Source organism: Coffea arabica, chromosome 2c (assembly GCF_036785885.1).
Source record: "Coffea arabica cultivar ET-39 chromosome 2c, Coffea Arabica ET-39 HiFi, whole genome shotgun sequence".
Classification (NCBI taxonomy): domain Eukaryota; kingdom Viridiplantae; phylum Streptophyta; class Magnoliopsida; order Gentianales; family Rubiaceae; genus Coffea; species Coffea arabica.
In genome coordinates, this window is record NC_092312.1 from 58,934,356 (window position 1) to 59,006,444 (window position 72,089).

The 72,089-nt window shown below is 36.7% G+C and overlaps 2 protein-coding genes across 8 annotated transcripts; both read right to left on the reverse strand.

Moving 5' to 3' along the window:
- Window positions 1-34,759: 34,759 nt before the first annotated feature.
- LOC140035714 (uncharacterized) lies at window positions 34,760-35,404 on the reverse strand. The gene has a single exon (XM_072077053.1). The coding sequence runs from the start codon at window positions 35,402-35,404 to the stop codon at window positions 34,760-34,762; it is 645 nt and encodes a 214-aa protein (XP_071933154.1).
- A 6,592-nt stretch (window positions 35,405-41,996) lies between these two features.
- Window positions 41,997-50,340, reverse strand: LOC113727377 (pentatricopeptide repeat-containing protein At2g34400). Of its 7 annotated transcripts, XM_072076033.1 has the most exons (7): window positions 49,091-50,340; window positions 46,603-47,584; window positions 45,837-45,955; window positions 45,634-45,724; window positions 45,508-45,553; window positions 43,503-43,575; window positions 41,997-42,172 (listed from the first exon to the last, which is right to left on the reverse strand). In XM_072076033.1, the coding sequence occupies exons 1-2, from the start codon at window positions 50,083-50,085 to the stop codon at window positions 46,621-46,623; spliced, it is 1,959 nt and encodes a 652-aa protein (XP_071932134.1). In that variant the 5' UTR covers window positions 50,086-50,340; the 3' UTR covers window positions 41,997-42,172; window positions 43,503-43,575; window positions 45,508-45,553; window positions 45,634-45,724; window positions 45,837-45,955; window positions 46,603-46,620. The 7 variants fall into 7 exon arrangements, with proteins under 7 accessions (XP_071932134.1, XP_027107313.2, XP_071932133.1 ...); XM_027251512.2 differs by lacking the exon at window positions 43,503-43,575; XM_072076032.1 differs by lacking the exon at window positions 41,997-42,172 and having other exon boundaries at window positions 43,437-43,575.
- Window positions 50,341-72,089: the final 21,749 nt, after the last annotated feature.

Below are 72,089 nucleotides of genomic sequence, written 5' to 3' on the forward strand. Positions count from 1 at the left end.
AATTCTGTGATAACAATGGTATTACAGATGAATTTTCTATTGCAAAAGTCCCCCAATAAAATGGAGTTGTTGAAAGAAAAAATAGAACTCTTCAAGAGGCTGCTAAAACTATGATTAATGAATGTAATTTACCAAAGTATTTTTGAGTTGAACCCATAAACACAACCTGCTATATCATGAACAAAGTATTTTTAAGACCAATTTTGAACAAAACTTCCTATGAGCTGATGTTTGATAAAAAGCCTGTAGTTGGATATTTTAAAGTCTTTGGTTGCAGATACTTCATTCTAAACATCAAGGAACATCTTGAAAAGTTTGATAAAAAATCTGATAAGGAAATTTTCTTGGGATATTGTGAGAATAAGTGAGACTTTAGAGTCTATAATCGTAGGACTCTGGTTATAGAGGAAGCTATACACATTACTTTTGATAAATCTAATGGTGACGTTTCCATGAGTTGTGGTGAAGATGATGATGCAGGTGTTCAAAAAGATCTAAAGAAGCTAACAATCAGTGACCAAGGCACTTTTTTACCAGAAAATGATTCAAAGCAAGATGAAACTCAAGACAGTCCAACTTGGAAAAACAATGACAGAGACACTACCACTCCTAATGATCTTCCAAGAGCCTGAAAATTTGTCCAAAACCATCCTATGGAACTCATCATTGGTGATCCATCCGAAAAGGTCAGAACACGTTTCTCCTCTAGACAATTAATAGATAATTTTGCATTGGTCTCACACTTTGAACCCAAAAATATTGTTGATGCATTGAAAGATGAGAACTGGATTCTAGCTATGGAAGAGGAGTTAAATCAATTTGAAACAAACAAGATTTGGACATTAGTTGCTAGACCACAAGATCATTCTATCATTGACACCAAGTGGGTCTTTAGAAACAAAATGAATGACAAAGGTGAGATAGTAAGAAATAAGGCCAGACTGGTAGTTAAAAGATACACTCAAGAAGAAGGAATAGATTTTGATGAATCATTTGCACCCGTAGCTAGGCTAGAATCAATTAGAATGTTTTTGGCCTTCGCATGTTTCAAGAACTTTAAATTATTTCAAATAGATGTTAAAAGTGCTTTCTTAAATGGATTTATAGATCAAGAAATTTATGTCGATCAACCTCCTGATTTTGAAAATAAAATTTATCCAAATTATATTTTTAAACTCTCAAAGCCTTGTATGGATTAAAACAGCCTCCAAGAGCTTGGTATGAACGTTTGAGTGATTTTTTGATTGAAAATGGTTTTAAAAGAGGTATTGTGGATAATACTCTTTTCACTAAACAAAGTTCACGTGATCTTTTAATTGTGCAAATATATGTGGATAATATTATATTTGATGCTACTAATGAGAGCTTGTGCAAGGATTTTTCCAATGTCATGCAAAAAAAGTTTGAAATGAGCATGATGGGAGAATTAAATTTCTTCCTTGGACTCCAAGTGGTTCAAACCCAAAATGGAACATTCATCAATCAAACCAAATATACCAAGGAGCTGCTAAAAAGATTTGGAATGGAGGGTTCAAAACAAGTTGGAACACTTATGTGCACATCTACCAAGTTTGACAAGAATGAAGAAGGTACAAAAGTTGATGAAAAGAAACATAGACCTATGATTGGTAGTTTGCTTTACTTAACTGCTAGTAGACCTGATATTATATTTGTTGTATGCCTATGTGCTCATTTTCAGTCTTGTCCAAAGGAACCACATTTGAATGTAGTAAAAAGAATCCTTAGATATCTAAAAGGAACCTTGAGTTTTGCCTTTGGTATCCTAAGTGTCATGAACTTCCTCTGTGTGGATTCTCTGATGCTGATTTTGGTGGCTGTAGGGTAAATAGAAAAAGTACAATAGGTATATGTAACTTTCTTAGGAATTGCTTAGTGTCTTGGTTTAGCAAAAAATAAAATGCTATTTCATTGTCTACAACTGAAGCTGAATATGTTGCTGCTGATGCTTGTTGTGTTCAATTGTTATGGATGAAAAACACATTGAATGATTTTGGTTTAGTGTATGATTGTGTGCTTATGTATTGTGATAACACTAGTGCCATCAACTTGACAAAATATCCCATTTAACATTCTAAAACTAAGCACATAGACATAAAGCATCATTTCATTCGCGATCTTGTCCACAAGGATAAAATTTGTGTTCATTATGTTTTTTCTAAAGATCAAATTGCTGATATACTCACAAAAGCCCTTCCACTGGATCAATTTGTGTATCTGAGAACAAACTGAGCGTTTCAAAAAAATATTCTAAGATTTTTTTTCTGGTCATTCCTTATCGAATGTCCAATGGGTTAGAACGGACGTCCGACGATGTTTTTCGTCCCTTTTCTAGAAAAGTTTTGGTTCGGACGGTGGTGTCGGACACTTCACTTTGTTCGGCCGTCCGACACTCAAAAATTGCGTCCCATAAAGAAATTCTCTGCGTCATTCAGTTCATTCTTACCCTTTTATCTCGAACACAACTCTTCACATTCTCTCAAAGTTTAAAATTCAAATTCGTCTCTCCTTGGAACAAGTACCAAGAAATCACTCTGACCGACACCTTCTCACACATATTGCGAGTTTATTGTATTTCGTAACTTCTCCCCAACCGCTAACTACACTATAAATCTCAATTACTACCCGAAACCCTAATCACAAAACTCACTCTCTGTGGATTGTTTGTGCATCCATTGTAGTTCATACTGAACTTTTCACCATTTGATACTCATTTGCATTGCATCACACAACATAAACCATACTGCACTTCAATCATGGTGAGGATTAGAGGGGGATCCGTGAGCGCCGGACGCACTTTCAAGCTGCGTGACGAAGAGGATGAAGTTGTTCAAGTTATTGAACCCTTCATCAAATCACACAAGAAGAAAACTGGAAATCGAAGTGGAAAAAAGAAACAATCTGCAAGAAAAAAGCAGAATGTGCAAACTAGGGAGCCATCTACTGAACCATCTGATGAGCAGATAGAGGAACAGCAATCTGAAGGGCATCCAGTGAGTGACAATGAAGAGGAATCAGTGCAACCCACCAATGCAGATGTAACAGTAACCAAATCACCCAGGAAAGGAAAAAGAACTGCCAAAAGGAAGAGCATTGCTCAACCCAAGGAAAAGCAAACTGTTGATCCTTCCAGGGATCAGCAGAATGCAGAGAAAACTGCTGAGGAACAGCAAACCAAGAAACCATCTACTAGGAGATCACCAAGGACAAGGTCTGATGTCCAGAGTGCTGCGTAAACTGCTCAGCGCAGTGGAAAAAGAAAGCGTCCTGAGCAGCCTGAGACCCACACTACTACTGAACCCACTCCTCTACCCAAGTTCATCGACAATGAAGCCAGAGAAAGGTTTGAATGGATCTCCCAGAAGGGATTCATTACCCAGATGACCATTATCCCCGACGTGTCGCGCCCCACTTTTTGAAGGTGTGAGAGTAGTGTGTAGGAGATGTATGTGAACGTGTGTGACAGTGAAAATAAAAGGCCGTGGGATTGTGAAATGCGACGGTTTGGCCAAACAAAGGGTTTTAGATAGAAAAGGAGTCGCCACTTGGTATAGAGTTAGGGTGTACCAAGTCACCCAAAAAATGATTTTTGTTTTTGGAAAGAAAAGTAAACAAACCCTTTTTAAAGAATTTTAGATCTACGTAACCAAAAAAAGGGATTGGTGGTCACATTTGATAAGGGAGAAGGCAAAGGCAAAGCCTAAGGCACTCCCTTACCCTAGTCAAAGCTAGTTGCGTGACTTAACCCTTCTTTTCCTAATTCTTCTACCCAAAGTATGTGTTGCATGTTGGATATGACTAATGGATATGAAAAAAATGCAATCCTAAATCTAAAAATGTTTCTCATGAGGCTTTTGATCCCAACCACATGAATTGTGATGGCCAATAAGGAAAGCCTTCATAAAGGTCATGAATAATGCAAATGAAGACTCAAGTACGAGTGTAAGTGTGCAAATGCAAGTAAAATAAAAACAAATGTAAGTGCAAGTGTGCAAATGTAAGAAAAGTGCATGTGTGTAAGGAAAGTGCATGTGTGCCAATGGAGAAAATAAAGGTATTTGTGTGCAAGTGGATGAAAATAAGGTATAATGGTAGTAAATATATAAGTGCAATTGGGTGCAATTTGTGAGATAGAAAAATAAGTAAGTGATAGGAAAAGAAGAAAAATGTGCGAACATGGCATGTGGATTGAGAAAAAAAATAAGTAGTGAGAAAATGTGGATAAGAAAGTGAGGAAGTGATATGATAAAAATGAGAGTGTATGAATCTAGAGGAATGCATCAAGTCGGGTACGGGAATGACTCATAACTTCACGATTTTAATTTTCCCTTTGATTAGAAGGAAGAACTAGCGTGATAAGGCTATTTTGTAGCCACACTCGCTCGTTTCCCTTACCAAAAGGGGACTCTCAAGCAAATGCACCCTATAACTAGCATGAGGATGCAAAAACCTAAAATGAAAGATAAATGGTTGGAGGGGCATGCCAAATGCTAAAAAAAAAAAACTAAGAAAAATGCATGAAATGTAGTGAGACATGCAAGTATATACTAACGAGAGAGATCCCTAAGGGTCTAGCGTTGGACTAACCCATATCTATGAATTCCTACTAGCGTTGGACTAGTGGAAAACGGGACAATGAGCCACAACTAGCGTTGGACTAGTGTGGTGACGTGCATTCATCCATCATATTCATCTATGATTATAGAAAACAAGTAGACATGCCAATCGCCTATAAACACGTAGCACATAACACTTAGCATGCTCGACTAAATGCAAGAAGCTAATAAAGCAAATTAACACGTAGCAACAAAACAAGCAACCAAGCTAATGAACCTATTACATTGGCTAACTAAAACAAATGAGGAAAGGAAAAAATGAATAAAAATGCTCATCCAAGCCCTATCTATTACAAGCCAAGAGGTGTACACATACCCCATAAAAGAATAACTTAATAAAAGCCAAAGTAAATGAAATAAATGAAAGAAATTAAGGAAAGGCAAGGAAAGCAAAGTAGACATGCAATTCTCACTTAGTACGTTGGATCACATACAGGAGAGACAAAAAAGGATAAAAGAAGTTATACCTCCCCATTTGTGATGTTAGTAAAGTGAACAAGACTTAACTTGGGCTAGAGTCACCAAAGAAAAAGATAACTTGGGCTAAAACCATCAAAGCAATGGATTAATGCACCACTTTAATCAAGAAATGATCACCAAAAGATAAAAGTAGACATGAAATTGAATCAATTAAATCATGTAGACAACCCACATGTGAGAAGCCAAAAGAAGAAAGGACTTGATTGCAAAAATTAACAAAGCTTTGGAGTCAAATTATAATCATCACAAAGATTCGGGGTCACAATTAAAGAAAACAAAGTTAGGGATCTATTTGCAATCAAATTAAGGACCCAATTGAAAGAAATTGAAAGTTTATAGGGCCATAGTGCAACAATGGGAGACTTGGGGCCCAAGTGCAATTTTCAGAAATTCCATGCATGCAAACTACGAAACACTTTCCTCTGCAACATTCATTCAAAGTCTTCTGCAACTTTAAGCTTCTGAAATGCAGATTTTCATGCAAACTTCATGCAAAGCTTCAAACAAAACTAGTAAACCTATCACCTCAAACACCCCTTAACACTGAACACTTCAAATGAAACCAGAGTTATTGACTATAAACATCAAACTCAGCAGATCACAACTCGCGGCCAAACAAAGAAAACCAAACAGCAACTGAAGCAGATAAAGTTTCCAAAGCCGCAAGTCTGAACCAGCAAACTAGGAGTTCATGCAAAGAAACATAGAAAATGGGTAGGTTTAGCTTAAACACTCCCATGAGATGCAGCAAAGCAACACAAACTAAATGCCCTGAATACTGGTCAAAACCTGAACTCTAGCCCTTCAAGATATCAGACCGAAAACAGGAAAAAAAACAAACCAAAAAACACAAACTTCAGCAGCTCGAGAGAAAAAGGAAGCTGGTCGCACAGCTGCAACATGATCAAGGGTAACTCTCGGCTACTCTAAGCTTCAATGTAATGAACTAAAAGGGACTTAATACAACTCCTAACTCATTCCAGCACAAAGACTTGGGACGAAGGGGAGAGGGAAGATTAAATACAGCAGTGCAACATGAAATGCAGCAGGGAAAATGGAACGGAATCATCCAATCCCAACTGAAGTTCGGCAGTATAAAGGCGTATGAACATCTGCCAACTTTAAACCTAAAACTTCAAGAAAACAAACTAAGACCCAAATCATATGAACAAACAAGATACTAAGAACGACACTTGCAACTCACGAACCACACTCATTCAGATTCACAAGGGAAAGAAAGCACGAAAGCTAACAGCCTTTTAGTTCCTAAGTTTGCAACAAGAAGATTCTAAGACAGCTTTGATAGCAAACAAGTTCATGGCATCCTCAGTCAAGCGACAAACAAAAACAAGAACGACAAACAGGTCACAACTTCGACGACTAAAGAAAGAGAAGGATGATTTACAGTCATCGTCCTCAAGCATCGACAACACTTAGGAAAGGAAGAAAATTATGTCAAACTAAGATTGAGAAGGATCCATGACTACCTGAAAGCACCTAGGCTGCTAAACGAAACAGTAGAGGCTCCTGGAAATCGCACGGCTCTGGCAATTGAAATCCACGAACTGGGTTGCAAGAGACTCCAGCGCTGATGCAGGCGATGCCAACCGAAGATCCTTCCTTTTCCTTCTCTGATTTCCAGCCGAAGCCCTCCTCCCAGCTCTCTCTCTCGTTCTCTCTTTTGCTCTCTCAAAAACCCTTCCCAGCCGTCCTTTTCCCTCGGCCTTTGCTACTTCACCCAGCCGCCAAACCCCTTGCTTTCCCTAGCCGTTAAAAACTCCCTCTTAGCTCACTCCAAAAACCCTTACCCCATCCGTCTTGTTTTCTCTCCTTTTCTTAATCAGCCGCCTCTTGTCTCAGTTTTTCCCCTTTCTCTATTTTTTTATTTTTTCATTCTTTTCCGAAGCTTTTTTCCGCCAAGAACCCTAGCCACTTCCCTCTATGCTCTCAACACTCTCCTCAAACTCAGCCGTCATATCTTATTCCCCTCTCACGCACTCCTTCCCTTCCTTTTATATCATCATGAATCTCTTAACCCTCATCTGGAAGGTCACAAACCACCCAGCTCAATGCCTTTACCTCAGCCATCCGATGGCTATTGCATGAAACAGTTTTTTTTTAAAGAATTAAGTAATAAACAAAATATAAAGAAAAATAACCACTGAAATAAAACTAAATAAAAATGAGCAAAACTAGGCATAAAAAGATAAAAATAAAATGCTAATTAATTTCTTTTTTCCGATTGATGATTTTCTTTTTTTTTTCCAATTGATAAACAATAACTTGAATTTGAAAAGGAATAAAATATATTTTTGTGAAGGATTTTTCTTTTTCTTTTTCTTTTCAATAAATTCTCATGCTAAAATGACTCAAAAAAATAAAAATAAAATAATAAAATAAAATGAAAGACTAAGAAAATAAAATAAATACAAAACTAACATGAAAAATAAATAAATAAAATAAATAAAATTACTCTAAAATTTTGGTGTCTACAGTTTGCCCCTTTTTGTCTGAGTTTTGGAAAAACTTGAGACAAAGAAGTAGACACCAAATACTCACCTGCGTTATTCGGCTGTGAGCGTCTCGAACGATGGACGCTTTAGAAATGGGGACGGACCCAAATAGAAAATTAAAACGGGACTGGCCCGAACAAGAAATTTAAAACGGAACTGATCCGAACAGGACTTTTAAAACGGGACTGATCCGAACAAGAAATTTAAAATGGGACTGACCCGAACAGGAATTTAAACGGGACTGACCCGAACAGAAATTTAACACGGGACTGACCCGAACAGGAAATTTAAAACGGGACTAACCCGAACAGAAATTTAAAAACGAAACTGACCTGAACAGGAAATTTAAAATCATAGGACTGGCCCGAACAAGAAATTTAAAACGGGACGCACACTAGTGGGACTGACCCACGGCTATTGACAGTGCTAGTGAAATGCCTTGACAATCGGTCAGTGGGATCAAACCCGAGCCTGCCGTGACAAAATTTTATTGATTTTTGAATTTTTTTTTTGAGAAACTTTCCAAAGATAATTTGCCCCAGTATAATGAATTGGTCAGTGGGATTAAACCCGAGCCTGCCTCAGTTGCACAGAATCCAAGCCCAATCGGGATGTTGGCGGCATAAAGTCCAGGCCCAACGGGATCTTTGAGATGTTGGCGGCACGAAATCCAGGCCCAACGTGATCTTTGTGATGTTGGCGGCACGAAATCCAGACCCAACGTGATTTTTGGAATGTTGGCAGCACAAAGTTCAGGCCCAACGTGATTTTGGAATGTTGGGATGTTGGCGGCACGAAATCCAGGCCCAACAGGATCTTTGGAATGTTGGCGGCACAAAGTCCAGGCCCAACGTGATTTTTGGAATGTTGGCGGCACAACGTCCAGGCCCAACGTGATCTTTGTGATGTTGGCGGCACGAAATCTAGACCCGACGTGATGTTGTGATGTTTGGGATGTTGGCGGCACAAAGTCCAGGCCCAACGGGATCTTTGGGATGTTGGCGGCACGAAATCCAGACCCAACGTGATGTTTGTGGGGTTGACGGCACAAAATTCAGGCCCAACGTGATGTTTGTGATGTTGGCGGCACGAAATCCAGGCCCAACGTGATGTTTTTGGGGTTGGTGGCACAAAATTCAGACCCAAAGTGATGTTTGTGAATGGTCAGTGGTTTAAGACCCAGTCCTGCCATCCAATTGGTCAAGAAATTGAATTTGATTTGTCAAAAAACAAGCAATTAAATTTGATTTTTCAAGAAACAAGAATTTGAACTTGATTTTTGATTTTTGACTTTTGAATTTTTCTGATTTTTCGAGAGAATCTTTTTCAAAAATAATTTGCCCCCAGTGTAGAGCCATTTTCCCTTCTTTCTTCTCTTTCTTCGGCATCGGCCTTCCATATCACCAGATGCTCTTTCGTCGATTTCAACTATGAATACCTGCACAGGGGGGCTTACATGCACTCAAATTTTCATGAAAAGGGCAACGTGATTGATTTGAAAAATGCATTATTTGATTCTTGGACGAAATCCTCAATTGGACGACACAAATATTTGCCCCTGTGTGGGCTTGTTTTCACGAAATCTTATAAACAAAATTTTGCCCCAGTATGGGTCATTTAATTGCAAAAACTTGTTTGGATGACTTTCCATTTATTTGAACATTGTAAGAAACTATGTTTCCAAAAAGAAAATTTCATGATGAATTTCTTGAAATAATGCCAAATTACAAAAGATTTCTTCCTTACTTTTGCATCGATGCTTTGGGTAACGGGTCACCACTTCTTGTTGACTCATCTTTCAGGACCAATTGAGTGAGGCGTTATTTCTGATTGGGAAATGGGAGGTCAAGATTTGTCTTATTCTTGTACCAACTGGTATGTAATCCCTTCAATTCCACATCTTAGTGAAAGCAAATAGTTTGTCACCCTTATTTCTTAAGAAAACTTAGTCAACACATAAGCTTTTTAGGCTTGTAACGTATGGACAGAAGTGATAGCTAAACATGTGGAAACGAGTTATACCCTTATGATCACAAATGATTTGATGAATTTTTTATGAGCATAAACCTCACTTTGGGTTGTCATGAAGGATAAGTCAACGATGGACTTTATGTGCTCGTAATGCGGCTTGAAAACGATAATTTAAAGCATAAGACTTTCAAGGACATTGCACCGTAGATCGTCTTTTTCCCAAAATTGCCCCTATTTTGAACTCAAAGATCTTAGACTTGGTTTGCATTTTTCTCAGCATTCACCAGGGACTTCAGCGTCGAATTTTTTTCTACATTTTTCTTGGATTTACTTTTCTTGCTTTGCTTTTGCTTCATTTCCTTTTCTTTTCAAAGGTGCCCTGACGGATTTTCACTTGATGGGCAGTGCCAACCTCATCTAATCAATTCAGAAATACATCTAAAAAATTTCTTGGCATCAGTACATGAACATCACTTGCCAATTAGAAAATTTCTTGACAGAGATATTGCAAAGAACAGAAGTCAGGGCTTTCGGCTTTTGTAATGGGGTCTGGTGGGGTGCTTAGAAAGGTTAAGGTTTGAAAGCAGATGTCGAAAGCTGTTTGAATGACCTGAGATCACATTATTGTGGCAACCCTATTTTAGGGTTAAATCAGAACTTGCCCCAATTTATTCTCAATTGAGACTCTTTTCTCTTTCATTTTGTTCTCTTTTTTCTGCTTTCTACCATTCTTTTGAACTTTTCCAAAAATTTGCCCCAATTTATACTTAACCGAGGTTCTCTTTTCTTTCTTCCTTTTGCTTTTGTTGTTTTAGCATATTTCACCTCTTGGGACTTTCGTTCCTTTTCAACTCAAACTTGCCCCAATATGGGGTTTGCGATTCTCAGGGGTTGCCAAACGAAATAATTTATTCTGAAGGCTCAAAAGGAATAACTAGGGATAGAATGTTTGATTGGAAAAGAAGAGGGCCTGACTTTTCATTCCGTTCCTTACATTAACTCTGAAAGAAAACTTCCATTAATGCGAAATTCTTTGCATGCATCTGAATTAATTGATTGAGGAAGACTCCTGTTCGTCCATATTTGTGAAGCATAGAGAATCCGCCGGACAACTCTTCTTTCTTTTCTCTTTCTCTTTTTTCTCTCTTTTCTTTTCTCTTTTTTTTCTTTCAAAATTGAAACCCAGGTAGGATCAAATTTCCCCAATTTGCGGTTCCCTCCTTATTCTAGCATTTTTGCTTTTCCCCTTTTTGGAAAATTCTCCAATCTCCCTCCCCAATGCGGGGTACGATCGTAAGTGCTTTGAAAAGAACCACCAATTTTAGCTCAAATGAGGATGCAAGGGATGATCAATGTTTAGGTTGTAGAAACGACGGCCAAAGCATCATTCTTACACCTCATGACAACCAAAGTAACGAAATAGTTATTGAAAATCCATTCCCCTTTTTGATATTTGAAAATTTTCCAATAAAGGGTAGTGATCATCAAGGCGTTTATTTGGAACGAAATTATGTTTTTATAGGCTCAAATGAGAGAGCAAATGATAAAATGTGTATAGGTAGAGAAAAGAATGCTCAAAGTATCATTCCAAATTTTCAAAACAAATAAGAATAATGCACATTTTCGCTTTCACTTAGATGTGAATTGAATCTGGTTAAACCAATGGGCATTTTTCTAAGCAAAGTTCGCTCCAATTTGCAATTTATCAGTCAATGTGACTGATTTTATTTTGGGGTTAAGTATCATGGGGCCTTTTGAGTGACCTTTTGAGTGAGCTCTTTCAATTTTGAGCACTCTTATTGTATGGCTCGGATCACCAATCTAGTGTATACATTTGTGAGTTTTCAGGCTGGAGGTTGAAAAAATCTCAATTTAGTTTTATTTCTTAAAATTCATCATGAAATCTCCAATGAGCAAAAATAGACAATGAAATGTACATGAATATACATACAAAACAATAATTGTCTGAATAAAAGCTTCATTAATGCCAATATTTGAAAATTTTAAAAGCAATACATATGAGAAAACTTTTACAAAATTCCTTTGCACATGTATACACATTTTCTCTCTTAATATCCCCTTTTCTTTGAACAATGAAATCCCTTAGATGTTTTGCACGAGTGCTTTCAGATAAATTTTCGCATTCACGTTGTAGGGCTTGCTTAAGAATCAAGTAATACTTGTAATTTTCAAACTTTATCCGATCAAAATTGTTATCAGATATAGAAAGATATTTTCACTTTATTGAAATATTTTTATGAATGCAGGGGGAAGGGGGAAAAATAAAAGAAAAATACCCAGAATTAGTAAGCAAAATTGTAAAATCGGTATGCATGTCCTATGGGGGAACCCTTTTATGCCAAGGGTAGGCCTAGCATGAAAATACAATCCTCTAGGGTAGGCACTATACCATACCTGATGAATCCGATCAATTGATTGAGTGAAAAATGATTTGAAAAATTTGGCCAATTTGGAGTGAGAAGAAACATTCGTCCTAAAAAATGAGGACAAAGTCCGAATGAATTGCTTATTTTGATCGACGCATGATGTGTCAAAAGGGGTAAAATGGTCAAATTCATTGAATGAAATTTGATTATTTATTGAAAATTGAATGGATAACCCTAAAAATGAATTAAACTAATCAAATGAATTGAATGAAATCAATTGATCAAACCGGTCGAGTGAAAGGATGATTTATTCAAAATCAACCGAATTGCCCTAAAAATAGGTAAATTGGTCAAATGGATCGAATGATTTATTCAAAATTGATTAGATCACCCTAAAAAGGGTAAACTGGTCAAATGAATTTAAAACCGACTAGCTTGCCCTAAAAATGAACAAATTGATAAAATGGACTGGATGTAATTGGTGAATAAAATAGTCCAGTGGATTGAATGGAATTGACGGCTTATTGGTAGTTTCAAAAATTTATTGCGATGCATTAGTCTATGAGCCTTCTAATATCAAATTTTGGCCTCAATTCATTTATCATCTCAATAGTGAGGAATTATTTGTGAAGTTCTTCGAATTAATGTCCTTTACGCAAGGGATTTTTACTAATGTTGACAAAATGGCCAAAAGTGATTATTAGACGCTTGTATTCCAATGTGCAAAAATTGCTTTGCCATTTTCGAAAAGATCGGATCCTACCTTATCTTGTGCACTACCCCTTTGGATGATACAAAATGTAAACGTGCAAGTCTCCTTGGATTAAGTATCCAAAACACGAGGTGGTTTATTCCTAACACGGGATCTCCTAAATGGCATTCCCTTTCTAGGGTTTATGCATGATGCCATTTTATCAAAGCAAGTAAATATGAAATACACAAGTGAAACGTGACCTAAAGGGACCCCTTTTGTACGCGGGGGTGAGCCTAAAATGACATGTATTCAGGGTGTAAATGCGGAGTATTGAATTTAAACGTGTCACATCAAATAGGGTAGGCTCCTAGAGAGTGCCATGCCAGGACTCTTATTTCCTAGGGCTAATGAATGCAATGGAGACACAAACACGAAAGGTTAGTTCAATCAGATAAATACACATAACACCTTGTAGCAAAGCAATACAAAGAGATAAAGTAATAAAAAAATGGAGGGGTTGGATCCCTCCCCTCGTGAATGGTGTCCCTAATAGGGTAAGGCAGACTCTACCCTAGGCAATTCCAATATGGATGCATGAGGTTGGAGTTCACTAATGCATCTAGACTCGATAATCTCAGGTCCCCGAGCCTTCAGATTTGGAAATCAAAGGCCATCACCCCCAAGGTTCCTTGTCGGTGGCTCGAGCGATTTCCCAGACATTGCTACGCACACGTCGTGTCACGGCTACATGTCCAGGTGAATCTAAAGAAATCCTCAACCTTCGACTAAAAACTAAAGGCTATCAACCCAAAGTTTAAAGCGGAAGATTGAGAGACCCCTCGAATCATGCTACGCACACGTCGTGTCACGATCACATGTCCAAGTGGGTCACCTAATTCTAATAGGGTGGAGTGGCGTGACAAGCCACTAAAAGAAAAATAAATGAGGGATAAAAATAAAGCATATGCACGTATGCTAGTGCTCATTTGGAGGGGAGGGATCGAGAACCAACGCGAGACTCTAAGGTGATGTCCCCCACCTAAATGCAATGCAAAGCGCGAGATAAGACAAGTAAAACATACATCCAAACAACCAAATCATACATACGTGAGTGAGGAGGTAGTTTGATATGCGCGCGAGGCAAATAGTCCTAAAAATGGAAAATAAAACCCTAATATCCAAATGCTATGCATAAAAAGGGTAGAAAACGGAAAAGAATGGCTAGATCAAATGCTCGGACCCACTTAGGAAATCCCCAGTGGAGTCGCCAATCTGTCGCGCCCCACTTTTTGAAGGTGTGAGAGTAGTGTGTAGGAGATGTATGTGAACGTGTGTGAAAATGAAAATAAAAGGCCGTGGGATTGTGAAATGCGACGGTTTGACCAAACAAAGGGTTTTAGATAGAAAAGGAGTCGCCACTTGGTATAGAATTAGGGTGTACCAAGTCACCCAAAAAATGATTTTTGTTTTTAGAAAGAAAAGTAAACAAAACCTTTTTAAAGAATTTTAGGTCTACGTAACCAAAGAAATGGATTGGGGGTCACATTTGATAAGGGAGAAGGCAAAGGCAAAGCCTAAGGCACTCCCTTACCCTAACCAAAGCTAGTTGCGTGACTTAGCCCTTCTTTTCCTAATTCTTCTACCCAAAGTATGTGTTGCATGTTGGATATGACTAATGGATATGAAAAAAATGCAATCCTAAATCTAAAAATGTTTCTCATGAGGCTTTTAGTCCCAACCACATGAATTGTGATGGCCAATAAGGAAAGCCTTCATAGAGGTCATGAATAATGCAAATGAAAACTCAAGTACGAGTGTAAGTGTGCAAATGCAAGTAAAATAAAAACAAATGTAAGTGCAAGTGTGCAAATGTAAGAAAAGTGCATGTGTGTAAGGAAAGTGCATGTGTGCCAATGGAGAAAATAAAGGTATTTGTGTGCAAGTGGATGAAAATAAGGTATAATGGTAGTAAATATATAAGTGCAATTGGGTGCAATTTGTGAGGTAGAAAAATAAGTAAGTGATAGGAAAAGAAGAAAAATGTGCGAACATGGCATGTGGATTGAGAAAAAAATAAGTAGTGAGAAAATGTGGATAAGAAAGTGAGGAAGTGATATGATAAAAATGAGAGTGTATGAACCTAGAGGAATGCATCAAGTCGGGTACGGGAATGACTCATAACTTCACGATTTTAATTTTTCCTTTGATTAGAAGGAAGAACTAGCGTGCTAAGACTATTTTGTAGCCACACTCGCTCGTTTCCCTTACCAAAAGGGGACTCTCAAGTAAATGCACCCTATAACTAGCATGAGGATGCAAAAACCTAAAATGAAAGGGAAATGGTTGGAGGGGCATGCCAAATGCTAAAAAAAACTAAGAAAAATGCATGAAATGTAGTGAGACATGCAAGTATGTACTAACGAGAGAGATCCCTAAGGGTCTAGCGTTGGACTAACCCATATCTATGAATTCCTACTAGCGTTGGACTAGTGGAAAACGGGACAATGAGCCACAACTAGCGTTGGACTAGTGTGGTGACGTGCATTCATCCATCATATTCATCTATGATTATAGAAAACAAGTAGACATGCCAATCGCCTATAAACACGTAGCACATAACACTTAGCATGCTCGACTAAATGCAAGAGGCTAATAAAGCAAATTAACACGTAGCAACAAAACAAGCAACCAAGCTAATGAACCTATTACATTGGCTAACTAAAACAAATGAGGAAAGGAAAAAATGAATAAAAATGCTCATCCAAGCCCTATCTATTACAAGCCAAGAGGTGTACACATACCCCATAAAAGAATAACTTAATAAAAGCCAAAGTAAATGAAATAAATGAAAGAAATTAAGGAAAGGCAAGGAAAGCAAAGTAGACATGCAATTCTCACTTAGCACGTTGGATCACATACAGGAGAGACAAAAAAGGATAAAAGAAGTTATACCTCCCCGTTTGTGATGTTAGTAAAGTGAACAAGACTTAACTTGGGCTAGAGTCACCAAAGAAAGAGATAACTTGGGCTAAAACCATCAAAGCAATGGATTAATGCACCACTTTAATCAAGAAATGATCACCAAAAGATAAAAGTAGACATGAAATTGAATCAATTAAATCATGTAGACAACCCACATGTGAGAAGCCAAAAGAAGAAAGGACTTGATTGCAAAAATTAACAAAGCTTTGGAGTCAAATTATAATCATCACAAAGATTCGGGGTCACAATTAAAGAAAACAAAGTTAGGGATCTATTTGCAATCAAATTAAGGACCCAATTGAAAGAAATTGAAAGTTTATAGGGCCATAGTGCAACAATGGGAGACTTGGGGCCCAAGTGCAATTTTCAGAAATTCCATGCATGCAAACTACGAAACACTTTCCTCTGCAACATTCATTCAAAGTCTTCTGCAACTTTAAGCTTTTGAAATGCAGATTTTCATGCAAACTTCATGCAAAGCTTCAAACAAAACTAGTAAACCTATCACCTCAAACACCCCTTAACACTGAACACTTCAAATGAAACCAGAGTTATTGACTATAAACATCAAACTCAACAGATCACAACTCGCGGCCAAACAAAGAAAACCAAACAGCAACTGAAGCAGATAAAGTTTCCAAAGCCGCAAGTCTGAACCAGCAAACTAGGAGTTCATGCAAAGAAACATAGAAAATGGGTAGGTTTAGCTTAAACACTCCCATGAGATGCAGCAAAGCAACACAATCTAAATGCCCTGAATACTTGTCAAAACCTGAACTCTAGCCTTTCAAGATATCAGACCCAAAACAGGAAAAAAAACAAACCAAAAAAAACAAACTTCAGCAGCTCGAGAGAAAAAGGAAGCTGGTCGCACAGCTGCAACATGATCAAGGGTAACTCTCGGCTACTCTAAGCTTCAATGTAATGAACTAAAAGGGACTTAATACAACTCCTAACTCATTCCAGCACAAAGACTTGGGACGAAGGGGAGAGGGAAGATTAAATACAGCAGTGCAACATGAAATGCAGCAGGGAAAATGGAACGGAATCATCCAATCCCAACTGAAGTTCGGCAGTATAAAGGCGTATGAACATCTGCCAACTTTAAACCTAAAACTTCAAGAAAACAGCCTAAGACCCAAATCATATGAACAAACAAGATACTAAGAACGACACTTGCAACTCACGAACCACACTCATTCAGTTTCACAAGGGAAAGAAAGCACGAAAGCTAACAGCTTTTTGGTTCCTAAGTTTGCAACAAGAAGATTCTAAGACAGCTTTGATAGCAAACAAGTTCATGGCATCCTCAGTCAAGCGACAAACAAAAACAAGAACGACAAACAGGTCACAACTTCGACGACTAAAGAAAGAGAAGGATGATTTACAATCATCGTCCTCAAGCATCGACAACACTTAGGAAAGGAAGAAAATTATGTCAAACTAAGATTGAGAAGGATCCATGACTACCTGAAAGCACCTAGGCTGCTAAACGAAACAGTAGAGGCTCCTGGAAATCGCACGGCTCTGGCAATTGAAATCCACGAACTGGGTTGCAAGAGACTCCAGCGCTGATGCAGGCGATGCCAACCGAAGATCCTTCCTTTTCCTTCTCTGATTTCCAGCCGAAGCCCTCCTCCCAGCTCTCTCTCTCGTTCTCTCTTTTGCTCTCTCAAAAACCCTTCCCAGCCGTCCTTTTCCCTCGGCCTTTGCTACTTCACCCAGCCGCAAAACCCCTTGCTTTCCCTAGCCGTTAAAAACTCCCTCTTAGCTCACTCCAAAAACCCTGACCCCCTCCGTCTTGTTTTCTCTCCTTTTCTTAATCAGCCGCCTCTTGTCTCAATTTTTCCCCTTTCTCTATTTTTTTCTTTTTTCACTCTTTTCCGAAGCTTTTTTCTGCCAAGAACCCTAGCCACTTCCCTATATGCTCTCAACACTCTCCCCAAACTCAGCCATCATATCTTATTCCCCTCTCACACACTCCTTCCCTTCCTTTTATATCATCATGAATCTCTTAACCCTCATCTGGATGGTCACAAACCACCCAGCTCAATGCCTTTACCTTAGCCATCCGATGGCTATTGCATGAAACAGTTTTTTTTTTAAAGAATTAAGTAATAAACAAAATATAAAGAAAAATGACCACTGAAATAAAACTAAATAAAAATGAGCAAAACTAGGCATAAAAAGATAAAAATAAAATGCTAATTAATTTCTTTTTTCCGATTGATGATGTTCTTTTTTTGTTCCCAATTGATAAACAATAACTTGAATTTGAAAAGGAATAAAATATATTTTTGTGAAGGATTTTTCTTTTTCTTTTTTTTCAATAAATTCTCATGCTAAAATGACTCAAAAAAATAAAAATAAAATAATAAAATAAAATGAAAGACTAAGAAAATAAAATAAATACAAAACTAACATGAAAAATAAATAAATAAAATTACTCTAAAAATTTGGTGTCTACACCCTACGAATGCCGTAAGCTTGATCTTAAACCTGTTCTCAACCTGTTTGAATTCCACAAATGGACTCATCTTTTAACAATTCCAAACACATTTTATTCTGACATGGTCCATCAGTTTTTTGCTAATTTTAGGAAAGGCAAATCACATACTGATCTCATTTCTCGTGTCAACTCTGTTAACATTGAACTGAATCCTGACATTGTTAACTTTGTTTTGGAAACCAAAATTGAAAGTGGTTTTAAAGGCAAAATTCAAATTTCTTTTCTTACAAAGAATTTTCCTCTGCATACCATCACTTTCATGTTGCATAATTGATGACCTATTTTCAGTCTCATTTTAATATTCCTGCTGAGGCAAGATTGAAAGATTTTAATTCTCAAAACCTGATCATTTTTACCATCATTTCAAATCTGTTGGTGCCCATTGATGGTCACAGAACTGATGCAAATAAAATCGAACTTTATCTGTTCTACTATTTTCTTGAAAAAATTCGAATTGATTTTGGTTTGTCATGTGCAAATTTCTGCTAAAAATCAGTACTGACAGCCGTAGGAAACTGTCCTATGAAAAATTTTTGACTCCTATTTTCCATCATTTTGAAATTACTTTCATTGAAAAATATCCAAAAGAGAGTGCATCAACTGTGTTTTCAAAGGCTTACTTTAAAAGGAAAAATCTGAAATTTTTTTAGGGTCATTGGTGTTACAAAGAAACTGTCTCTGAGTTTAGGAGAAAAAATCTTCATGAAACCCCTGTTACTCCTAGTGTGAGAACCAAAAAATTTTCACATTTTCTCAGCATTATTTTATTTCTTTGCCTACATTTTATACTTTCCTTGGAAATATTAAAATTTCTATACATTTTTATAAGCAAGTACAATTTTAAAATCATTTTTCCTAGTATGAGTTAGTGTACATTAATTTGAAATGCATTATAGACGTGGGACCCGCTAGTGCGATATAAGTTTGGTGACTAAATGATTTTTGTACTAAGTGTTATTATTATAAAAGGTATTAGAGGATAATTAGAGGTTTGTTATATGATGTAACCATTGGAAGCCAAAGGATTAGAGAAAGCACTAGAAGGGCCAAGTGTTGCAAACCCATTGGAAGTTGGACATTGACCTCATTTTCACCTTTACTAAAAACCAAATTTTGACCTAAAATATCTTTATTTTTCTTGCATCATGGCCGACTCTCTTGAGGGGAGAAACAAGTGAGAGCTCTTCAATTTCTTGCTTCCAAACTTGTTCAAATCCCGAGTTTTAGCTAACCAAATTTGAAACTACACCATACAAGTGCTCAACTAGGAAGTTTGATGGTTTTGATGGAGTTATTTTGGAGGAGGAAAGACTAAACCACTATCTTCTTGTGGTTTTAAGGTATCTTGCCAAGAAATCTCTTTTTACTTTTAATACTAGATTCATTGTTAGCTTATTTGTGGTTCAAAGGTGCTTGTAATGCTTATATCAAGTGATTTTGGATTGTTGGAGTGATGAATTTGAGTTAGGGTTTGAATGATTCACTTATCATACTTATTGTGTGGGCAGTATATGATGTAGATAAGGTGGTATAAGAGGTGGTAGTGATAGTTTCAAGTTAAAAATGAGATTTATACCTTGATTGTAGCAAATTTCCAGAATTGAAGTTAAGGTATACCCTGTTCTGCCTGGTTCTAACTCACCATGTTAGAGGCCAAATTAGACTTAGCCTAAAACATGAAAATTGTATAGAGTTATGTTTTATAGTTGCCTGCAAAATTTCAGCTCAATCGGAGTAACGTAACCTGTGAAAAGACCAAAATACCCTGACTGCCCTAGGTGAATCCAGTTATCAGTTTTGAATATTTCACCAAACTGGTTGTGTCTTTTCACCATGATATGTACTAAACTAGTATTTAGCCAAAACATGAAAGTTGTAGTATTAGGTCTTAGCTTTCCAACTCCACTAGAAACGCCTCAATCGGACTTCAGTAGCCTGAGTTATTATCGTTTACGCATAGTGTGGTTAACTGACCTGTTTGTGAGATTCTGGTTCTGTAATTCGAAATTTTGACCTAGATACACTACGAACTGGATTAAGTGGTATTCATCAAAGTTGTAGATCTCTATCTTAGCTTTGAAACAGTATAAATTTCATTTCAATCCGATAAGTGTAGCCTCGGTTATGTCCGTTACGCAAAACAACATCAAATCTGTCTTTTGTTTCTTGACGCAAACTTTATTTTCGCACATGTTCCTAGCTTGATTTTGTACTTGTATGACTTTGAGCCTATGGAATGGCTATTGAAATGAGATGATTTTGTGTGTGACTTTGGGATTGATTGAGGAAAACAATGAAGCCATAAATGACTAAAAAATAGGTAAATACAAAGAGCGTGCTGTCCAAATTTTCGCTCGAGAGCTAGGTAGATATACTTGCGACTTAAGCAAGGCTTAAGAGCGAATACCACTTGAACCATTTATGATATTGGCGTCTTCTTTTATCGAGGTACGCTGTTACGAGGTGTCTACTTACACTAGCAAACCACACCCGTAATGGCACTGGTAGCCGTTACCAGTCAGCCCACGCAACTCGGATTGCACACAAGTATTCAGAACTTAGAACACTTAAGCAAAACGAAGGAACACACGCACAAGTTACAGCCAACACGGCCAACCCTGTATTTCACAATATTGATTACAAGGACTTTCTACAAACACTTGGCGTGCAGAACATCTAAGGGTGATTCTCACTATCTGAGACTCTCTGCCCTTTAGTCTCTGCCTAACCCAATATTTATAGGCATGTTACTGTTGACAAAAGACCCAACCGTTGGTCTCTAACTGAACGTCGACGAATCTAGGAATCGGCTAGGAACAAGGCTGAGTTGCTGGTAACCGCCAGCAACTCCCAGCAACCGCCCACAACGGTTGGCAACTGCCCAACGTTCTTCTTTGGCGCGCACCAGCAACCGTCCAGCAATTCCGCGCACCCCGTTTCCCGTCATTGCAACGTTCTGCGCCCAGCTTGCCCCAACACTTAGCAACCTTAGGCACCGTGGTCCCAAGCCCTTGGAACCACCCAAAACATCCCATCGAGCCATAGTCAACCCGTGGCCTTGGCCCCTAACCCTTGGCCATGACTTGGCTTAGTTACAGTTATCCCTTCCATATAGGTGTCTTAAGGGAAAACTTCCAACCGTTAGTAGAGGCACCCCTCTGTCCCCAACTAACCCAGAGGCACCTGATGCCCCTGGAACTTTCCCCAACCCATACTTAGGCTAGGAAAACATCATCACACATGGGTCCACTCGTTTCCAACAAGCTTCACCTTCGGCCTTCCCCCTAGGCCATGGCTTGGCCGAACTTGGCCACGGCCGTGCGCGTTCCGTCGGGACCGCGCCCTAAGGGGCTAACAAACCACCCCCACCTGAAGAGGTTGACGCCCTCGTCAACTTGGCTTGCTTTCGCACCTTCCTCAGATACTCAGCAATTTTCTCTTCGAACTGCCACAAGGTCACGTCCCGTTCCCAAGTAGCATCCAACTCGGTCTCGCCCTTCCACTGGATCAGGTAATCTGTCCGCTTGTTCTTTTTGCTCTGCCCCATCGTTCTGTGGTCCAGCACAGCTTCCACCTCCTTCTGGAATTGCTTGCGGATCACTGGCGGAGCACGTTTCGCTTGCCTCCATCCTTCATCCATCTCGTCCTGGTTGAAGGGTTTCAAGAAGTTTACATGGAAGGTCGGGTGGATCTTTAGTCTATCGGGCAGACCGTGGATGTGGGACTATGAATGCGAGGATGCATTCAGGATGTTGAAGGAAGCAGTCACTTCTGAACCTGTGTTGCAACTTCCGGAGTTCACGAAGACCTTCAAAGTGCACACTGATGCTTCCGACCGTGCAATTGGGGGAGTGCTGATGCAGGACAAGCACCCCATTGCGTTTGAAAGCCGAAAGCTGAAGGAGAGCGAGCAGAGATACAGCACGCACGAGAAAGAGATGACGGCCGTAGTGCATTGCCTGGAGATTTGGAAGCACTACTTGTTGGGAACCAAGTTCGTGGTGGTGACCGACAACGTGGCCAACATGTACTTCAAAACGCAGAAGAAGCTGACCCCAAAGCAGGCTCGTTGGCAGGAGTTTCTGGCCGAGTTCGACTTTGACTGGCTGCACAAGCCAGGAAGGGAGAACGCGGTTGCCGACGCGCTTAGCCGAAAGCATGCCGAAGAGTACGTTGCGGCCCTTAGCACTGTGGAAACGGACTTTCGGGACAAGATTAAGGCGGAATCCCCGAACGATCCAGTGTACCAGACCCTGATCGCTCAGGTTCGTGAGGGCAAAGTTCGTCGTTACTGACTCGAAGATGACTTACTTTTTGCCAAGGGTGGTAGAGCTTATGTCCCGGCAGGAGGGGGACTTAGGCGACAGTTGCTGCGAGAGACCCATGACACTCCTTGGGCTGGTCATCCCGGAGTGGAACGAATGAGGGCCTTGCTGTCGCGGAGCTTCTACTGGCCAAAGATGGAGGGAGATATTGAAGCATACGTGAGAACATGTCTTGTGTGCCAACAAGACAAGGTAGAAAGGAAGAAGGAGCCAGGCTTGTTGCAGCCTTTGCCGATCCCTGATCGACCATGGCAATCGATCTCAATGGACTTCATTTCGGGATTTCCTAAGGTCGATGGTATGGCTTCTATTTTTGTAATCGTAGATCGATTTTCTAAGTATGCTATCTTTATCGGTGCGCCGAAGGCGTGCCCGGCTGATGTTGCCGCTGAGTTGTTTTTCAGAAATGTTGTGAAGTACTTCGGTTTACCCGAAGACATCATAAGTGACAGGGATACCAGATTCACGGGGAGATTCTGGACCGTGTTGTTCGGATTGCTGGGATCCGAACTTAAGTTCTCTACTGCCGCCCATCCTCAGACCGACGGATAGACGGAGAGGATCAATGCCTTGCTGGAGAAGTACCTAAGGCATTACGTGACGGCAAGTCAGAAGAACTGGGTGGAGTTGCTGGATGCCGCGCAGTTTTGCTACAACCTGCACAAGTCATCCGCAACGAAGTTGAGTCCGTTCGAGTTGGTCAATGGGCAACAACCCCTGACTTCGCATGAAGTTGCACTTCAAGGCGGGAGTCGTTGCCCAGCCGCACATCGGTTTGCTCATGGCAAGCAAGAACTGGTGGACGAAGCAAGGGATAGCTTGCTGGTGGTGCAACAACACATGAAGAAGTATGCGGGCCAACGTAGACGGGACTTGGAGTTCCAGGTGGGAGATCAAATGATGCTGAAGTTGACTCCCCAGATTTGGAAGAAAGTGAGCAGCAAAACCGTCCATCGTGGGCTCATTCCGAAGTACGATGGACCGTTTGAGGTAATTAAGAAGGTGGGTCGTGTAGCCTATCGATTGAAGCTGCCCGATAGACTAAAGATCCACCCGACCTTCCATGTAAGCTTCTTGAAACCCTTTAACCAGGACGAGATGGATGAAGGACAGAGGCAAGCGAAGCGTGCTCCGCCAGTGATCCGCAAGCAATTCCAGAAGGAGGTGGAAGCTGTGCTGGACCACAGAACGATGGGGCAGAGCAAAAAGAACAAACGGACAGATTTCCTGATCCAGTGGAAGGGCGAGACCGAGTTGGATGCTACTTGGGAACGGGACGTGACCTTGTGGCAGTTCGAAGATAAAATTGCTGAGTACCTGAGAAATGTGTGAAAGCAAGCCAAGTTGACGAGGGCGTCAACCTCTTCAGGTGGGGGTGGTTTGTTAGCCCCTTAGGGCGCGGTCCCGACGGAACGCGCACGGCCGTGGCCAAGTTCGGCCAAGCCATGGCCTAGGGGGAAGGCCGAAGGTGAAGCTTGTTGGAAACGAGTGGACCCATGTGTGATGATGTTTTCCTAGCCTAAGTATGGGTTGGGGAAAGTTCCAGGGGCATCAGGTGCCTCTGGGTTAGTTGGGGACAGAGGGGTGCCTCTACTAACGGTTGGAAGTTTTCCCTTAAGACACCTATATGGAGGGGATAACTGTAACTAAGCCAAGTCATGGCCAAGGGTTAGGGGCCAAGGCCACGGATTGACTATGGATCGGTGGGATGTTTTGGGTGGTTCCAAGGGCTTGGGACCACGGTGCCTAAGGTTGCTAAGTGTTGGGGCAAGCTGGGCGCGGAACGTTGTGATGACGGGAAACGGGGTGCGCGGAACTGCTGGGCGGTTGCTGGTGCGCGCCAAAGACGTTGGGCAGTTGCCAACCGTTGAGGGCGGTTGCTGGCGGTTACCAGCAACTCAGCCTTGTTCCTAGCCGATTCCTAGATTCGTGGACATTCAGTTAGAGACCAACGGTTGGGTCTTTTGTCAACCGTAACATGCCTATAAATATTGGGATAGGCAGAGACTAAAGGGCAGAGAGTCTCAGATAGTGAGAATCACCCTTAGATGTTCTGCACGCCAAGTGTTTGTAGAAAGTCCTTGTAATCAATATTGTGAAATACAGGGTTGGCCGTGTTGGCTGTAACTTGTGCGTGTGTTCCTTCGTTTTGCTTAAGTGTTCTAAGTTCTGAATACTTGCGTGCAATCCGAGTTGCGTGGGCTAACTAGTAGCGGCTACCAGTGCCATTACGGGTGTGGTTTGCTAGTGTAAGTAGACACCTCGTAACAGCGTGGTATATAAGTTAGAACTTAGCCGGAACTTGTACCCTTGGAAAAAAATGAAATTTACGACTAATAGAAATACGTTTTCTTTGTCACTTTGACTCAAATAGAGATTTTAAAGTTTTACGAGTGAGCATAAGTTTTTCAAATATTTTACTTATGTCCTTTGGTTTCAATGTACTTTTTTCACTACCAAAACCATATTTATATTTTGTACTAGTACGTATTCGAATTTTCTTTGAATCACTTAAATCTTTAATAGTTGAAGTATAATGTGTTCTTTTGATTATATTAGGGTCCCTTGGTGATTGAGGGTAATACCCGAAAGAACACTTTTGACGTTATTTTGCGTAAATAGGTGAGTGTTCGTTGTTTGTTATGTTTCCATGAACTATATCATTTGTTGTGGATATTTGATTAAATGATAAATATTTATTACAAATGAATTTTGCTAGGCGAGTGTGTACTTTATCGCACTCGACCTAAATGAAATGTGAAATTTTCAATGTTGAAATGATTAAATGTTAGTTGTGCATGAATGTAAGTCTCTTGGCTGAACTGGGCCCTGCCCTTCGTTACTGATCGACTCGAGTCAGAAGCGGACTCGGTCGGGCAATTTAGTGACCCTGGGTGAATGTTTGGTATACTCGAGTATTACCTTGTAGTCTGGTGGAACCTAGCCAACGTCTAGGAGGGGGTAAAATGAAATGAATGAACGAATGTCAATGTAAATAAAGGGTTTTACTTATCAAAATACATTTTTAAATGAATGGAGGAATAAGGGGAATGATAAGAGAATGAATGAATGAATGACTGAATGGCTCCCTGTGAGCACGTGTCCTTTTAATGAATGTTATTATTATTTTATATTGTCATGTTTCTTGCATTACTTGCTATTTATGGTTAATGCATTGAACTTGTTGTTTGATTATGTATTTGGAATCTCACTGAACTTTTAACTCATCCTTTTAGTTTTGTTTTCCTTAACAGGGGAAGGCGAGCAAAGACGAGAGCTCGGTTTAGACTAGTCTAGACTAGTTTCTGATTTTGTAATGGTTCTCACCCTACCTTTTGGCACGGGTTAGATGTATGAAAAATTGAGAACCTTTGTATATTCGCTGTTTGTACTCCCTTTTGAGATAGCAATGTATATGGGTTTTGCTTTAAGTTTTGGATTATGGTTTTACAAATTCTTGTGATTTTATCTCGAAATTGATTGAGGTATGACTAAATCCCGACGAGAGTTGGGCAGCCGGTCCGCCAAACCATTTGGTTCGCCTTAGGGTAAGGTGCGGCTGTCACAGTTGGTATTAGAGCCAGGTTCGCGTGGTCTCTGCGCGGAGTGAGCTTAGGTTAAGTGGTGAATAAGTATGAAGGATTAAGTGCTCGTTGAGCTTAAGCTATGGAGTTATGAATTGTTATAGGCCTTAAATCTTTCTCCCGGTATTTGAGGACAATTGATAGGTACGTCAGGCAGGAATCTCGATTGTCTTATTTCGGATTCTTGTGCCCGAGTACTCTAGAGTTGAGGCGATGCTAAGTATTTGAGACTTACATTTTTTGGAACATGAATAGGCTTTATTTGGCTATTATGAGTACAAGAGGTCAATGGACGTCTAGTTGAATAGAAAGTGACGTGAGAGATCGGACAGGGTTATTTTAACTGAGTGTGGGACGACATATCGCCTTTTCTTTTGATTTGCCCTTATATTGTTACCACATGACGTTAGTTTATGTATTTGTATATATGATTATCTGTCTGACTTGATATATATTTGTGTATTCGATCATCTATCTCCTTGATATATGGTGTGTTATGTGTGTACATGTCTATTTGAATATTCGGTGTGCTAAAATTGAGTTACTTTAGTCAACTTATTGCATTTATTCATTAAATTACCTTTTGGAAAGAAAAGAAAAGATAGAGGAAAAAAATATGGAGGGGAGACGTGGTCGCGGATGTGGTCGTGGCCGTGAGACTAAGCGAGCCCAAGAGCCAAGAGAAGAAAGGGAAACAACAGCTGAACAAGAGTAAGGACCGAAGGTTGAAGTCGGGGACCAAATGGCAACGGCAATTCAACAAATGACAAACATTTTTGCAAGGTTGGTGGACCAACAAGGTCAAATACCTGTGAATCAACCTCCGAACCTTGAAATAGGAGAAGATCGGGCTCTTGAGAGGTTTCAGAAGTGTGCTTCTCCGAAATTCCTTGGAGGGTCTGATCCGGATGTAGCCGAACAGTGGCTGGAGGCCATGATTAACATCTTTGCAGCTTTGAACTACACTGAGCAAAGACCAGTGAATTTCGCTGTGTTTCAATTTGAAGGACCGGCCCGAGCATGGTGGAATGTGATTAAAGCAAAGTGCGAAAGAGAACGAACTGTATGGACATGAGCGAACTTTATAAGAGAATTTAACGAGAAGTACCTCCCACCTTTAGTCCAAGAAAGGAGGGAGGATGAATTTATTGGGCTACGCCAGGAAACCTTAAGTGTGGCTGAATATGAAACGAAATTTACCAAACTATCCAAGTTCGCTTCCGAATTAAAGGCCACGGAACAGAGAAGAGTGAGACGGTTTATACAGGGATTGAATTTGAAAATTCAAGAAGCTCTAGCGGCGGTTCAGGTTAATACGTTTACAGAGGCTCTTGAGAAAGCCCAACGAATTGAGAATGCTAAGGCACAGGTAAAAGTCTCCTAAACTCAGAAAAGAGGTGCATCGATAGTGTGATTGAGGAATCTAGTGATCGACAGCACCCTCTAAAGTGCAAAAAGTGAACCCTTTACCCCACCCACCATGGACATTAGGGGTGTTAGATGAAAGGTCTACACAAGAATGTTTGGTATACTCAAGTATTACCTTGTAGTCTGGTGGAGCCTGGCCAACGTTCAGGAGGGGGTGAAATGAAATGAATGAACAAATGTCAATGTAAATGAAGGGTTTTACTTATCAAAATACATTTTTAAATGAATGGAGGAATAAGGGGAATGAAAGGAGAATGAATGAATGACTAAATGGCTCCCTGTGAGCACGTATCTTTTTAATGAATGTTATTATTGCTTTATACTGTCATGTTTCTTGCATTACTTGCTATTTATGGTTAATGCATTGAACTTGTTGTTTGATTATGTATTCGGAACCTCACTGAGCTTTTAACTCATCCCTTTAGTTTTGTTATCCTTAACAGGGGAAGGCGTGCAAGAACAAGAGCTCGGTTTAGACTAGCCTAGACTAATTTCTGATTTTGTAATAGTTCTCGCCCTATCTTTTGGCACGGGTTGGATGTATGAAGAATTGAGAACTTTTGTATATTCGCTGTTTGTACTTCCTTTTGAGATAGCAATATATATGGATTTTGCTTTAAGTTTTGGATTATGGTTATACGAATTCTTGTGGTTTTATCTCGGAATTGATTGAGGTATGAGTAAATCCCGGTGAGAGTTAGGCAGGCGGTCTGCCGATCCCTTTGGTTCGTCTTAGGGTAAAGTGGGGCTGTCACAGTTGATATCAGAGTCAGGTTCGCGTGGTCTCTGCGCGGAGTGAGATTGGATTAAGTGGTGAATAAGTATGAAGGATTAAGTGCTCGTTGAGCTTAAGCTATGGAGTCATGAATTGTTATAGGTCTTAAATCTTTCTCCCGGTATTTAAGGACAATTGATAGGTACGTCAGGTAGGAATCTTGATTGTAGATAGTTTACTCTTGGGACTAGCCAGCCCGAGATATGAATTGTCTTATTTCGGATTCTTGTGCCCGAGTACTCTAGAGTTGAGGCGATGCTAAGGACGAGAGCTCGGTTTACACTAGCCTAGACTAGTTTCTAATTTTGTAATGGTTCTCACCCTACCTTTTGGCACGGGCTGGATGTATGAAGAATTGAGAACCTTTGTATATTCGCTGTTTGTACTCCCTTTTGACATAGCAATGTATATGAGTTTTGTTTTAAGTTTTGGATTATGGTTATACTAATTCTTGTGGTTTTATTTCGGAATTGATTGAGGTATGACTGAGTCCCGGCGAGAGATGGGCAGGAGATCCACCGAACCCTTTGGTTCGCCTTAGGGTAAGGTGGGGCTGTCACACCTAGGACTCCTCGTGATCAGTCAATGTATGTGACACCCTTCACCATTCATCTCAGAAAATCAGCTTCTAAATTTCCTTCATCCAACCTTGAGGTTATCACTCTGCTTGAGGACCTCAAACAACATATCCTGCTTCTTGAAAATGGCTTGATGATGACCACGACTTCTGATCAACAAGCCACCTTCGTTGCCAAAAGGAATCTGTTCATACCTCCCATCCCTTCAGAAAATAAAAATACACACCGAAAGGAGCCTAGAACTGAGGCAACCACTGAGGCTACCCCAGAGTACCGTGCCTCCAGTTCTCAACCACAGGACAAAGGAAAAGCTCCGGCAATTGAAGAAGAAACAGAAGAGGAGGGTGATGATGATGAGAATGAGGACACTGAGGAAGAAGACCCTGCTCAGTTTCGTCTGGCTAGAAGAAGGCCTGGATCCTCCAAAATCATATTTTAGGCACCCTTAGGCACATGTACCTCATGGTAGTTCATCATAGGCTCTTGGCATCCTTTGCGTTTCAAACTTTATGTGTTTTGTATTAAGACTTCTACTTTCCCTTTCACTGCTACTCTGTAAAAATATTTGGATATTTTGTGTGTTTTGATATTCCTATGGTTATTCCCTTTCGCTTTGTTATTCCTATGATTTTTGGATGAATGTTTGGTACTTAATGTCTGATATTGTTTGTTGCTGGACGATATTGATGGTAATATGGCCATGGTTGATTTTATGATGACAAAAAGGGGGAGAAATGGATTGGATATGAATTCTTTATGTGAGGGGGAGCCAATTTTTTTCTGAGTAAACATGAGTGAACATTATTCTGAAGGGAAGTTGTATTTAAATTTTGTACTCAAGCAAAGAAGGGAGATGCATTAAGTAAGGGGGAGCTGTACTTAATATGCATTAAGTAAGGGGGAGTTGTACTTAATTTTTTGCTCCATCCATTATTTTGTCATCATAAAAAAGGGGGAGATTGTTCATCTCAGTCCGTATCTTTTGATGATTACAAAACAAATGGATGTTACTAATATTTCCTAAAATAGATGTTTTTAGATTTGGAGCAAAACAGGTTAACATATGCTGAAACATGAGTTGGACGCACAAAAAGTCTGTATCGGCCGACCGACAACCTTTGAGTAACTTCGGACACATAAGGAACTCACTCTCGGACGTTCGAAAATAATAAGCCGAGTTCTCTAAACTCACTGACTTCGTTCGAACGTACAACACCTGAGTACCGGATGCCTGACAAGCGTTGCGACACTTTGGACGCAAAACATTAAAGCATCGGACGTCCTAAACATTTCAAGAAAACTTCTTGAACACACTGCTTGCGATCGGACGTGGAAAACCAGCCTATCGAACATTCGACACCACCAACGGCTAGTTGACTCTTCAGCTGCCTTCTATCCGTTGACAGCATTAAGTGAAATACTTTTTGGTCTCCTATAAATAGAACAAAATCAACCAAGTGTGAGATCTTGAGTGATTCAAGTGTGATCTTAAGACTACATCAGATCTTGAGTGAGATCTTAAGACTACATCAGATCTTGAGTGATTCAAGTGTGAGAGTACTCTTGAAAGAAGATTTGTACTCTTAGTTGTGAAACTTTCAATAAGCTTTTCAAGTGTATTTCTATTTCTTCAATAGTGTAGTTTTGTGAGAGTTATTTGAGTGATTGTAAAACTTCCTTGCATGACCAAGTACGGCTTGGTTCGAGGAGGAAGTGATCCTTCCTTTGTACACAATAGATTGGTTGTAAGTTGATCAACTTGAAGAAGCTTGCTATATAAAGTGGAATTCAAACTCAAGTGTAGTTTGAAACTTGGTTTGCTATTCTATCCTTTTATTTACTGTCTTGCAATATAAACTGTCTATCTCTTCTACTCTTAAGCACTTTTGTTTCCTCATCAATTGCTCCATTGTGTGGTCTTTTAGAAAAAAGAAGGCAAGTTCTCAAAAAGTGACACATATGTTGGCTAGTTTTTAAACCACCTAATTCACCCCCCTCTTAGGTTGTCTTCGATCCTTACAGCTATTTATTTGGAATTAAAATTTATCCTACCAATTTGATATTTAATTGGGTTCGAATTTTATTCAACTAATCTATTATTTATTTGGGATCGAATTTTATTCTATCAATCTGTTATTTAATTAGATTCGAATTTTATCATACCAATCTGTTATTTATTTGAGTTCAAATTTTATCCCACCAATCTGTTATTTTATTAGATTCGAATTTTATCCCACCAATCTGTTATTTATTTTGGTTCGAATTTATTCCATCCATCTGTTATTTAATTGGACTCGAGTTTTATCCTATCAATATGTTTTTTAATTGTTTTCAGATTTTAACCCATCAATATGTTATTTATTTGGATTCAGATTTTATTCCACCAATCTGTTATTTAATTGAATTCGGATTTTATCCTACCAATCTATTATGTAATTGGATTTAAATTTTATCCCACCAATCTGTTATTTAATTGAGTTTGATTTTTATCCCACTAATATGTTATTTAATTGGATTCGAATTTTGTCCTACTAATCTATTAGTTGTCTAGGTTTGGGTTTAATCCCACTAACTATCTAGACCTGAAGTGCATTTTCATTTATCTCCCTAGTTATTTGAATTTGGGTCTAATCCCACCAGCCATCTAGATCTGAGGTGTATTTTCATTTATTCCGTTAGTTGTCTGGGTTTGGGTTTCATTCCACCAGTCATTTAGACCTGAGGTATATTTTCAAATTATTTCTCTAGTTGTCTGGGTTTGGATCTAATCCCACCAACTATCTAGGCCTGAGGTACATTTTCAGTACTTTTCCACTAGTTGTTTGGGTTTGAATTGGATCCCACCGATCAATCTAGTTTTAAAATAATTTTTCAGATTTTCACTAGATGTTTGGGTTTGGGTTAGATCCCATCAATCAATCTAGTTTTAAAATGATTTTTCAAAATTTCACTAATTGTTTGGATATGGGTTGGATTCCACCAATCAATTTAGCTTTTAAGATGACTTTTCACTTTTCCACTAGTTGTTTGTGTTTTGATTTAATCCCACCGACGATTGGCATTTGAAAATATATTTCAGTCTCCTTATTAGTTGTTTGGGTCTGAGTTTAATCCCATCAATGGATATCAACTCGCAATTTAATACATGTATCCTCTTATTATTTATTCTACTTATTTGCTTTTTGATTTTTTTGATTTTATATTGTTTCCAGCACGAACTTCGTTCAACCTCGTGTTTAGACTACGTCTGATGCAACAGGAGCCGTAAATAAATCCATGCATATTTCAATCTTGTTTAAAATATTTAATTTTGTTTGTTTTGATACAGTTGTAGTCGAAGGAGACAGGCAAGTAATTTGGTGTCTATGTCTTTGTCCTGAATTTTTTTGAAACTCATACAAAGAATGGTAAGTTGTAGACACCAAAATTTTTCTTAATTTCAAGTGTACCATTTTTCACTTAAATTGTTTGAATAATTATTTTAATTTTTATTTTATAGGTTTCTGCGAAAAAAAAAGAAAAAAAAAAAAGAAAAATGGATGCTCAAAATTGAAAATTTATTGTACAATTTTTTTTTGTTTTGTGTTTCAAATCCAATAGAAGAAAATCCAAACCTAACCACAAAGCCTACCAAAAAATCTACACAAAATTCAAACAAAACCCAACCAAAAACCGTAACTAGATTTTTTTCATTCTTTCTTTCTACCCAAGGTTTGGTTTGTACAAGGATAACTCATCATCCAAATTTTATCCTTTAACACCTGCCAAAAATGGATCAAAGGAAGGGAAATGAGACATATAATCCTAATTTATACTAACAATCAATTCTAAATTTTAGAATTTTTTGTCCCATAAATTCTTAACCCCTGAAACATCTCTCGACTTCTGGGAATTTTTTCAAGACTGCAGACAACTCACTAAGAGAAAAGAAAAACTCTCTCGGCTCTCCCTATATTCACACTCACACAACACAACACACCAACACAAACACACGCATCACTCAATTCTTTTTCTCTCTTGGCTCTCACACACACCCATCTTCGGAGCAAAGAAAGGTGAAAGAAGGAAGTAAAGACAGCAAGTGAATAAATGGTTGAAACTTAAGGATTTCTCCAAAATTTTAACCAAGAAAATTTTCATTGAGGTATTTTCTAACTTTTTAAAGCACATTAAGTGCAAATCATAGAGTTTTTAATGAACAAGATTAAGAAAACTTTGCACAAACTACAATTATAGAACAAGATTAAAATTTTGGAAAAAATGATTTGCTTATTTTGTTGCAAAACTACAATTAATGTGCAAAATTTTGTTGCTTATTTTTCTCGTGCTCTTGCAGGTTTTGGTTGTTGTTGTGCTGTCTGGACATCGGGCAAATCATAGAACAAGATTAAGAAAAGAAAAATGGGTTTTGTGTACGCATGTTAAGTGTTTGAAAAAATGTCTAAATGAGTAAATTCAATGTACATATTTTGCTAAAATAGTTGGTTATAGCTAGAATAAGGCCTGAAAAATATTTTGTTCTTCAAAATTTTTGAGTTTTTAGCCTAGAAAGCAAGAAACAAGTTTTTTTTTTTAAAGTTGAGACTGCTTTGCTTTGATTCATCATTTTCCTTACTGTTTGTTGTTAAATTGAACATGCAGTAGCGTTGTAGATTTTGTAAGGGTTGTTTTGCTATATTTTGCATGAGCTTTAGTGAAGATTTGAGGGATTTTTAAAAAATAAAACCCTGCTGCAAATTGCTCTTTTGAGCACTTTTTGTTCATATTCTGTAAAAACTAAGGTCAGAAACAAATTCTACGTGAAAAATTGAGTGGGGGGTTGTATTTTCGTGAAAATTTTCGATCAGAAAGGCTGGCCGCCTGTGGTTCGCTGCCGCTGCCGTCGGCTACTGAAACTTCAATACACCAGAGAGGAAGAAGAAGGAGAGGGAAGAATAAGAAGAAAAAGAGGGAAAGAAAGAAAAACATTGTGTTGGTTTCATTATTTCTGGTGGGCTTGTGTTTATTTATCGTTGGGCATGTGGCTGGGTTTTAGAGTTAAATCCAAAGTTTTCATACTGATTTAATTTGTCTAAATTTTCTTTGGGATTGTTTGTTTTTTATGGATTAGCTTGCGTTTTTCGTTTAGACTAGAGTGGTGCGGCCCAACTGCTTTAAAATGGCCCAAAATGATTTTGTATGTAATTAGAAATGAATTTTGTAATTTGACCCTTTATCTTTCGAGTAATTTCATTGTGACTCTAAAATTTTAGATTTTTTTACTTAGGTCCTTAATTTAATTGCATTTTGATCTATAAACTTTATTTTTATTTAATTTTGACCCCTAATTTTTGAGAATTGTAATTTAACCTTAAAACTTTTAATTTTTACAATTTAGTCCCTATTCGTTGTTGATTTCTCAATTACAATTGCTTCTTTTCTTTAATTGTTAATTGTGTTTCATTAAAATACATTTAATTTATAATTTTTAGTTTTGTTGTGTTTATTTACATTTTTTCACAATAAAAGGGGAATATAGTATATGTTTATATATATTTTTTAAAATTGTCAATTAAATTGGTGCATTGACCTGTTTGTTAATTTTTGAAAAAGTGACAAATTTCCATCCTTCCCACTTAGCCATTATTTCAAGGGAGATATCCTCTATTATTCTTTAAACTCTTTTATGTGCTCCTATATGTTTTCATGTGTGATTGCATGTTTTTATGTGTTTTTTCTTTTATTTACTCATTTTATTCATTTTAAACCTTTATTTATTTTATTTAATTTGGATGTTTGTTTGAAAATATTTAAATGTCAAATTGTAATAAGTAGGTTGTATCCTTTTGCCCAGGAAATATATATATATTTTTAAAAAATGATAACATTTTATAAATATTAACACTTGATAGTACAAGAGTTAATTAAAAAAAGGGGCAACTACCCCTATATCTTTTCTAGCTAAACCAGATAGCCATGTTGGGAATGAACCTTCCCACTCAATTTTTCTAATTGACTTGATTGCAAATTGAGCCATTGCATGGCTGCAACCATTAGCAGTTCTGGGCACAAAAGAGAAATTGCAACTGCCAAAGCTCTTCTTCAGGATATCAATGTCTTCCAGGATTGTTTGTAGTGTGCAATCCTGAACATTGTCCGTATTGATAAGGCTCACAACATTTTTGCAGTCAGATTGGACTTCTATGTTTGTCCATCTTGCACCTTGAGGCATTTCCAGCGCACCTCTGATTGCTAGTGTTTCCTCAGTGGCTGCTTCCCCTCTCCTCCTCTCAGTGATTCCCTTAGCTTTCACTGTCTCCCCAAGCCAGTTCTTTGCGATAATCCCCAATCTTGTTCTGACCATTTGAGCTGAAATTGCCGCATCCGTATTGATCCTCATTATTCCTTCCTTAGGTGGCTCCCACCGTTGCTGAATCTGTCCTTCCATTTCCAGAGGTGCATTTGCTCGTGTGTCTGACTCATTCGCTGCATCATACTCGATCCATTCCTGTTGAGCTTTGTCTACTATCATCTTTGCATCGACATTCTCAGTCTGGAATGTCATTTTGTTTCTAACTTTCCAAAGTTGCCATAAGATGTTAACCGTGAACCTGATTCTGTCTACCCCTTGTGTTTCCCAAGAAATATATTTAGATAGGTGATATAATAGATAGATTTTATTTTTTTATCAAAAATGTAATTAGTTAAATAAATATAATAGATAGGTTTATTATTTTTAAAATTCCCCTTTTAGATTGTAGTTAGGACTTCTAATGTAATAGTTAGATTTTATTTGTTTGCATGTTTGTGTGTTTATTTGCTTGCATGTCTACTTGCTTTTTTTTTTTTTAAGGTTTTGCATTTAAATATCATGTCTATGTACTATTTGATCTATGTACTCTCTATGTTTATCTGTTTTAATTATGCTTTATATGTTTTATTTAGGGTAAAAAATCTCAGCGGCCATTAAACTATTGGCGGGATCATGTTTTGACCATCGAACTATTTTTTGTCAATAATTGGCCACTAAACAACTTAATCAATAAATTCGTCACCATTTGATCGATAATTGCTTTTAATATATGAAATTAGCTATACACGTGGCAAAATGGGAGGACAATTTTGTCCAACAACTATGCAACCTTCTTCTCCCCTGAATTTCTTTCCTCAAACAAGCTCTGGACTTCATACATGAAATTGGTTGGCTCCTCCGTAGAAGTAAGTTGAAGTTTAGATTGGGTCTTCAAGATCCCAACTTGGATACATTTCCCTTCCAGCATTTCAGATGGCTTATAGAGTTCTCAGTCGAACATGACTGGTGTGCAGTGGTCAAGATGCTTTTGAATGTTCTGGTCAACAAACTCATGGGTGAAGAAAAGCGCTCTTCAATTGAAGATACACTGCTGGAAAATGGGTTGCTCCATAGAGCTGTTCGACGAAATTGTAGGTCCATGATTGAAGTCCTCCTAAGATACCAGAATGCGGGAGAGGAACTAGAAGGAGAGAGTCAACCCGGATTGGGGGGCGCGCTAAGCTTACCCACAAGAAATGAGTGGTCATGGTCATAGGTTGGGGAAGGCTGGTATTCTTTCTTCTGCCCAGTTCCCAGACCGGAGAATTGTTTTGGATGCTTTTCGCGTGGCCGGACTATCGCGTGGCCGGATCACCTGAATGAGGGGCTACTCTTTCTGCCTCTCGCATCGGGTCACAGTCCCGCTTATAGTCTTGTCCCTGCCCTAGGTAATTCCAATCTGCTATGTATTTAGACCGATGTCAAAGGCCCTGGGGGCTTGACTCCTCTGCACATAGCAGCTGGATGTAATGAAGCTGAGCAAGTGCTGGATGCATTAACTGATAATCTTGGACTGGTACGGCTCTTCTTAATATGCATACTGTTATTAGCGGAAAATTACTTTTGGAAATGGAAAAATAGTGCTCAGATCCCTGTGGAAAAATACGGCCTTCCTAATATCTTTGATTTGTGGTTGAAGATTTGGGGCTCCCAATTGAGTCCATATTTTTTCCTCCACATAATGTTCCATTCGGTGATTGTTTGAGGAAAGAAATTCAGGGGAGAAGAAGGTCGCATAGTTGCTAGACAAAATTGCCCTCGGGCATTGCCACGTGTAATGCTAATTTCAAAACTTAAGAGCAATTAACAACGAAATGGTCACGGGTTTACAAATTAAATTGTTTAGTGGCCAATTATTGACAAAAAAAAGTTCGATGGCCAAAACATGATCCCGTCATTAGTTTAATGGCCGCTGAGGTTTTTTGCCCTTTTATTTATTTATAATGAGTGCATGACGTCACAATGCTAGTCCAATACTAGTTGTGACTTTTCTCCCCGATTTTTCACTAGTCCAATATTAGTGAGAACTTATAGAAATGGGTTAGTTTAGTGCTAGACTCTTTAGGCCATCGATATGCTAGATTCATGCTTTGGTGTAACATTTATTGCATCTCATGCATTTTTTTCTATTTTTAGGTTTTTTTCATTTACCTGATATTTTTCCTACTATTATTTCCTTACCCTCTATATGTTTGGATCATATCATTTAGAATTGCATCTCATTTTAAGAAATTAGAAGTAAGTTAGTTTATTTGTTTGATTAGGTTAGAAGAGTCACCTTTCGAACATGGAAAATGGGCGAGTATAGCTTTTTAACCTTAATATGCTATTACCCCTCTATAAAAAAGAAAATTATGTCATAGATTTTAGTCTCTCATATCCGTTATGTTGCATTTTCCTCTTTTAGACCATGAATATTTTATTTATATTATAATTTTCTTTTTTCGAATATCATTTTTTGCATATTTGTGACCTCTTCAGGAGATCTTTTTTGGACTTTACAATTAATGTGATATGCACAATTAAATTTCGAAAAGACATTTCTTCCCTCTCGATACTCCCTAGGTCTAGATTTGCATCCATATATAAACATCCAAATGTGATAAGTTTTATATGTTAGATTAAGAAATTTTTTGATTAAATCTTACAACTAACTTTAGCTAGATTGAAAGGGTTCCTTAGATCAAATCTTTACCTTCCCTTTCTTTAACCGCGACTCCCGAACTTTTTTCTCTTGTTTTCAAAAACTTGGAGTCATCTAAAAAGGATTTTATTTTTTCATTAAAAATATATTTTGGGTGATTTGGTACACCTAAACTTAATACCAAGTGGCAACTCTCTTTTTCTAAAAAATCTTTTTTAAATTATTATTTTGGGCCCAAGCCATCGCATGTTTTAAGTCTCATTTTAGGCTCTTTTTCTTTATTTTTTAAAAATCAAAAACTCATTTTGTGGAGTGCAACATCCATATTCGGAACTCCATAGCATGTCTGGTTATTTGTTTGGTTCTCTAGATAGACTATTTTGTAGTGTGAAATGTCATCTTCTCTTCAATGAATTTATATGTTCCCCTATTATTATTTATTTGGTTCTCTAGATAGACTATTTTGTAGTGTGAAATGTCATCTTCTTCTCAATGAATTGATATGTTCCCCTGTTATTTGCTTATGCTGATGCCTTTTTTAAACTGAAAATCCTAGGAGTAAAACAGAAATTACAACCTCATATCTTATCAAGTCTCATCTTGTAGTATGTGTTTCTTTTATTTGATTTTTTGGTTATTGCTTTCTGGTGCTGGCTGATTAAACTTTATAGCATGAATTTCACTCAATTTTGATCAATTAGCTTAATCAGGTCATTTGCATTCATAATAGTCACATATGTTTTGGATGAAAGCTCTCTTTGTAGGAGTTTTTTAAGTGTTTGTATACACAAAATCAACTTCCATAGTACTGTATCATACCACACCAATTGGTTTCTAGAAAACTCACCTCTACCTTTAACTCATAAAATATGAGACTGACAACTGTTGCATTTCAATCGCCCAAAAAAAAGAAGAAAACTATTGATTAACCTAAACTAATCAGAAATATTTTTTGTTGTTAGCTTTTCCCATACATTGTTATTACCTTGACCAGTGGAGAGCAATGGGGCTGGGAACCATGGAGAGGAGGATCCAGAACAATAGTGAAAGAATTCAGTTGTTCTACATGTGCAAGTTCATTCGTCTCCTGTGTATATTTGCTTTTTGACATATATTTTACAACTTTAAGGTTCACTCATTTACATGAACTTGATGTACAATATCACCTAAGGTATTCTCTTTGGAAGTGTAATTATTTACATCTTAATTCCATCTGTTGTGATGTATCTAAATCTTTGAGGTAATGATGTTCTATTCTTTTAAGTGGTGGCATTATCTCTATGCATGTAATTTTATATATCTCAATATTTAGAACCATGCACTTTGTTTGTCGGATCCAACTGAATTTACCATAGTTTGGCCTTATAGTGTGTTAATTTGACCATCATAGATATTAATAGTGATAGTATTTTCAATGCCAGTTACTCAAGATTGCAGATTTGTGGGCATGAAAAGGTACTGAAGAACAGTGATCTCTTGCTAAGGATGATTTGGATTTTAAACAAAAGACCAACTATACATGAGCTGTTGGAAAGTATAAAATCTTTGCTCATTGCAAAAATGCCAAGAAAAATATAGTCAATTGTATTATATAGAAGTATGAGATTGGTACATTTCTTGGTGCCTATGAAAAGAAAAAAAAAAGCATATCTGGTGGTATTATTTTGAATATTCTTTAAGAAAGTTGAATAGATGTGAAATGGTTATATGCTTAGCTTTTCGCTTTACTTGGGATGAGCCATGCTCGCATGTTTTCACTATGATGATATATCTGATAACTTCTCTGACTCAACCTCTGTGCAAAAATGACTATTTTGATTTATTCCTTGGATTTAAGTTTTTCCACATATCCATTTCAGGATTTTTTTTAAAAATAACATCAAGTTCTGTTGGTGTTTCTAAACTTGCTTTGTTTCATGCAGTCAAGAAACTGGTGCCCTCGATCACATTATTGATCAACGAAGCCATGCTATAAATTTTATTCTGTCGTCCATGGTATTTAATTTGATACTGACTATATTAGAGGTTTTGACTTCATCCCTTTCGTTTCTTTAGACCGATGGGCTTAAATTTTAGCTATTTCTGTAAATAATTAATGCTCTGCTGCTTAGGGATAGACTTCTCACTTGAGTAAGCATTAGATTGTTTTCATTTCTCTGTTGCTAATTACTTCTTAAACATCTTTAACACATAGCATTCAGATTTCCATGGTATCAGGTATTCTTGCTAACAAATCCGAGCACTATTTGCATGGGTCACTTCCCCCTTTGCAGCAACATATGTTGCTTACACTTTGACCATGGCACAGGCGTTCTCTTCTACACTTATTCTATCCAAATAGTCAAAACGTCTTGTTACAAAATAATATAACATGTCTTCCATTATGAAAGTACCTGTATTCTTTTGTTGTTTTGGATTCAAAAGAAATTTAATTTCGAAAAACAATTTTGAATAAGTTTTAACTAATTTGGATATTTCACTATTTCAATAGGATAAAGGAATTTGTAATATCTATGGATGTAAGAGAGTGGTTTGAATAATGAATTATTAGTTTCTTTTCATTGATTATTTTATAGATTGATTACACTTTTGTTGTTAGAGTAAGTTTTACTTGGTAATAAATTTGTATATTTCATCTTTAACCTTTTAGGTTCGTTTCCTGAACTTCAATATTTATAGGTATAAACTTATTGAAAAAAGGATGAGAGGCATTGACAATATGATGAGGGACGTAAAAGAAAAGCAGAAGGTTGTGTGAAAAAGTTCAAGTTGAATTACTGATACTGAAATCATTATGGTCATTCTTGTTATAATCAAAATGTTAAGAAAAAGCTAGAGATTGAGTTTCAAGAAAAGACCCTTGGGTTACTTGGCATTAAGATAGGCATTGGTCGTTTACGTTTCCTATTCTTTGGGGGATTTACTATTATTTGACCATTTCAATATTCTTTTTTGGCACCTTTTACCATACCGGAATTACTGTGTTTGGTTGATTGTATCTTTGATAGCTATTTAATGTAACTTGCACGATCACACCTTAGCTTATCACTAGCTGCCACATAAGCAAAAAACTAACACGCTTCACAATTACATTCACGTTTAGACTCTATAGGCTGATTAACAATTAATTAAAAAATTTGATAATTAATTGTGATTTATTTGGAAACCAAAAAAAAAGTGTTAATAATTGCAAAAGGCTGGTAATTAAATGTGTTTTGTTAGGCAATAAAAAAGTGAAATTATTAATTGCAAAAAAATTGATAATTAAACATGTTTTGTTGATCCAAAATAAAAGAGGAAAGTCTTTGATAACATTTGAAACAAAATTGATAATTAAATGTGATTTTTTGTGCAACCACAAAAAGAAGCCAATTTTTTGTTAATAATTGCAAAAAATTGTTAATTAAACGTGATTTATTGGGTGACCAAAAACATCACATTATTAATTAGTTATTAACAATTAATTACAAAAAATTGGTAATTAGACGTGAAAATTTGTAATTAGACATGATTTGGTGCACACTCAAAAAAAAGGAGTCCAAATTTTTGTTAATGTGGAAAAAAAGAGAGACAAAATTTTAGCACAATCCCACTTACAATTAGAGGACTGCCACCTCCCATTTAATCAAAAGTCGACATATCATCAATTTTATATGCAATTGGGAGAACTATCACCAATTGACGAATCACAAGATGACACCTCATCAAATTGCAATCAATTGGACTACAACCAATTGACCAATGGGAGAGCAACACGTCAACAATTGAAATCAATTGGGAAGATTGGCATTGCCACATAGACTAGATATGTTAATAACTAGAAGGCTTAAAACCGAGCATCGTGTGGTATGATTTCATTCCGTTGCCCAATAGCAGAAGGTAATGCATAAGACTTTATTTTAAAAAACTCTGTAGTTATATAATGTGTTTTCTAAAAGACTTTGTAGTTAGATAATGTAAAAGGGGGGAAAATACATAGAAACTGTTGTTCTATTATAGAAGTAGGATTACTAAGAAAAATAGTTTTTCTATCTATTTTTAGTTGTATATGGTTTTTTATATAAATAGGAGATTTTGGACCAAGGACCTCCTATTTACAATGTTTTCGATTAATGTATAAAAGTTCACGTTATTTTAGCTATAAACTTGAAAGATAAAATCTAACAAATAATCAAAATTATTGAACCAATATTGTGCAAACTAATCTACATCACAATCTTTTAATCCCACAAAAAGTGGGGAAAACTAGATCCTACTTAGTAGATTTACTATACAGATACGATGGAGGATAAAAAGATATAGCCATTATAAAGAAGTGACATGATCAATGCTGAAATCTGCACCAAAAAAAAAAAAAATAAAAGATACAAATTAGAAGTACGTATAATTTGGCGATAAAAATAGATGACATACATGGCTTATGGCTATGAAGGCCAAAGGGCTATAGTATGAATTGCTTTTGCATATAATTGACGGTAGAAATTAATGTTATTTGTTACAAATAATTGTTCCATCAAGTGCTCAAAGTTGATGAAAATCATGTTCGAAACAACTTTATTTATCCATTTCTAATCCAACTTAGATAGAACAACAAATACTACTTTATGCATCATGTGCAAACCTACAAAATAGGATTAACGATGATAACTTCTTAACTCATGCGACAAGGTTAACACTGATAACTTCTTAACTTGCATATTTTAGCTTCGCTTGCAGCAATTGATAGAGAAAGCAAGCTTAGTATACCAAATTCCAGATAATGAATTTCACCTCAAACTTGAAAGTAAAGCGTAGTTATGGAAGCGAAAAAAAAAGGCGAGTGTTTGACATATTTCGTTCTCACTCAAGTGTTGTCAATATTAGACTAGTCCCATACTAACTTCTTTTTTTTTTTTTTTTTTTTTTTTCCAAACCCTCCCTACACCCTTTCCATCGCCAAGTGCCAAGTGCCAAGCACAGGATTCGAATTCTAAATCTAACAATAGGGAAGACTCTACCATCCCTATACCACTTAACAGTATTTTCACAAATGATCTAGAGCATGTCAAACAAACTCCAACGTCTGTAATGGCAAGCCCAAGAAATTTATGAAAATTAACAACAAATACATTGTATTTTATCTTGATTAACAACAAATAGAAATTCAAAAAAATCTTTCAAATCATGCAGGGTAGAACAAAAAGTTCCTCAAATTGCTCCTATGGAATGAGAGAATTCCATAGTATGTTCCATGCTGCCCAAATCTCCAAAAGGATCAAGTCATCCCCCAACCAAACAACTCAATCTAGCACTTCTTTTTTCTTATTAGATTCACAAATGTATTTCAGTTGATGACTACTATGTCTGCTTCAGCACCAGACTTCATGCCTCTGGAGGTCTCCCCCTTCCCCCACACCCCCCCCCCCAATCTCCCACCCCCCCAAGCAACTGTTATATCCCAACACATGCATTTCTTCTTCTGTTATTTTCGAACATCTAATTTTGTATATCTGAATTTCATCCCAACACAAGTTGGAGATTGTAGGATTGCCTCACCCAGTTCATAATGACACTGGAGGAGCACCTTGCTTAAAAGCATGGCAGATAGAAAGGTATAGAACATTATAACGAAAATCACTGAATAGAATTGCATCTCACTTAATTGAAAACCAGTGTTTGTTGACTTACCAATTCCTCCAATATTATACTCCTTCCTACCTGAATGAGGACTCAGACATGGTTACTAGGCGATTCCCATACCCTACAAGGTGAAATGCTGCAATGATTTATTATGCAAGCAAAATGAAATCTGCAATTTTTCTGTTCAATACTCTTTGCTCAAGTCACATATGTTTCTATGGCTGTTTTCTTTTTCCTCTTTTTTCCCTTTCTGGTTTTTGATGTCAGTATTGGCATATTTTTAGAAAACCCGAAATTGGACAATCTACTAGTTGTTTTGCAAATATTTTAAAAGGAAATTAAAACAAATATTGACATCTGAGCATTTCCTTTTCTTTATTCTATTTCAGTTTCCACAATTAAATTTCGCCTTTTTTTATTTATTTAACAATCCTTTCTGCAGAACTCATCTAGTCTGAAGGTTCAAAGCTTCTGGTATCCAATCAGGTAACTTCAATCACAGATCGTAACTTAATAAAAGATATCCAAATGGGAACAAAAGCAAAGAGAAAAATAGATGAACGTGAGTATGATTTAACACAGGCCTGAATAGATAAACTTGACTTCTAATCTGAACCCTGAGCTTTAGATTTTACCAAGTCAAGTTCAACCTTGACTATTGGAACTCAATGGAGCTCACAGCTGATTATATTGAACCTAGCTCAAGCTTGAACACACAGATGATGAACTTGTTCATAGAAAATCTGCACCCAAGGCATTTTCCAATTGCCCACACCTGTCTAGATTTCATGTCAATTTCAAAACCGCTACAAAGTGATTAAATGACCAACAAAGCATTAACTCAAATCCACTAATATAAGAGCCATTGAAGCACCAGTCCAACCACCTATCAAAAAGGAACCTATGAGCTACACATTGCCTATTATCATCTCCCAAAAACAATATTTGTAACATTGCAAATTGACTTCTACAAACTCAAAGCAAAGGTATGGGATCAAATCAGAATATATTTCATTTTTAACACCTAGAATTTTTTTTTTTGGTAAGTGGGAGGTTTTGAACCCACTTACAACTCCTCCCACCTTACCACCCAACCCATCCCTTCCCATCCTCCCCCCCCCCCCCCAAAAAAAAACCATTTTTAATACCTAGTTACTGGCTAAAAGCTATGGATTTCAAAAACCTCTAAAATGGCTGATTCATTATACAAGACTTCAAAGTCTATGATTTCCTTGTCAATGGAATTTCAAGTCCCTAAACTGAAATGAATTTTCAATTGTAAATGCACCAAAACAAAATAAAGCACCAAATGAAGTGAAAATAGACAAAAAGACAAGTATTTCCTGAAAAAAAAATGCTTCGATGTAATTTAAAAAGATTCGAGTAATCTAACGATCCAAGCCATAACCAGGTGTTTTGTTGGCTGATAAAAAATTTCTCACCTCCATAATTGACCATATTCCAATATATAGATGATGGTTCGTCCTCAAACTAGCCATTCTATGAAGAACATTCTTTACTCAAGCATCTTATTTAGCCATTTTTCTTTGACATCTAGAGTAATAATTGAAAAGGGCACAGCATATCTTTTATCTCAACATAAGTACAATCCAGTTATACTTTTAAACTGATAAAATTGTCCCACAAGCATAATTCAAAAGGGCACAGCATATCTTTTATCTCAACATAAGTACAATCCAGTTATAATTTTAAACTGATAAAATTGTCCCACAAGCATATTGGATATGCATCATCTTCAGATTTCTCAAGAACAGTTGATGGCAAACAAAATAGATGTAATAAAAGTCACAACCACCCCATAAAAAGAAACTTGGTTAAGGTCCAGCAAAATGAAGTATAGATTTTTTAAAAAAGTTATGTGACCCAAATAATTTGTCACCAACAGTAGTAAAAATTTCAAATTTAAGCCAGATATATATATATCATTAAGAATAATTGTTGGCTTTTGACGGACTTCCATCTACAATCTGTTTAAGCTTCAATACTTTGAGCAGGAAAAGACAACGGCGCCATAAAACTTTTAAGTGCTTACCAATGTTCGGGACAGAAATTTCTCCTTGGTATTGAAAGAGCTTCACCTGCAAAAGAATCGGCCAAGTAAGAAAGCATAATTCAAGTCAAGTCCACAGCATGAATATAACTAAGCAACAGTATCTACCTTGAGGCCGAATGCTTCAAAGCATTTGTTTCTTATTCAATCCTCATCCGCTCTGTCAACTTTCAGTGATAATCACCACCTTCTCCAGATTCTTATGCAGAAAAACAGAGAAGTTAAGTAGTAATCTAACTACGTAAGGGTATATGCAAGCGCCAAAAGAAAGGTATAAGTTACAAATAGAAGTAAAGAAGCAAAACCAAAACCTGAGCAATAACCTCAGCAATGTAGATGCAAACATATTTGGTAAATCTCCTCTTTCTTCATTTCCTTTCTCATTTTCAGCTTGAGCAGAAGAAATAAACAAATGGAACCATCCACAAACCTGCAATATCCCAGTTGCAGGTTTAGTTTAGAGCAACGCATTATAATGCTGTATCAGCAAAACAGGTTCAAGTAGATAGGGTAGTATCCTTTGGCAAACTTACAAAAGCTAAAATAAGACACAAATTTCAAAAGATAAGACAAAAAAATGACAAGCATGATAGCAACTAGTGTCAATTTAAGAAGAGAAATGTTGTCAATTTACACCTGTCTTGCAGCAACTTGTGTAGTCACACTAATAGGCTAAACAAGCTATATGTCATCTAAAAATGTACTTTGCTACCAGTATTGATTTAAATATCCACCTTTGCAAGAGAACAAAATTTTTTTTTTTTTAAAAAAAGCATCAAGAAAGAAATCCAGCCATGAAGCTGTTCAAGATTGATCTGTTTTGTTCCTTTTTTTTTTGGGTTAATATTGGCAGATAATTATGGTTAATAGCATTTTCTTTACAAGACTCAAACTTAAGTTTGCTAACAACTAAAATTTGATCAGCATATATTCAATTTTATGGTCACACGCTTCTTTCTTCAAGAGTGGCAAAGAAACATTATGCAGGAAGATTTTAAAAGCAAATTCCCTTTGAACATTCATTAGTTTAGTAAGAAACTTGATATTTCTCGAATTAAGATGTACTGTAACACCAACCTGCCAATATCTAAAGTTCTACTCTTCCACTAAGTGAACATATGAATCTGACATTCCACCTTCCATCATCATCTCTTTGTACAGCATGTTAAGCACTTGATAAACCTTTTGTGCACTATGTAAAGTTTCACCAGCATGAAATTCAAGAAGTTTATTATCCATTTCAATCCAGCTACAACCTGGAGTCTTACTTATGCCTTTCTGTCTCATCAACAATCTTATCCTTGCTGAATCAACCCACCTATCTTGATTTGCATAGATTTTTGATGCAATCACATAGTTGCCAGAGTTTGAAGGCTCCATCTCCAGGAGAAGCTGCATTACGCGCTCACCAACATCAACATTTTTAATTTTATTACAGGCACCAAGGAGTGCTCCTAAGAGAACTTCATCCGGCTTTTCTGGCATCTTCTCAATCAAGTTCCATGCTTCATATACTCGTCCAGCACGTGAGAAAAGATCCACCATGCAAGAGTAATGTTCAATTTTCGGAACCAGACCAAAAGATGAGCTCATCAAATCAATCAAGTGGCAGCCTTCATCGACCAATCCAGCATGTACACATGCAGAAAGCAGACCAACAAATGTGATGTCATTTGGACAGGAAGTACTACCACCCTCCCTTAACATGCGCTCAAACAATGACAGAGCCTCTTGAGCTTGCCCATGAAAAGCAAGAGCAGAGATCATTGCATTCCAGGATACCTCATTTTTTATGGGCATGTCTCCAAAAACTTGAAATGCAAGGTCCAGATTCCCACACTTAGCAAACATGTCAATCAATGCAGTACCAACATATATGTCATCCATTAAGCCACTTTGTGATGCATACTTGTATATAGATTTTCCAAAGTCCAAAGCTCCAACTGAAGCACATGCAGACAACACTCCAATCACAGTGATTTTATCCACATCCACCCCTGCAGCTTTCATGGCATTGAATAAGCACATTGCTTTATCTGACAAGCCATTTTGTGCGTATCTGTCAGGGGTAAAAAAGAGAAGAAGACGAAAAAGAAATTGTTCAGTTTGTATTATTAGTACCTTGTTGAAGATATAACATCAAGCAACCTGACTAAGTCACCATCCTACTCAGGCAGATAAGAAATCCACACTCTTTCCTTGTTTAATTCAATATGTGTCAAAAGATTCCAAAATTTTCTGTTACTCATATAAGGAAAAAAAAAAGTTCCAGTTAAAATATTTCTCCAAACAAAAAAAGGCTAAAAGAATATATGTATATATATATATATATATATATATATCTTATGCACTAGGTTATTTTTGTTTAGTTTCGGAAAGAAAGGAAAATGAAAAAATCTTTAACAAGGAGCAAAGAAATTAGAGAAACAATAAAAGTTTGCTTGCTCTCTTTTGAGACACATTAAGCCAAAGGATTGTTAGATAATGCAACTTACACATTTGTTTACACTTGATGGGCAAAGGAGATATCAGCAATTTCCATCCAGTAGCCTAAAATTTCTCACCATCTCCTCCTACTTTGCAGAAAGAAAAAGAAGTCTTTGAAAGTTTTAAAATCTTTCCATTCCCTTACCTTCTCCTGAAAGCACACTCACAAACTAAATTTCAAGCTATTCTCTCTTTTCTTTTTGTGATTTCGTTTCACAATATTAAGCCCAAATACTAAAGTTACCAAGGCAAAGCAGAATGCTAGGCAGTTAAGTGAGACTCGACAATAGTTCCCAGAACAAGAAGTTCACCACTATCTCTAATGAAAATGAAAGTATTAGACAAAAATCACAAGAAAATATTTGAACTCCAAGAGGTAGTAAATCTACTTCTATCTTTGACAGCTTCAGAAAAATCAACGAAAATGAAAATACAAAATAATAGTCTCACGTAGGCAGTTAAATCAACCCAATAATTGGTTGTCTTCATGAACATTTTCTTAAGTTTGAGATAAGCTCAATTAGGTACAGATGCTACCACAAGACTTTGTACTTTTATAAATTTTTTCTAAATATTTTTGCACTTGTGTTATTTTTTTTTTCTGAAATAAGGGGCAGAAAATTTAATGGAAGATTAAATGCTTAAGTTACAACTTTTTCCAGAAGTATAACCCAAGTTCTTTTTTATGAATTACAACCAACTAAAGCTGTTATAAAAAGCACCATCTTCTCTTAGAAAATTTAAGTCTCCTTTTGAAAAAGATATAAGATTCAAAAGCATCAAGTCATGCTAAAAATGTCCATACATGTTTATGCAAACATTTACATTTTCTATAAAAGAATCTACTTGCTTGTTTAATAAGATGTAATTCTAATGCTAAGCATGTCGATTCACATTCTTAAAAGCATGTCTTAACACCCACTCTATAACTTACTAAACTGCTTAATCAAACTGCAGAACAATATCATCGCAAGTAAGCATAAAACAGAAAAGCACAACAACTATGGTCTGGAAGTACATTCAAGGCAAATGAAGAACTCAATTGAGTCAAAGAAAACTTAAGAGCAGAGTTACTTGCCCAGTAATCATGGCATTCCAAGTAACCACATCTTTCTTCCCCATATTGTCAAATATCCTCCTTGCAGAGCCCAAATCCCCACATTTCCCATACATGTCAATCAAAGCTGACCCCATGTAAGAATTTATCTCCATGCTTTTCTCCACAACATACTTCTCAATAGAGCTCCCCAAGTCCAGGTTCCCCAAGTCCCCACAAGCACCAAGAACACTCACAAGAGTCATTTCATCAGGTGCAACCTCTTCATTCCTCATTTTATAAAACAACTCCACCGCCTCTCCAGCAAAACCAGCCCTGGAATACCCAGAAATCATTGAATTCCACGACACCAAATCTCTAACCGGAATTTCATCAAACACTTTCCGTGCAAAACTCAACTCACCAAACCTCGAGTACATCGTGATCAAAGAATGACACACATGAAAATCCAACCACAGCCCATTTTTCCACACCTCACAATGAGCTAATCTACCATGCCCAAAGTCCAAAAGATTGCCACAGGAAATAAACACAAACGGGTACGTGAAATTATCCGGTTTTACACCTAAAGACTTCATTTTGCAGTAAAATTGCAATGCAAGATCAAATTTTCCCCACGTTGTCGTGAGCCCTCTAATGAAAACGTTGAATGCATAGTCATTAGGATGGGGAAGATGCAAGAAGAGCTGAAGGGAATAGCTGAAGTCTTTTAGAGCAATGAGTTTTGCAAGGAGAAAGTTGTGCTTGTAAATGGAATTAATAAGTATTTGGGCATGGATTTGCTGGACGGGACGGATGGATTTGCATTGCTTCAAGAGAAGCAAGAGATTTTCAGATAATGCATCAGACTTTTGACGATGGTCATGATGTTTTGGTTGACTGTTATGGGTAGTTATTGCAGTTTGAACATATGAGACATGGCGGGAAAACCTGGGCGATGATGCCATTTTCACCTTGGTTCTCAAGGTCAGGAGCATTCTTCCGTTACTTTCATTGGCACGTGCTGGCGCCACCATGCCCGCCACTACGCAACTAAGTAGCAGTACTACAGAACTGCCAACAGCCTTGGTAACTTGGTGGTCTTGGTGGGGTTAGCGTATACTTGTCAGATAATCGTGATTGTCACTTTCAAGTAGCTCTATCCGACGGCTCTCCATCGATTATAATTTTTCTTTCCTAGACTAGACTAAAGTAGGTTATATAATTGTTATCGTTGTGAAAAAAAAGAAGAAGAAGAAGAAGAAGCAAGCAGTACTACTGAATTGATCCTCTGGAAGTTAGAATCAAGTTATGACATCTTGTCGATAAGATTAGCCTTGTTTAAGGATTGCAATGGGGCAGGTTTGGGGTGGGGGAATCTTTGGAAGTTAGAACCAAGTTATGGCATGTGAGGACTCGAAAATTATTTTTATTTTATCTTATTTCTTTGAGTACATTTTCCTTACTTTACTTTATTTCCTTAATTTCTCATATATTTTTTTAAGAGAGTCAAGATTTTAATCATTTTTCTACTATAAATTAGTGCATTATGGAATTGAGACTCACTAGTGAGGGGTGTGCGATAAATTTTTGAAGATTAAGAGGAGTTTTGTACAAAGGGATATTATTTTATAACGTGTTATGCGATAATTAGACATTGGCTAGATATTTTAATGATTGGAAGACAATAGGATGAGGATTAACTTTAGAAGGAGAATTGTCACAAAATTCATGGAATTTTGACCTTGACTTGGACTATTCTTAGCCTTTAATTAAAAGAAAAATTGACCAAAAAACAACCCTTCATCTTCTTCCCTTGGCTGACTTTCATGAGAGGAAAAGAGAGAAAATAAGCTTCAATTTCAACCTCCATTTCTTGCTTGAATCTTTGAGTTTCATCATAAACTTGCAATCCAAACCATAAAAAGTGACATTTTGGGAGGATTAAGGATTTTGGTAGAATGATTTGGGAGAAAGAAGCACTTGGTTTCCATTTCTTGTTAGTGTATTAAGGTAACTATATCAAGCAGCCCTCTTTTCTTTTAATACTTGCATAAGAGTGGATTTAGAACTTGATTTTGGTAGTTTTCATGAGAAATTTCATGGTTTGAGTGGTGATTCAAAAATTTCAACTTTGATGGTGAAATTTCAGCTTTATTATGATGCGTTGAGCTTGGCCATGATTTAGTAGTTTTGCCATGTGAATTTTCTAGTTTTTATAAGTTATTATGGCTTGCCTATGAAAAATTTCAGCTTAGGGTTTCAAAATTTCAGTTTTGTTGTGGTTGATTTTTGAGCTAGAAAATTGGCTATATTGGATGGTTTTGTGGCCTTAAACAAGTGTACTTGATAACTTGTAACTTGTGGTTGTGATTGAAGTTGAATTGATATGAGCACAGGTGTTGAGTTTGGATCGAAAAGTAAAGAAACGAGGGGAAGTGCTGCTGAAATTTTTATTACCTTCTTTCTTGTGAAATAAGTGATGTTAGAGGGGTGATTTTAGGTTGGTTTGGACTTAGGTTACATGTGATTTCTTGAGTGTACTTTGATGATAGTGTATAACGTGAAATTTTGACAAAACCATGTGTAAAATAAGAGAAAAAGTAATGGTTTCTTCTAGCATGCTTTCTAGTTGCATTTGTTTCACTTTAACCTCGAGGTTGGTTGTCTTTTTAGCTATTTGTTGCTGGAAATTCTAGCCATGAATTGGAATGAGGAATTGCTTGGTTACTCATGTTCTTTGGGTCCAAATGTTCTCTTTTCACTCCAAAACCATATTTACATATTTGCACTAGTAATTACTTGGATTTTTTTGGTTCACTTAAGTTTTGAATGGTTGAACCATAATACTCTATCTTAGTTGTTCTTAGGGTTTGTTGATGATCAAGGGCATAACTTGGGAGCGAACTTTTGACGTTATTTTACTTAAACTGGTGAGTGCCAAGTGCATGTTCTTGATATCTTGATTTGAATGATACTACGTGTTATGTGTTGAATATTGAACTTGATGAGGCGAGAGTGTATTTTATCACACTCATCCTCCCCTTTTTGAATGATCTTGTACTTGCTTGAATTTGATTGACCTGTACTTGTGCTTGTGCTTGTGCTTGACTTGTAAGTGCTGAGCGGCAGCATGTACCACACTCAATTCGAATGGGAGATGCCTCTCATTCCCGTCTCAATACTTTTATCTTGATTAAGTCGATTGAGGAGTTATCTCATCGACCCTAGTACTGAGCGACAGCATGTACCACACTCAATTTGAGTGGGAGGTACCTCTTATTCCCATCTCAGTACCTCTATCTTGATTAAATCAATTGGAGAGTTATCTCATCGACCATACTTGTTCTTGCTTGGGTATACTTGAGTATTACCACTTCTGTTACCATCTCTGTTATCTTGGTATTCGAGCTCGGTAGGGGTTGATCGGTAGACGGAGATTAGAGATAAACGGTATTTTACTGAACTTGTTACTATATTTCAAACGTTGACGAAGTGTCAACGGACCTAGAAGATGTTACTATGAAGCTGGCTGCAAGTGAAACACTGTACAAGACTAAGTGCTACGCTTGAAATTGGGCAGGAACACCACATCAGTTGTATCAACGTTTGAATTCTGGGTGCTTTGTCTAGAACCTGGTGAAAGCCACCATATCAGTACCATATCCTTTCTTGCTGGTGTTAAATTACTTATTTGAATGTTTGAGCTGTTAATGACTCTGCTTGTAACTGTTCACTATTTTCGTTCTAAGATTTTGAAATATATGAAAGATATTTTGCCAATTTGACTGCATATTTTCTAGGAATCTCGCTGAACTTCTAGCTCATCTCTTTATTTGTTTTCCTTAACAGGGTGCAGGATGAGAGAGACAAGAATATGTAGACACCAAAATTTTAGTCTTTCTTTTTTTTTAATTTCATTTAGTTGATATTGTTTTAATTTTTGTTTATTTAATTTTCATTTTTGTTAGGAAAATCATTTTATTATTATTAATTAATTCATTGGAAAGGAAAAAGAAAAATCATCAATCAAACACAAAAATTTTATCATTTTTATTTCATTTTAGTTGATTTTGTTTAAATTTTTGTCTATTTCCACTTTGTTAAAGAAAATCATTTCTTTTATTCATTCATTAGAAAGAAAAGAAAAGTAGAAAAGAAAACAATAAAATCAAAATCATAAAAAAAAATGATGCTTCACGCGTGCATGCCTAGCACGCGCACATCTTTCCTGGTTTTGTACAGAAACCAGGAACAAGGCTCAAATTGCAGCTACAAACTTCTAGCTCTTTTCTCGCGTTTATTTTTGGGTTTTTTAGCTCCATTGGATCATTTCACTCTCAAGTCACCTGGCTTTGATTCCAACATCAAGAGAATCATAGGACAAAGGCCATCTAATGGCTTGTATATCATCCTGAAAATGCCACTCCAATCCGCATCATTGGATGCTAGGGTTGGAGTGTTTCTTGTAGCTATAAAAGGCTGAGGAACGCGGCCTGGAAGAGGGAGGACGGCTAGAGAGTAAGCAAGAGAGGCGGCTGAGAGGAGAAAATAAGAGAGGAAAAGAGAGATTCTGGTGAGGGAGAAAGAAAAGAAAAGCTACGGGCTTGGGAAGGATAGAAACAAGGGAGAATCTGGAAAGGAAGAAAGTTAGGGTTTCTGGGGGGCTGAAGGAAAAGAAAAAGCAAGAAAATCGAAAGGGTGAGAGAGAGAAAGAGCAAGGGAGAAGCGGAGAGAAAATCTGGTCTGGTGCTTTTCTTGAAGGGACCAAGGAGCCACTGAAGCTATTGCCTATCATGAGGAGTGGAACCGCTGCTACCATTTCAGTCCACCATTATCACCGGCAGATCTTCATCAAGGTATTTCAGTCCAGAACTCACGCTGAGTCTGGGTTTCTCTGTTGCTCCTGTTTTTGGTTCATGGTTAAAGAATCTATGGGGTTCGACCTGGATTCTGGGGATAGTAGTTTGTGTTTTTCTATGGGGGTTATATGATGAATTCGTGAAGCTATCATTTAATGTTTATGGTTGATCTTCATGTGTTTGAATAAGCAAACCCAGAAAATGACATAAAACTTCGATGAAGTCTCAGCGTCCGCTGCGCATCCTTCTACCCCCATTCTTGACAAATCAAATTTAATTTCAAATTTAATTTCTTGTTGGTGAAGTCTCAACGTCCGCCACGCACCCTTCTACCCCCATTCTTGAAAAATCAAATTTAATTTCTTGTTGGTGAGTCTCAGCGTCCACTGCACACCCTTCTACCCCCCTTCTTGACAAAACAAATTTAATTTCTTATTGAATAATCATCATGGTAGGATCGGGTATTATCTCACTGACCAATTGAATGGCAGGATCGAGTATTATCCTACTGACCAATTAAATGGCAGGTTCGGGTATCATCCCACTGACCAATGGAATGGCAGCTTCGGGTATTATCTCACAATTGAATGGCAGAATCGGGTATCATCCCACAAATCAATTGAATGGCAGGATCGGGTATTATCCCACTGATCAATGGAATGGTAGGTTCGGGTATTATCCACTGGCCGATGCTATGACAGACTCAGGTAATATCCCACTGATCAATGGTATGGCAGGTTCGGATATTATCCCACTGATCAATGGAATGGCAGGATCAGGTATTATCCTACTGACCAATGGAATGGCAGATTCTGGTATTATCCATTAGCCGATGCTATGATAGGCTCGGGTAATATCCCACTGATCAATGGTACGATAGGTTCGGATATTATCCCACTGACCAATTGAATGGCAGGATCGGGTATTGTCCCACTGACCAATGGAATGTTGGGATCGGATTTTATCCCACCAATCTCGACAGGACCAGATTTAATCTCGCTGACTGTTTATATCTGTTGGGCTTGGGATGTATCCCACCAACCTCGGCGGGTTTGAATTGTATTCCACTGACCGTTTTTATTTTGTTGGGTTCGGATTTTATCCCACCAACCTCGGCAGGATCGGGTTTAATCCTGTTGACCGTTTATATCGCGTTGGGTTTAGGATGTATCCCACCAATCTCGGCAGGCTTGACTTGTATTCCACTAACCGTTTTTATCTTGTTGGGTTCGGTTTTATCCCACCAATCTCACAGGACCGGTTTAATCCCACTGACCGTTTGTATCTTGTTAGGATCAGGTTTTATCTCACCAATCTCGGCAGGATAGGATTTTACTCCACTGACCGTTTCATGTTTCAATTTAAGGCAGAGTAACTAGTGGTAACTATTTGGTGTCTACGTTTTTGTCTCAAGTTTCTTCGAAACTCAGACAAAGAGGGGCAAACTGTAGACACCAAAATTTTAGTTTTTTTAATTTCATTTAGTTGATTTTGTTTTAATTTTAGTTTATTTAATTTTTATTTTTGTTAGGAAAATTATTTTATTATTATTAATTAATTCATTGGAAAGAAAAAAGAAAAATCATCAATCAAACACAAAAATTTTAGCATGCTTCCTGGTTTCGTACAAAAACCAGGAACAAGGCTCAAATTGCAGCTGCGAATTTTCAGCTCTTTTCCCACGTTTATTTTTTATTTTTTTAGCTCCATTGGATCATTTCACTCTCACGCCACCTGGCTTTAATCCCAACATCAAGAGAATCATAGGACAAAGGCCATCTAATGGCTTGTATATCATCCTGAAAATGCCACTCCAATCCACACCATTGGATGCTAGGGTTGGAGTGTTTCTTGTAGCTATAAAAGGCTGAGGAACACAGCCTGGAAGAGGGAGGACCGCTAGAGAGTAAGCAAGAGAGGCAGCTAAGAGGAGAAAATAAGAGAGGAAAAGAGAGATTATGGTGAGGGAGAAAGAAAAGAAAGCTACGGGCTTGGGAAGGACAGAAACAAGGGAGAATCTGAAAAGGAAGAAAGTTAGGGTTTTGGGGGGGCTGAAAGAAAAGAAAAAACAAGAAAACCGAAAGGGTGAGAGAGAGAGAGAGCAAGGGAGAAGCGGAGAGAAAATCTGGTCTGGTGCTTTTCTTGAAGGGACCAAGGAGCCACTAAAACTGTTGCCTATCGCGAGGAGTGGAACTGCTGCTACTATTTCAGTCCACCATCATCACCGGTAGATCTTCACCAAGGTATTTCAGTCCAGAACTCACCCTGAGTCTGGGCTTCTCTGTTGCTTCTATTTTTGGTTCATGGTTAAGGAATCTATGGGGTTCAACCTGGATTCTGGGGACGACAGTTTGTGTTTTTCTATGGGGGTTATATGATGAATTCGTGAAGTTTTCGTTTAATGTTTATGGTTGATCTTCATGTGTTTGAATAAGCAAACCCAGAAAATGACATAAAACTTCGGGCGGTGTTTCCTTCTTGCTATTTACTTGCGGTAGTGTTTGGTGGTTCTTGTTTTTCTTACCATCTTGTTCTTAGTATCTTGTTTGTTTTCATGGTGTGGCTTTAGAATGTTTCCTCGAAGCTTTGAGTTAGAAGTTGGTAGATGTTCATGTGACTTTGCACTGCTACCGAACTTTGGTTGGGGTTGGGAGAACCTATTCCATTGCCTTGCTGCGTTTTATGATTTCCTTGTTGTTTTATCCTTTGTTTTGTTGATTTTTGGGCATGAGATTTTAGAAATAAAAAGCATAAGTTGTTCACCAGTTGGGGATGAGGGAAGGAAACCTTGGATTCTCAGTTGTTTTCTTTTCATTTTTGCTGCCTTATGTATCTTATGATGACTTAGTACGTACTTGCGGTTGTTGAAAACTCAAAGCTTCATAAAATTGCTAGAGTTGCATGGTTTTTCTTCGGATTTTTCTGTGTTAACACTTAAGATTTTAGTTTGAAAACAAGGAAAAATGTTTGATGATCTTGTTGCCTGGGTTCAGATGGTGTTTGATTGAGATTCGTGCATAAAAATCTGCTGCAACAAGATGTTTGGCTTGATTTGTTGCAGCGATATTGGTAAAACTGGGTTTTGGGGTGGCTGAGGTTCTGGTTTGGGTTTGGTATTAAAACTTGCTGCATGAAGTTGCTAAAATTTCGAAGCACCAGAATTTGTAGACGCTTCTTCGCTAATTGCATGTCCACATTTTTGTCTTTGTTCTCCTTATTTGTGATCTTCTTGTGATGATCTAATTCTGTCCCTCGTGCCTTAAGGTCTTCCCTCTTGTTGCGTAAAACAGTGAGTTCCATGTTTACTGGAACCTTTTCTTGTCAAAATGTTGTGCGGTTTGCAGCTAGGGAAGTCCGCATCTCCTAAAGCTGTTACACAGCAGCTCACAAGCTCCACACTCATTTGCATTTGTTAGAATTGAAGTTTATCATTTGGTTTGTGATTGTTTCATCATATTAGTTTCCATTTCTCCAAGTGTATGAAGAAAAGTTGCTGTTTTGCTTTCATTTTGCTCACCTCCTATTATTTTTATGCTGGTTCCATAAGCTGCTAAGAGGATTGCATTCCTGTGACTGCCTTTTGTTACCCGTTTGGATGTTAAAATGCCGTATTTTGTCACTTGGATTAGAGTTTTGATGTTTGGTTGAGATTAGTTGTGTTGGGATGGAAAAGAGATTGCATTCGAGTAACCCAGAAGGAAGTTGCAGAAAGAAAGCTTTCGGTTAAAGAAGAAAGCTTCGTGATCTTGCATGCATAATTTCTCAAAATTGCATTGTAACTCCTCAGATTTCCCCTTTATTTCACTATGGCCCAACTAATTGGGTAGCTTAACCAATTTTCTCCCCTTACTATGTTGTTTTTTCTTTGGCATGCTTAATTTGATTTTTTAGACAGAATATTTATGAGTTTTGGAATGAAGTTTTGAGGTTTAATAGTTTTTGAGAAATTTATGATTTTAATTCAGATTTTTAGTGAAATTTTAGGTATTTTATTGTTTAATTGTAACAAATGGTTTTTCATTCATTTTTTGTGAATTTTAATTTTGTTTTGGTAGGTTTCATCTTAAGTTATTGATTTTAATTTACTTCAATTTAGACCCCTAATACTTGTGATAATGATGATTTAACCCCTTAAAAATCCTTTAATTCTTTCAATTGGGCCCTTATTTGTTTAATTGGTCGAATATGAGTTGTCTATTTTATTTGAATACTTTAATTGATTTAATTTTGTGTTTATTTCTATTTTTTGTGATTATTTGTTAATTAAAATGATGCCTTGACCATTTTATTATTTTGGAGGGTAAATAAGTAATTTCATTTCACTAGATCATCGAATCAAGGGAGGTACACTCTACTCCTCTATTTTGATTTTATTTGACCCTATGTGCTCCTATGTGATCTTATGTGTGATATTGTATGCTTTTTGCAAATTTTTATTTATTTATTTATTTAGTCACATTATTTGTTTTAATTTTAATTTCGTATCTTTATTTAATTTAATCTTGGTTATTTGAGAGGCATTTAAATGCCAAGTTGTAATAGTTAGGTTATTATTTTGTTTCATTTCATTTTTTTTCTTAGATTGTAATAGAGCCCCTTAATGTAATAGTTAGGTCCCTATTTACTTTTATTTGCTTTATGTGTTTTTGCATGCTTGTGTGTTACGTGTTATTCGCTTTCTTAGAATCTTACATCTAGATATCATGTCTATGTGCTATGTGCTATATGTGATTTATGTGTTTATTTGCTTATTATATTTTACATGATTTATTTGATTGTAATAAATGCATGACGTCATCACACTAGTCCAACGCTAGTTGTGGCTCCCTTTCCCGATTCCACACTAGTCCAACGCTAGTTGTGGTTCTTTTTTCTGATTTCTCACTAATCCAACGCTAGTGAGAAAATAGAAACATGGGCTAGTCCAACGCTAAACTTTTAGACACCGTTCGCGCGTTAGATTATATTTGTGTGACAATCACTACACTCTCATGCATATTTTCTACTCTTTAGGATTTTTATCATTTTTTGCATGACATTTTCCCTATACACATCCCTTATCCCATATTTCCCTTATACATATCGCTTATCCCATATTTTCCTCTATATAACCCTTGTGTGAGACATGATATTAGACTTGCATTTCATATAAGGTGTAAGGAGCGAAAACAACCTAAGAGAGGGGTGAATTAGGTAGTTTTAAAAACTGGCCAAGTTGTGAGTCACTTTTTGAGTACTTGTCCTCTTTTTCTAAAAGACCATATAATGGAGCAATTAATGAGAAAGCACAAGTGCTTGTGAGTAGAAGAGATGAACAATTTATATAACAAGATAGTAAGTAAAAGAGAAAAAATATCAAACCAAATACTAGACTCCTCTTGAGTTTGAATGTCACTTTACTAAGCAAGCTTCTTCAAGTTGATCAACTTACAATCAATCTTTGTGTACAAAGGAAGGATCACTTCTTCTTTGTCTCAAACCACACTTGGTCAAGCAAGAAAATTTTACTATCACTCGGATAACTCTCACAAAACTACACTATTGAAGTAATTGAATCACACTAGAAAAGCTTATCGAAATTTACATAACTAAAATTACAAATCTTCTTTGAAGAGTATTTTCCTACTAAAATCACTCTTGATCTGATATAGTCTCAATGTGCAAAAGTACTTTGAAGTGGTTGATCTTGTTTTATTTATATGAGATCAAAAAATTTCTCAATTAATGTTTCTAACGGAAAGAAAGCAGCTGAACAGTCAACTAGCCGTTGGCAGTGTCGGACGTCCGGTAGACCAATTTCTTGCGTCCGAACGTAGGCAGTAAGTTCAAAAAATTTTCTTGAATTATTTTGGACGTCCGATACCTTCATTGTAGGTGTCTGAGGGTAGGAAATGAAATTGAGAATTCTTTTTCAATTCTTTTCGGACGTCCGATTCCTCCAAAGCTTTGCGTTCGAAATGTCGCAATGTTTGTTGGACGTCCGGTGCTCTGATGTTGCGCGTCCGATCGAAGTCAATGAACTTAGAAGAAATGACTTAACATCTTCGGACGTCTGAGGGTGGAGTTCTTGATGCCTCCGAAGTTGCGCAATAGTTGTCGGATGTCCGATTGAGTCTTTTTGTGCGTCCGATAGCAATTTCAGTATCCTTTGTACTTAATCTTTGAACATATTTTGCTCCATTTCTGAAAAGGTCTATTGAGAGAATATTAGTAACATCCATTTATTTTGTAATAACCAAAAGCTACGGACTGAGATTAACAATCTTCTCTTTTTTTATGATGATAAAACAATGGATGGAGGAAAATAATTGAGGCACAACTTCCCCTCACTTAATGCATCCAATAAGTGGATACTCTCCCTCAGAATAATATCCTCTCACATATAGATTACTGGACACTCCTCCTTAGAGTGACTTCCCCTCATATATAGATTACACTTATCCCAGATTGCATATCCATTTCTCTCCCTTTTTATCATCATTGAATCAACCAGAATCCAATAATTCACATCATCAATATTATTACCAACAAAACCAGAAATCAAAACAACACACCATCAATATTGACAATCAATATCAGAAATCAGAGGCCAAACTGAATTAAGAGTGAACCAAAGGATAATCCACAAAAGCAACATTCATTCAAAACATAAAAGATAATCAAATAATTTTACAAGCCAGCAAAAGAAAATAAAAGAAATAGAATCCTTAATACAGAGCAAACAAAAGATGCAAATAATGAACTAAATGGTGAGGTGCAATACGCCTAGAAGTACCTAAATAGTGATTTTGGATGATTCGGGCCTTCTCCTTGCTAGGCAGTACTGAGCATCCACTTCTTCCTCTTCAGTTTTCTCATCACCCTCTTCAGTTTCCTTTTCAGTTATTGGAGTCTTTCCTTTGTCTTGTAGCTGAGAACTGGAAGCACAAGCCTCTGGAGTAGTTTCAGTATGAGGAGCTTGCTCAGTTGGCTCAGTTCTTGGCTATTTCTGATGAACATTCTCATTGTCTTGAGGAATAGGAGGCACAAGCAAGTTTTTTTTGTCAATGAAGGTGGCTTGTTGATCGGGTGACATGATCATCATCAGACCATCTTCTAGAAGTAGGATGTGTTGTTTGAGATCCTCTAGCAAAGAAATGACCTTAGAGTTGGATGAAGAGGGTTTAGTGGCTGACCTTCTAGGATGGATAGTAAAAGGTGAAATAAACATGGATTGATCTCGAGGAGTTCTAGAACTGACAGGAGTTTCTTGATAATTCTTCCTCCTAAACTTCGAAACAGTTTCCTAGTAGCACCATTTACCATAAAAAAATTTCAGATTTTTTCTTTCAAAATAAGCCTTGGAGAAAACAATTGATGTACTATGTTTTGGTGATTTTCTAGTGAAGGAAATTTCAAGATGAGCAAAGATTGGAGTTAGAAATTTTCCATAGGAAATTTTTCTACGGCTACCAGTGCTGATTTTGAGCAAGAATTTGCACATAACAAAGCCAAAATCAATTCTGATTTTTTCAAGAAAGGAATAGAACAGGTAAAGATTCATTTTGTTGGCATCAGTCCTATGACCATCAGTAGAGACCAACAGATTCGAAATTATAGAAAAGATGATTAAATTTTAAGGACTGAGATCCTTCAATCTTGCCTCAGCAGGAGTATAAAAATGAGTTTGAAAATAAGTCATCAGTTTAGCAATATGAAAATGATGATAGGCAGAAGAAAATTCTTCATATGAAAAGAAGTTTGCAATTTTTCCTTTAAAACCATCTTCAATTTTGGTTTTCAGAATAGTGTTGACAATGTCAGGATTCAACTCAATATCAACATAATTGACACGTAAGACTAGATCAGTGTGTGATCTACCCTTCTTAAGATTAGCAAAGAATTGGTAAAACATATCTGGGTAATAGGTATTGGGAATGGTTAGAATATGAGTCCATTTGTAGAAAACAAAAAGTTCAAGAACAGGTTCAAGGTCCATCTTACGGAATTCAGACGGAAGAATGGTTCTCTGAGTGATGAACCCTTTCTGTGAAATCCATTCGAATCTCTCCCTGGCATCATCATCAATGAACTTGGATAAGGGGGTAGGTTCCTCTGCAGTTTGAGTCTCAGGTTGCTCCCTGACAACTCGTTTCTTCTTTGCACTTCGTTGAGCAACAGGTTCATCAATCTATCCACCAGATCTTGTTCTTGGTGACTTTCTGATGGAAGTTTCATGGGCTTGCTGATTTTCAGCATTTTGTTCAACAGAAGGATCAGCAGTTTGCCTTTCCTTAGTTTGAGTTGTCCCCTTCCTTTTAGCAGACCGTTTCCCCTTTTTGCTATGAGATTCAGTCACTTTTCTGAGTGATTTCATAATTGATGCATCAGCATTAGTGGGCTACTCCAGTTCCTCTTCACTATCACTGACTGGGGGCAATGTAGTGGGCTATTCCTCGGTTTGCTCAGCGGAAGTAGTTTGCTGCTCCTCTGAATGTTTCTTTTGGGCCGAACCTTTCCCTTTTCCAGCATGTTTCTTTGTTCCTCTCTTTGGAGATTTAGTGGTGGATGGCTCAACAATGTCAATGTCTTCATCCCTTAACCTGAACCTTGTGGTACGTCCGGCACTGACAGACCCTCCTCTAACTCTCACCATGATGCAATACAAGATGATGTTGTTGCAGAGTATGATGGGTGTGTAATGAAATAAACTACGAGTACAGATGAACTACAATGATTGCTTGAATCGTCCACAGAGAGTGAACTTGGAATGGTTAGGGTTTCGGATGAGAATTGAGATTTATGGGGTAGTTGGCAGTTAGAAGAAATTATGAAGGGTAATGAACGGCCAATAGGAATGTAATGGTGTTTGGCAACTCGATTTCTTGGAAATTGATCACAAATTAGATGAATTGAATTTTGAATTTTGAATGTAGGAGAATATGAAGAGTTGCGTCCGATATAGTGGTTGAGAATGAAATAAATGAGGAAGAAAATTGCTTTATAATATTTTTCTTTCGAGTATCGGACGGCCGAACAAAATGGGGCGTTTGACACAACCGTCCGAACCAGAACTTTCTGGAAAAATGATGAAGATCACTGTCGGACATCCGTTCTAACACATCAGACGTACGATAAAAGGTGACCAGAGAATTTTTAGAATATTTTTCTGAAACGTCCAATTTTGTTCTCGAAGACACAAATTGATCCAGTGGTAAGGCTTTGTGAGAATATCAGCAATTTGATCTTTTGAACAGACATATTGAACACAAATTTCACCCTTATGGACAAGATCGCGAATGAAATGATACTTTATGTCTATGTATTTTGTCCTAGAATGTTGAATGGGATTTTTTATCAAATTTATGACACTAGTGTTATCACAATACATAGGCACACAATCATACATTAATCCAAAATTATTCAATGTGTTTTTCATCCACAATAATTGAGCACAACAAGCTCCGGCGGCAACATATTCCGTTTCGGTTGTAGACAAGAAAATAGTATTTTGTTTCTTACTAAACCAAGATACTAAACAATTTCTAAGAAAGTTACATATATCCATTGTACTCTTTCTATCTATTCTACAACCACCAAAATCAGCATCCGAAAATCCACATAAATAAAATTCATGACACTTAGGATACCACAGGCCAAAATTCAAAGTTCCTTTAGGTATCTAAGAATTCTTTTTACAACATTCAAGTGAGATTCCTTTGGACAAGACTGAAAACGAGCACACAAACACACAGCAAACATGATATCAGGTCTACTAGCAGTTAAGTAAAGCAAACTACCAATCATACCTCTATATTTCTTTTCATCAACTTTTGTACTTTCTTCATCCTTGTGAAACTTGGTAGATATACACATAGGTGTTCCAACTTATTTTGAATCTTCCATTTCAAATCTTTTGAGCAGCTCCTTGGTGTATTTGGTTTGATTAATGAACGTTCCTTCTCGGGTTTGAACCACTTGGAGCCCAAGAAAGAAATTTAATTCTCCCATCATGCTCATCTCGAACTTTTTTTGTATAATTGTGAAAAATCCTTGCACAAACTCTCATTAGTAGCACCAAATATAATATCATCCACATATATTTGTACAATTAAAAGATCACTTGAACTATGTTTAGTGAAAAGAGTGGTATCAACAATGCCTATTTTATAACCATTGTCAACCAAAAAACTACTTAAACGCTCATACCATGCTCTTGGAGTTTGTTTTAATCCATACAAAGGTTTTGAGACTTTAAATATATGATTTGGATAAGTCTCATTTTCAAAGTCAGGAGGTTGATCAACATATATTTATTGATCAATAAAGCCATTTAAGAAAGCACTTTTAACATCCATTTGAAATAGTTTAAAATTCTTGAAACATGCAAAGACCAAAAATATCCTAATTGATTCTAGCCTAACTACGGGTGCAAATGCTTCATCAAAATCTATTTCTTCTTCTTGAGCATATCCCTTAGTTACAAGTCTGGCCTTGTTTCTTATTACTTCACCTTTGTCATTCAATTTGTTTCTAAACACCCATTTTGTGCCAATGACAGGATGATCTTGAGGTCTATCAACTAATGTCCAGACCTTGTTCCTTTCAAACTGATTTAATTCCCCTTTTATAGTTACAATTTAGTTTTCATCTTTCAAGGCATCAATGACATTTTTGGGTTCAAAAAGTGAGACTAAGGCCAAGTTATCCATCAATTGTTTGGTGGAGGAACGAGTTCTGACCTTCTCGGATGGATCACCAATGATAAGCCCCTTAGGATGGTTTTGAACAAATTTCCAAACTCTTGGAAGATCATTGGGTGTACTAACATCCCTATCATTGTCTTTCAGTGTTGGACTAACTTAAGAATCATCTTCCTTTGAATCATTTTCTGGTGAGGTAATGTCCTGGTCATTGATTATGAGATTCTTTAGCTCTTCTTGAACACCTGCATCATCATTTTCACCACAACTTTTGGAAATATCACCATTAGATTCATCAAAAGTAATATATATAGCTTCCTCTATAATTAGAGTCCTTCGATTATAGACTCTAAAACCTCTTTTATTTTCATAGTACTCCAAGAAAATTCCTTCATCAGATTTTTTATCAAACTTTTCAAGATATTCCTTGATGTTTAAAATGAAGCATTTGCAACCAAAAACTTTGAAATAACCAACAATAGGCCTTTTATCAAACATCAACTCATAAAATGTTTTGTTCAAGATTGGTCATAAAAGAACTCTATTCATAATATAGCAAGCTGTATTTATGGCTTCTGCCCAAAAATATTTTGGCAAGTTGCATTCACTCAACATGGTTCTAGCAGTTTCTTCAAATATTCTGTTTTTTCTTTCAACAACACCATTTTGTTGAGGAACTCTAGCAATAGAAAATTCATGTGTAATTCCATTGTTATCACTAAATTCTGAAAAGCCACAAAAATAAAATTCTGAGTCATTGTCACTTCTGATTTTGATGATTTTTAACCCAATCAGATTTTAAACCTTTGTAAATAATGAAACAAAGTTTTTGAAAGTATCATCTTTGTGTGCAAGAAACATCACCCAAGTGTATCTAAAATAATCATCAACAACAACAAAACAATATCTTTTGCCACCTAAGCTAGCAGTTTGTGTAAGACCAAATAAATCAAGATATAAAAGTTTCAAAGATTTTGTGGTAGAAACACATTTCTTGGGTTTAAAAAAAACTTTGACTTGCTTTCAAAATTGGCAAGTATCACAGATTTTGTTCTTTTCAAACTTAATTTTTGGCAAATCTCTAACAAGTTCCTTTTTGGAAATTTCTTTTAGCAAATCCATGTTGAAATGACAAAACCTTCTATGTCACAACCAAGGGTCTTTATTTGAAACTTTAAGACATTTAAAGTTAGAAGAATCAATATTTTAAAAAATGACTATGTAAATATCATTAACTCTTTTTTCTTTGAAAATAAGATTAAATTTTGAATTAAGAACAAGACATTCATAATTTTTGAATAACACAAATAGATTTCTATCACATAATTGACTAACATTTAACAAGTTATAACTCAAATTGTCAACTAAGAGAACATTATGAACAAAAGTTTGACCATCTTTACCAACATCTCCTACTCCAATTGTTTTAGCTTTGTTGTCATCTCCAAATGTTACTTTTTCACTTGATTTCGGTTTGAACTTGATGAATTGTGATGGATCACCAGTCATATGCCTTAAACATTCACTATTTATGAACCATTTTGATTCCTTAATAATATTCACCAAGTTCACCTACACAAGAGTTCACAAGATAATATTTGATACCCTTAATTTTTTGGGTTCTTGAGAGTTAGCATTATGTCTAACTATCTACATGCATTTCCTGTTATTTCTCATATTCTTCCTTACATAATAATTACTTTTCTGTGACCAATTTGATAACAAAAGTTGCACATAGTCAGTGAATTACTCACATGGACAGGTTTAACAAATCTAATTTGGCTTCTCTTATAAATGATAAATTTGTTTGCACTAGAATTCAATCTTTTCTCATGATTGCCAAAATGAGGTTTTGTATCATTCCTTTGAAAATAATTTTCTTTCTTATGTTGAAACAATTGATTAAGATCATCCATTTTTCTTTTCAAACTCCCTTGTTCATTTTTGTGCATGTCACAAAAGTTTGTTTTTCTATCAAGTTTAGCATGTAAATCGTTTTCAATCATTTTCAGGTTTTTATTTTCATTTTTCAGACTCTTGTTTTGTCGAAAAAGGTTTGCATTATCTTGAATCAGAAAATTTATCTTTTGTTTTAGTTCCTTATTTTTAGCATAGGATTCTTTCAAGTTATTATGCAGTCTTTCCATCAATGAATGAATATCATCATCAGATTCATCATTACTATCAAGTTGAGAGTTACAAGTAGTTACCTCATCATCACCAATGGCCATGAAAGCTATTTGGACAGATTTCTCTTCTTCTTCGACTTCACTTTCTGAGTTGCAATCATTCCATGTAATTTGAAAGTTGTTGAATTTTGATTTTTGTTTAACCTTACCTACCTTCTTTTTCTTCATTGGACACTTATTCACGTAGTGTCCAGGTTGGCCGCATTCAAAGCATTTATTAGTTTGCCTTTTATTGAATTCTTGCTTCCCTTTGTTTCTTGAGTTGTTGATCTGATTTGAGAATAGATTGCTAGGTCCTCCTTTTCTGAATCTTTTTTTGTTGAGAATTCTTTTGAAGCTTCTTGTGATGAGTACAATATTACTGTCATCAACTTCCATATCTTTTCCATCCAAGAAAGTTGAGTCATTTCATCTTGCGAGGCTTTTAAAGTAATACTCTTTCTCACCTTTGCATCTTCTTCCTCTTGCACCTTGGACCTGAGTTTCAGCTTATAGGAGATTAGAGAATTAATAAGAGATTTAATATGTATGAAATTTAGATCTCTAGTTTCTTCAATGGCAGTCACTTTACTCTCCTAATCCTTGGATAAAGCATTCAGAATTTTTCTATTTTTCTCACCTAAAGAGTATTTCTTTTCCAGCACTTCTAAATCCTTAATGAAATCATTGAATCTACAATACATCTTATCAATATTTTCATGAGATTCTATCTTAAATGATTCATATTTAGTAACTAGTATTGATTTCTTTTGTTATCTTACATTCTCACTCCCTTCATGAATTTCTTTAAGTTTATCCCAAATCGCTTTTGTAGATCTACAGCCTTTGACTCTAAGAGATTCATTTGAATCTAGAGTACTGTATAACACATTCATAGTCTTGGCATTCAAAGTGAAGTGGGTTCTATCATCACCAGTCAACTGATTTTTAATTTTTGGTCTTGGTCTATGAGTGACTTCATCAACTATAGAGGCATCATATATATGGATCTTCATTGACAATAAATCACAACTCGATATCAATAGATTGTAAGAAAATAATCATCCTTTCCTTCCAACTCACATAATTTGATCCATTGAACATTGGAGATCTAGTGATGGATTGTCCTTCAAAAAACATGGCATTGTTGGTTGTTATTTTTACTCCAAAATCGATTGAGCTTAATCTCTAGGAGACCAAACTCTGATACCAATTGTAAGAATCGAAAACAACCTAAGAGGGGGTGAATTAGGTAGTTTTAAAAACTGGCCAAGTTGTGAGTCACTTTTTGAGTACTTTCTCTCTTTTTCTAAAAGATCACACAATGGAGCAATTAATGAGAAAGCACAAGTGTTTGTGAGTAGAAAAGATGAACTATTTATATAGCAAGATAGTAAGTAAAAGAGAAAAAATATTAAACCAAATACCAAACTCCTCTTGAGTTTGAATATCACTTTAGTGAGCAAGCTTCTTCAAATTTATCAACTTACAACCAATTTTTTTGTACAAAGGAAGGATCACTTTCTCCTTGCCCCAAGCCACACTTGGTCAAACAAGGAAGTTTTACTATCACTCGGATAACCCTCACAAAGCTACACTATTGAAGTAATTGAATCACACTAGAAAAGCTTATCGAAATTTATACAACTAAGATTACAAATCTTCTTTGAAAAGTATTTTCCTACTAAAATCACACTTAATCTGATGTAGTCTCAATGTGCAAAAGTACTTTGAAGTGGTTGACCTTGTTCTATTTATATGAGACCAAAAAATTTCTCAATTAATGCTTCTAACGAAAAGAAGGCAGCTGAACAATCAACTAGCCGTTGGCAGTGTCGGACGTCCGGTAGACCAATTTCTTGCGTTCGAATGTAGGCAGTAAGTTCAAGAAATTTTCTTGCATTATTTCGGACGTCCGGTACCTTCAATGTATGCATCCGAGCGTAGGAAATGAAACTGAGAATTCTTCTTCAATTCTTTTCGGACGTCCGGTGCCTCCAAAACTTTGCATCTGAAGTGTCGTAATGTTTGTCGAACGTCCGGTGCTCTGATGTTGCGCATCCGATCGAAGTCAGTGAACTTAGAAGAAATGACTTAACATCTTCGGACGATCGAGGGTGGAGTTCTTCATGCGTCCGAAGTTACGCAAAGGTTGTCGGACATCCGATCCAGTCTTTTTGTGTGTCCGACAGTAGTTTCAGCATCTTTTGTGCTTAATTTTTGAACCTGTTTTGCTCCATTTCTGAAAAGGTCTATTGAGAGAATATTAGTAATATCCATTTGTTTTGTAATCATCAAAGCTACGGACTGAGATTAACATAAAGAAAATTAGAGATAACTTAGTACATTTGCTTGATTAGATTAGGAAATACCCCTCGAGTATGGGATATGGACGAGTTTGGCTTTCTAGTTTTAGTACGCTCGTATTTCCTCTATTAAAGGGAACATCGAAGTCACGAATATTAGCCTCTGCACCCGTTATGATGCATTCCTCTAGATCATGTATATTTGTATAAGTATTATTTTTTTTTCTTTTTCTTCGAGTCTCATATCTTGCACATTCGTGACCTCTTCAAATAATCACTTTTGGGTATCGCAATTAATGCGATTTGCACTAATTAAAATTCGAAGAGACATATTGACTCTTCCGATAACCATTAGGTCTAGGTTCTGCATCCATATAGTGACACCCAAATGTGATAAATTCTTAAGTTAAAATAAGAAATTTTTTTACTAAACTATGCAACTAATCTTAGTTAGGTTGAAAGGGTGCTTTGATTTTATCCTTACCTTCCCTTTTTTCAAATGTGACTTTCGAATCTTTTTCTCTAATTTTCAAAAACTTGGAGTCGTTTAAAAAGAGTTTTTTTTTACTTTTTTCTTTAAAAATTCATTTTAGGTGATTTGGTATACCTTAACTCAATACCAAGTGGCGATTTCTATTTTTTTATTAAAAATTCTTTTTAAACTATTATTTTTGGGTCAAAATCGTCGCATTTCTAAGGTCTCATTTAGGCTCATTTTCTTTATTTATTTTCTAAAAATCAAAAAATCATTTTTCAATCAAAATTAAATCCAAATTCATTTCTTTATTCATTTTCTAATTTACAAACTCATTTTTTTCAATCAAAAATTAATCAAAAATCCATTTTTTATAAACACGTCATAATTTTCATTTTAAAAAATGGGGCGCGACAGAATAGCACTAGTTGTATTAGGAATTTTAAACTGGTATTTGGCCGGTAATATATTATAAAACTAGTTGTTCAAGTTCTTACCTTTTTGGCTTGTATTTTGACTTGTATATTCGAATGATTGTAGCATATACATGTTATTTTGGAGAATTATAGTGTTACTGATTTGGCATCCAAAGAATAATGAACTAGAAAGTTGTAGTTCTCATTTTAAGGAATTGCCATAATATTTATACTTAGTGAGGTGATTGAATTACTCTAGGAGCCTACCCTTTTTGATGTGACACATTTAAATTCAATGTTTCGCATTTGCAGCATGAATATATTTCATTTCAGGCTCACTCCAACATACAAAAAGGGGTTCCTTTAGGTCACATTTCATTTGTGTACTGCATATTTATTTGCTTTAATAAACTGGCATCATGCATCCACCTTAGAAGGGAATGCTATTTAGTGAATCCCGTGTTAAAAATAAATTGCCCTGTGTTTCGGATATATAATCCAATGAGACTTGCACGTTTATATTTCTTGTACTATCCAAAGGGGTAGTGCACGAGATAAGGTATGATCCGATCATTGTCATAGAGCGATTTTCGGAATATAAGCATCTAACAATCATTTTTTGGCCATTTTAAACAAAATTGATAAACATCCCTTGCTTAAAGGACATTAATTTGAAGAAATTCACAAATGATTCTTCATTGTTGAGACGATAAATATAGAGGCCAAATCTTGATTTTAAGAGGCTCATAGACTAATGCATTGCAATGATTTTTTGAAACTACCAATAGGTAGATAATTCAATCGATTTTTGAATAAGCCATCAATTTCATCCAATCCATTTTGTCAATTCATTCAATTTTAGAACAGTCTAATCATTTTTTAATAAATCATTAACTCCATTTCATTCATTTGGCCAATTCACCCATTTTTAGGGCAATCGAGTCGATTTTGAAGAGATCATCAATTTCATTCAATTCAGTTGACCAGTCTACCTATTTTTAGTGCAATTCGGTCGATTTTGAATAAATCATCAATTTCATCCTACCCATTTGACGCGCTTTCTCCTCTTTAGGGTTTAAATCTAAGGTTCACTGAATAAATTAATCGAAACATTTGTAATCTCTTTTACACATCATTTTATGTGTTGATCAAAACAAGCAATCCATTCGGACTTCGTTCTCATTTTTAGAACAAATGTCTCTTCTCACTCTAATTGGCCAAATTTTTCAAATCATTTTTCACTTAATCAGTTGATCGGATTCATCAGGTATTGTATGGTGTCTACCTTAGAGGATTGCATTTTCATGCTAGACCTACCCTTGGCATAAAAGAGTTCCCCCATAGGACATGCATACCGATTTTATAGTCTTACTTACTAATTCAGGGTATTTTTTCTTTTGTTTTTCCCCCTCCCCTGCATTTATAAAAATGTTTTAATAAGATGAAAATATTTTTCTATGTCTGATAAAATTTAAAAATTACAAGTATTACTTGATTCTTGGGCAGACCTTGCAATGAAAACATGAAGGATCTATCTGGAAGCGCTAGACTAAAGCATCTAAGAGGTTTCGTAATTGTTTGTCAAAAAGAAAATTTTGTTTATTTGATTTTTGTTCCAAAAGAAAAGGCGACAAAAAGTGTATATGTAGAGCTCTTTAGGAGTTTCGCTTCTCATTTGTATTATAATTGAACGAGAAATTTTGTTTTAAACTTTTTCAGCAATAAAGTTTTTGAACAATTATTATTTTGTATATATTCATGTGCATTTTATTCTTTATTTTTGCTCATTGGAGATTTTATAATGAATTTTAAGAAATAAGACCAAATTGAGATTTTTTTCAACCTCTAACCTGAAAATTCACAAGTGTATGCTTTCTAAAATCTTTACGTACACCAGATTGGTGATCCGAGCAATACCATAAGAGTGCTCAAAATTAAAAAAGAGGTCACTAAAAAGACCCAATGAGATACATTTTCTCCTTCACTATACAATTCATATTTTGCCCACTTCTATTAACCCCAAAAATAAAATCAGTCACATTGATTGATAAATTACAAATTGGGGCAATCTTTGCTTGAAAATGTCCACTGTGTCTAATTAGATTCAATCTATATCTCAGTGAAAGCAAAAT

What these genes read in the sequence shown, in the direction of transcription:
- LOC113727377 (XM_027251512.2), bottom strand. Translation starts at nt 50,085, where the DNA reads ATGGTGGCGCCAGCACGTGCCAATGAAAGTAACGGAAGAATGCTCCTG. An exon ending in TGGAATGCCATGATTACTGG is followed by an intron (nt 47,585 to 49,090) that starts GCAAGTAACTCT and finishes TACCCCTGACAG; the next exon opens with ATACGCACAAAATGGCTTGT.
- LOC140035714 (XM_072077053.1), bottom strand. Translation starts at nt 35,404, where the DNA reads ATGACATTCCAGACTGAGAATGTCGATGCAAAGATGATAGTAGACAAA.